This window comes from Myodes glareolus, chromosome 18, assembly GCF_982192425.1.
Source record: "Myodes glareolus chromosome 18, mMyoGla1.1, whole genome shotgun sequence".
In the NCBI taxonomy this organism is placed as follows: domain Eukaryota; kingdom Metazoa; phylum Chordata; class Mammalia; order Rodentia; family Cricetidae; genus Myodes; species Myodes glareolus.
In genome coordinates, this window is record NC_142043.1 from 72109643 (window position 1) to 72180303 (window position 70661).

Consider the following 70661-nt stretch of genomic DNA (forward strand, 5'->3'; position numbering starts at 1 on the left):
AGGAGTTCAGAATAAGAGCATAAACGTCTATCTGCTTTGTGCGGTGGTGTGAGGATCCGACGGCACCTACCCGAAGAGCCCAGCATTTTATAGGTCAACAAATCAGACTACTTTGGTTATTATGTTTTCACAGCTTCTGATACTTTTAAGTTTTCTGCTCTCTGGAGTGGGCAGAAAAGAGGAATAATGGAGAAAAAGAATTGGAAGGGGAATATGGGAAATAAAATGAACCATTGTCAGGGAATCAAAATAGAAACTCCTCTGTTTCCATGGAAAATGGTGAAAATCTGCAAAAGGAGATAGCATTGCAAAGGCACACCTTGTGCCGAGTAGATTGTGCCCAAGGACCCTTCCAGAAGAGAGAAGTTTGTGTATTTGTTAAGTAGGGGGCTAGAGGTATAATGGAGTACTTAGCATGTGGGAAGCCCTGCGTTCACCCCCAACACTGTGTCTCCCGCTAAACACATTGTCTGTGAGAAGAGTGGGGCTAATATGCTGTGGTTTGGGGGAAGGATCTAAACAGATGTCCTGAGGAGTATGTTCAAGAAATTCTGGAAATCATACCGGAGAATGAAAAGGTATCGAAGGGAAAACTGGCAGCTACAGAGTGTTCTAGAGGTGAGCATGTCAGAGTGTTTATACAAGGGTTTGTGATCCTGTGAGCATGCTTGCTCAAATGTGTCATTGTATCAGGTTCCTGCTGGGTCTGAGGAGGGTCATGAGAACTTAGTTTCACCAGGATCACACAGTAACACCCAACATAAGTACATGCCCAGACAGAAGGGCTAGCCTTCAGACCTGACCCTGAGTCAGGTCTTTCTGACAGCCTGAGCTTCTCTTGTGGGTGTTTGTAAGTTTACTAGACTAACATTTCTTTGGTTCTGTCCTTTTAAGGGGGCAGGCCTCTCAGAGGAGGGTGGCTGTCACTTACAGTGGGTAGGAATCCTTCTTACTCTCCTTTGCTTATTGTCTAGCCCAGTGGTTCTCTGTCTCTCTCCAGGTGATATTTAAAACGTTGTGGGGTTTTTGTTTGTATTTAGTGGTACGAGGGGGGTGCACTTACTTATGGGCAGAGCAGGTGTAAAAGCTATAGTTCTGCCAAATAGAGAGTCCTCTCTTATCCAGATTTTCAGAAGTCCCCTAGGACATTCATGTAGGTGAAAACTTTCATTTAATTATCTGAGCCTAGAACTTAATAGTTTTTTTTAAATGGTCTGAATATGCAGTGAACTTTCTAGGAACACAATTACAGTTCCGTGTGAATTTAGGGAAGCTTGACTTTGCTACCAAGAGTCGCTCAACATTTCCCGAAGTCACTTCATTGATGGCAACGTGCCGAAGGTATTTGAGTCACTGGCTGTGCACCTGTATCAGTGTGTGTTGGTAGAAGTTCCATCTCTGTGATTCTATGGAGAGGTTTAAGCATCTTCCTGCTTCGAATGAAACTGGGCACTCATGCACCAAAACACTGTTACTTTATTACAAATTGCTATGCTTTTGTTTCCTCCTTATAGATGGGGAAATATTTTGATCTTTTTAGTCACGTGCCCAGGGAAGTGATGTAATCCATCTATGGGAATTAGTTTGTAGTTTAATATTTGTTCCTATTTCAGGATCGAAGGTTGAGAAACTCGGGTCTCACCTTTCTGGAAGAATTAGTCACAGAGGAGTGTCCCTCCTTTTTTCTTAGTAGGACTCCCTTTCTCTTCTTTTCATCCATCATCATTATTAAGGACAACGGCAACACAGGCGCCCTGACTGTCAGACCTCTCTGTCAGGGTCTCCAGTTTACCGTTAGTCAAGGATCCCTGGTATTTGGTCGGGTCCGAATGTGGATGATAATACAGACTCCTACTCACTGGAGGCTCTCTTTCTTTACGTCCCATCCTTTCTTCATCTACCTCAGTGTCTTTCCTTGATGTCCCAGGTCTTTTGCTCCCTTGCCATTGACCGGCAAGAAGCTTACTACTAGACCACAGAGCCACCCTGGGGTCCCAGTTCCGACTCTCCTACCCCATTTTTCTCTCGCTTAGGTGGCTCCTGGTGTCCTCTCCACCTTCAGCTGCCCTTTCTGACCCTGTCTTCTCCGTTCTCTTCCAAGGTCTGTTCTCCAGGCCCTTGTTATTAGCTTCCCTCTTTTTGGCAGGATTCAGGTCGGTCGTCCTCTCTTCGTCCAAGCATCCTTTTCTCCACCTTCATCCAGGCTTCTGTCTCCGTTCCGGCTCCCCTCCCTTAGGCTCCGGTCGCCCCCCCCCCCAATCTCCTGCAATCTAGCCCGCAGATCTCTCGGCAGCGCTCAGTCCCCGCCCGCCCGTGTGCGTGAGCACCCCTTGTCCCCTCCATCCTACCTCTACTCCCTCCCGCGCCATGGGCGGTCTAGGGAGGGGCCGGGATCCGGGGCGGCTCCCGGGGCTCGGGTTGTGGGAGGCGCCCTCTCCCGGTCTCCCCCTCCCTTCCCCCCGCCCCGTCTTCCCCTGCACCCTCCTTCCTCCCTCCGCCCGAGAGCTTCCCCGGTCCCCGGCGCCGCCTCTTTCCCTCCCGGCTCCGCGCTTTCGCGGCCGCCGTCGCCCCGGGGAAGGAGAGACGGGGGTGGGGTTTGCGGGTAGTGAGAAAGAAGGGGAGAGACCCCGGCTGGCTGGAGCCCGGATTCCTAGGGAAGAAGGACAGGGGGAGGGGAAGCTGGAGGACCGGGAGGGAGAACGGGGAGCAGCGGCCGGGCCTGGGGCCTTGAGGCCCGGGGAGAGCCGGGGAGCGGGACCGGGCGCCGAGGTAAGAGCAGGGCCCCAGGAACAGGGCTTGGAGAGGGGCGCGCAGGGAGGCCGGTGGACGCAGGGCAGGGCCGGGGTTTGGGGTCGGGTGTAAGTGGCAAGCGATGGGGCAGCGGACCCCAGAGCGTGGGTAAGCTGGGCTAGCGCTAGCCACTGGGGCGGCGGAGAGGAGGTGGAGAGAGGTGGAGTCCCGGGAGGGTGGGGGGCCGAGGGAGGCCGGAGGAGGGTGGGGACAGGCGCTCTCTCCTCCTCTCCCCCTAGCCCGTGCGGCTCCGCCCCCGCCTCCTCCGCGGGGCGCCCTCCGCGTCCCGAACCGGGCGGTCGGAGGCTGTGAGGCGCGCAGAGCGAGGTCTGTCTGTCGGCTGGTCCAGGCCGCTGCCGGCGGGCTCCGCCGTGCTCTCACGGCCGCCGTTTCCTCAGATGCTGCTGCTGCTGCTGGTGCCTCTCTTCCTCCGCCCCCTGGGCGCAGGCGGGGCACAGACCCCCAACGCCACCTCGGAAGGTGCACCCTCCTCCGGCGCCCCGGACCTCTTCCACCCTCTAGTCCCTTTCCCTGCACGTCTCCTTTCCTCATCACTCCCGCGTCAGAACCCCACCCCCACTGCCTGGCAGCCACTTCACTACTCCTCACCTCTTTTCTGTCACCCCGCATCACCACCAGCACCCATTTCCTCTGCTTCACGTTGCTACACTACACCTCTTTTCTGTGACCCCAAATTATCTTCTCAGCCCCACCTCCCTTTCCGGGCCCCACATTACTACAGCGCCCCCCTTCCGTGGTCCACTTCATTGCTCAGATGGGCTTGTCTGGTCCTCTTCTCATTCAGCTCCGATATCTTTCTTTAGCCCTATTCCCCCATTGTAACCACCGAACATTATAGCCCTTACGATTTCTTCTTAGCTATTTTTCTCCATTACACTCTACCGGTGGAATCTCGCATTAGCCCTAACCCATGACTCTGGGTTTTACAGCTCGGGGTTCTTAACTGTTCCCACTCCTACCTTCTCCCCTCCCCCCCAACCCCCACTGGGTTTCTGCCCCATCCTGGGCCCTACCATTGACCACACCCTGCTCTTCCTCCTTTCACTGCGGCGCTGCCTTCCCGCTCCCACGGTTCCCCTGTGCCTCCCCACTCCCTCTCAGGTTGCCAGATCATACACCCGCCCTGGGAAGGGGGCATCAGGTATCGCGGCCTGACTCGCGACCAGGTGAAGGCCATCAACTTCCTGCCGGTGGACTATGAGATTGAATATGTGTGCCGGGGGGAGCGCGAGGTGGTGGGGCCCAAGGTGCGCAAGTGCCTGGCCAACGGCTCCTGGACGGATATGGACACACCCAGCCGCTGTGGTGAGTAGCCTGGGAAGCGCCCCCCTCCCCACTTCAGGTCGTTCCTTCCCCAAGTTGCAAACCAACCATAGTTATTTTGCAAGTCAGCAGTTTAAATACGGTGGAAACAAATTCACAAATACATTTAATGAATGAGTACTATGTAGGAGGAGGGGTGTTGCTGTGAGCAGTTAGTGGGAGGAAGCAAGCCAGCAGCCAGCACATTCACTTTATCCTCTATTAGGGTACTGATCGTTGGATGAAATAACTTTGATTTTTCATCTGAGTTCTTTGAGGATCATTAGTGAAGTTTTTTTTTAAGTTATAAAACGATTTCATTACATTTTCTGACATTTTTGTCTTCAACTTAATGACCATATAAGCCAGTTTTGTAGTATATGGACCAGCCATAGTAAGAAAAGCAACCTGATCATGCATCCAAATTTACATACATCTACACATTTCAAAGGCAGAGAACTACCCACTTTACGGTGCTGTGAGCAATTCCTATTTTGTGTGCTTATAGCTCCATCTTGGGTTCCTACAATAGAATTGCTGGTTTTTTTTTTTTTTTCTGATAGGAATGTGGATACAGGGACTAGGGAGAAAGGGAGAGGTAGGGAGGCATAGCCCTTGTACACCTGGTTTCCTGTAGAGCAGGGCACTTGTGAACCCAGACCCAAGCCTGAGTTCCCTGTACTCCCAAGGGGAAGTCCTCTACAACTTGCCTTTCTTATTTTCCTGTTTCTCTACAGTCCGAATCTGCTCCAAGTCTTATTTGACCCTGGAAAATGGGAAGGTTTTCCTGACGGGTGGGGACCTCCCAGCTCTGGATGGAGCCCGGGTGGATTTCCGATGTGACCCCGACTTCCATCTGGTGGGCAGCTCCCGGAGCATCTGTAGTCAGGGCCAGTGGAGCACCCCCAAGCCCCACTGCCAGGGTGAGGGGAACAGCTGCCTGCCTGCAGCTGATGAGATTGCTTGCACTAGAATGGGAGTGGGGTGGGAATGTATAGAGGGGAAGGAAGGATGGGTGTTAGGAAGAATTCTGGGGGGACTTTTGAAAGACAGAGGTGAAAGCCCAACTCTCCACCATGCACCTGCCTCAGACTTAATCCCACAATCCTTTGTACTCACTTTGCTGGGCTTCCCTCCACTCCGTTTTTCTTTAGTGTGTTCTTCCTGCTTTCAAGTCCTGGGCCTTTTGTTTTCTCTTTTTCTTCATGAATGTCACCCTCCCTCACCTTCTTAAAGTTTAATGACTCAGATTTTTCTCCTGGAAAACCCACCCCCTTTCTGTAGACTTAGAACACCCTATGTATCACTCTTCTAGAATTGATCCTTCATTATTCATTCTATAATGGAATTACTGTAAATATTCAGAATTAAATCGTACATTACATTTAGACAAAAATAACCGGTGAGATCTGGAATTGGAAACATATGGAAGAGGCAAAAACGGGGACAGAATGATTAAATAATAAGGACAACTCAAGGGCAGATGGGAAGACTATGGGCCTCGTTTTTACCTTTTACAACCTTGGTCATTCCTTGAGGAAATAATTGCTTTTGTGATTGCCACCTCTTTGCCCTACTCTTTGTCTATTTCTGCAAACATCTCCCTTTTCTGGGCACCCAAACTCTTGTATATTGTCTTCTCTCCTGGAATGAAAATTAAGCTTCAGGGTTCCTCAGTTTTGACTAAGCCCCTGTTTTGAGCTTTTAGGAATGTGTTTATACGCTAGGCAACTTTTGGAGAATTTTCTAAATTAAGGTATTTAAATAGCAATCATTTAAAACCAATTGTACTTGTAGTTTTTTTTTTCTTGAAGAGACTAAGATGTTTATAACATTCAAACTCTACAAAACAAGCTATACCCCGACCTTCTTTACTTGCTGGCACAAATTCTGTTGTCCTTTGAAAAATAAAGAAAACACCAAGTCCTGACCCCCAGCCCCGCCTTGCTCTTATCCCCAGGCACCCTTCCCTCAACGCAGTCTTCGCTCCGCATGAACAGGTGTGGGAGGGGGCTGGGGATCAGGCCTGGGAAGCTGGGCGCCACTGGTAACTCTTCTCTGATCCCCGTCTTTCCTGCTGCCAGTGAATCGAACGCCACACTCAGGTGAGATCAGACACCCTTCCCACGTGCACTGCCGCCCCCATCCCTTAACTTCACCCTCCACCAGCAGGATTTCCTTCCCTAGGTTGTGGGTGTCTTATTATTCATCTTCCCAAACCCATTCTAGTTTGCGGCCTCGCCTTCCTCTCCCTACCTGTTTCTTGCCGCCAAATCGTGGTTTTCCGCGGGTCGGGCTCCCTCCCATCTCCCCGCTTGGCCATGCTCTTCGGGCTTGCGCTCCTCTAGGACTCAGCTTCCAAGCGCGAAGCCCAGTAGGGGGCAGCTGTGTGCCGGTGATCCCAGGTCTCTCCATCGTGGGGTTCCTTCAGACCTCGGGGACCTATTCCTGCCACCCACTACCTAGGTTTTACCGGCGAGATTCCAGGGGCCCAGCTCACCGGTCCCACCCATGCGAGGCCTCGCATCCTCCGTAGACCCTTTCTCTCATCATCCTTCCTCAAGCCTTCCCTCAGCCACACTACCATTCCCCTAATGCTCACTTCTGGATCCCTGACCTCACTTTCTCAACCCGTATCTGTCTGCAAAACCTTTCTCATCACTCTCGGTCTTCCCACCCTTAGTCCTTCGCTCCATCTCCCCACAGCCCCCTTTAAGAACTGTCACCAGCCCCTCCTATCCAACCCACTCTCGTTTCTCATCTTTGCTCTGTGCTTAGCCTCTCACATTCCAAATCCTGTCGGTCTCCTCCCCTCCAGTCTCCTTCGGCGGAGGAGACCCCTCCCTTCCTTGCTCTCTCCCTCCTCTCCCCTCCCCTCTCCTCCCCTCCCCTCCCCTCCGGGCCTTGGTGCTGGCTCCTATCCCCGCCCCCAGCCCGTGACGTCAAGGCCCCCCCTCCTAGCTCCTCTTCTCCCTCCTCCCTTCTGTCGGTCGGTCAGTCGGCGAGGAGAGTCCGCGGTGGCGGGAGCGAGCGCCGCCTGGCCCTAGGAAGCCCACGTCTCTGCCTTCCCGGGGCTTTGGCCCCCTCCTCCCCATGAGATCTGGGATGGAGGCGCCTCCCCGACGCCCTCCCAGCAGCCTTTCCCAGAAGAAGTGTCCCCCCTGAGCTGCCCCCACCCCAAGGAGGCCGCCCCCGCCCCTCCTCGCCATGGGTCCGGGGGGCCCCTGTCTCCCGGTAGGGTGGCCGCTGCCGCTTCTTCTGGTGATGGCGGCTGGGGTGGCTTCGGTGTGGGCCTCCCACTCCCCCCATCTCCCGCGGCCTCACCCGAGGGTCCCCCCGCACCCCTCCTCAGAACGGCGTGCAGTGTACATCGGGGCGCTGTTTCCCATGAGCGGGGGCTGGCCGGGGGGCCAGGCCTGCCAACCCGCGGTGGAGATGGCGCTGGAGGACGTTAACAGCCGCAGGGACATCTTGCCGGACTACGAGCTCAAGCTTATCCACCACGACAGCAAGGTAGTCGGGGTGAGGGACAGAGTGGCTGGGGTAGTGGGAGGCCAGGGCTGTGAAGCCTCTTTGGGATTGCGAAGCAGACCCCTCTCGAGTGTGAATGGCTGGAGACGCGCAGGAAGTACAGGAGCTTAGGGGTGTCTCAGTGGCTCTCAAGGCCGACTCTCTTGCAGGCAGTAGGAGATTCGCAGAACTGGTAGGGGGTCTTAGTTACTCATCCTTTGGAGTAAACTGTCCCTGGCCAGGTTTGGGGGCTGGAAGGAACGTCAGAGCTGGGCAGCTGGCTCAGGGGTTTACATTTACCATGGTAACAAGGTAAATCTTGGCGTAGGTTGGGGCTTAAAGGAATAGGAGGAGAAGGGGGAGGATTTTGAGGGACAAGAGGGTTCCACTTTATCAAAACAAACAGCAAGGTAGGGCTGCATGACTCCTCATCTACCTTGTGGGGGATTCCTGTGAGAATGTGTGGCCTACGGCTCTGGGAAAGACTAATCATAGTCAAGAGGTGGGCTTAGGCACGGGGAGAGTGTGTTGGGGTCCATAAGGAGTCCCTACAGCAGCATTGGGGGTGCAGAGTCAGTGTTCAGGGAGATCAGAAAAGAATGGAGAAGGGAGGGGGTGGGGAGGAGGGTGGGGACAGTGAAGAACCCTGGGCCTCCTGTGGAACTTGGAGTTCTGTGTTTATTATCATGGCCTAGTGGGTTTGAAAAGAGAAATAGCCCATAGGGTTGGGAAAAGGATCGAGGGGAGAGGATCATGGTGAAGAAATTTTGGTGTTAGAGATGGGTCTATAATAAGATTTCTTTACCAGGTTTCTCCCTAAGTGGGAACTGACAGGACAGAAGGAAGGAGGTTTGGGTCCTTTCAGACTTGTGACTCCAGAGACTTGAGATCAGGGAAAACAGTTCAGGTGGGAGGTTTGGCCATTTTATTCTTGGGGTGTGTGGAACATTGGTATGTACCTAAAAATAGACATGGACCTCCAAAGGGGGCAGAAATGAGCCTGCAAGCAGAATGCTAGGGGATGGGTTGGTAGGGGCTTGGAGAGAAAGCTTATAATTCCTCGGACTGTTGCCTTCTCTGTGGGTCTCAAGTATCAACAAACAAGAATTTCCATTCGTTTAAAACACTAGTTCAAGCTCCTTAGTCAGGAACGAATCCCACGTAGTATATCTTCGTTTTCATCCACAGAAATCCTGTCTAGAAAATGCCTGCCTGCGGCTTACCCCAGGATGCCCATGGGAAGAATGGCAGGGCGCAGGGAAAAAATGACATGTGAGGGTAGGGAGGCAGGAAGAGAGAGGGTCTTGATCTCTTTAGAGAGCAAGGCAGATAATTGGCCGTGAGGGGGAACTAGAAAGAGACAGGGATGGAGCAGGCTTTGGGATGGGGCATGGCAGGAAGACAGGGGGGTCTGGGGTAGGGGGCTAGGAGGAGGCAGAAGTAAGGAGGGGGTGTGGCAGAGGACAGGTCTAGGCCCTTGGTGGTTGGTAAGAGGGGAACCCCGTGGAGGGGGACTTTGCAGTGGTGAGTGTGGTGCAGAGGGGAGTATGTAAGAACAGGAAGGGAAGAAATGAAGCAGGCAATGGCACACACATTGGGCCACACATGCCCTGCTTTATGTAACTGTAGGTTTCTGAATACCCTTATTGTTCATATTAAGTAATTTCTTCAGACAAACGGCAGAGGGACACTCATGGGGCTGGGAGAAGCTGGGGGCAGTCTCTGTTCTAATGTAAGTTGGGAAGGACCTCATAATGGTTAAAAAAAAAATTGTAAAGATGCTAAGTAGGAGACATGGAAGTGTTCCAAACCTACAGGTGAGCACTGCCCTTGACAGGGTGAGAGAGCAGAGCAGCTCGCAATTCACAGTGCAGTTTTTTTTGGGGGGGGGTACTCAGATTTGCCAGCTCCCCCTGGCTCCCTGGGCTTCATGTCTCCAACTTCCCACAGTGCCTCAAATGTCAAGCCTCAGTGGGGAGCAAGCAGACCCCAGGTGCCTTCTTTATTTCCTTTCTAACCCCTTCCGCTAAGTTCACTCTCTCCAGTCCCCTGTGACCCTGTGCTCTGACTCCCCACTGGTGGCCATTTCTTCTCCACTTCTTTTGGGGGCTCCAGCAGCTTCTGAAATGTCATACTTCAGCAGGAGGGGAACAGACAGTGGGGGACCCACGGCTGGTCCTTCCTCCCCCATATTTTCCTCCTACCTTTCTTTTGCTCTCCAGCTTTCCTGGTGTGTCTCTTTCAGGCACCTCTAATATCACAGGCTTGTGGAGAGTTCCATTCTATTTATTTTCCTCATTTTAGAGTCTTCCTCAACCCCCCCCCCTTTTCTAATTGACTTGTCAAATGTCAGGGCACAGCAGGAAAGGATGGGGTGCTGAGCAGATCCCCTACTGATCTTGTTCCTATTCTCTCAAATTGAAGGTGAAAATTTCATTAAGAAAGCTGTCTGGGGATCTGGGATGTGTGTGTTCCTGCAGACTTTCTGGGCAGATGTGCAGAGCCTGTAAACATGGGATGGAGGTGGGGGAACAGAGATGACCAAAGAGAATAGGTTTAGGGATGATTGAGGATGAACAGAAAAGGGGGAGGGTAGAATGGGCATTGGTGTGGAAGGGAGACCGTGCCATAGTGGGTAGGGCTAAGGTTCCAAATGGGAGACAAGAGAAGGAAGTTCAATGAAAGAGGGAAAACTAGAAACTTGAGAGGAAGTAGAAGGTGTTGAAAATGATGGAAGTGAGTAATTGAGAAAGGCGCTAGGTTGTCCAAGATAGTAGGCGTTGCAAGATGTGTGTGTCTGTGTAGGGGTAGGGGGACTGGGAGCCAGCTTCATTTCCTCCTCCTCCCTTCAGTGTGACCCAGGACAAGCCACCAAGTACTTGTATGAACTGCTCTACAATGACCCCATCAAGATCATCCTCATGCCAGGCTGCAGCTCTGTGTCCACACTTGTAGCCGAGGCTGCCCGGATGTGGAATCTCATTGTGGTATGCAAGGTGATGGGAGGGAGGGTCTCCTTTTGGGCTATGTTAAGTAGAGGGATTGTGGTTGTGTTTAAGACTAGAGAGAGACCCACTGCCAGGACTCGGCCAGCGGAGAATCTGAGCTGGTTCACCTTCTAGTAGCAGCTGTGGGGGATCCATGATGAGGATCGGTGTGTGTGTGTTCTTGAACATCGCTTTTCCTAGGACAAAGGTGGGGAAGTTTGGAGAGTTGGGAGGAAAATGCAAGCCAAGAAAGGGCTAAAGACACTCCTGGCAGCCCCCGTTTTCATGGACACTTCCCATCCCTCTGCCTCAGCTCTCATATGGCTCCAGCTCACCAGCCCTGTCAAACCGGCAGCGTTTTCCAACGTTCTTTCGAACACATCCATCGGCCACACTCCACAATCCCACCCGGGTGAAACTCTTTGAAAAGTGGGGCTGGAAGAAGATTGCCACCATCCAGCAGACCACAGAGGTCTTCACCTCAGTGAGTCCAGACATGGGGTGGGACGTGAGGTCCCAGGGGCATCTGCTCTGTTGTGGGAGATCTGGATGATTTCTCAAAAGTGAACACATTCCAAGTGGGCGAAGTGCTTGTTCTTTCTGTAGCCTGGGGAACACATGAGTTGGATTTTTTGGAATTCTCGCCATCATTTTGTTTTGTTCCCCAGACAGGATTCTGCTTTATGAAAGTCAGTTTAATTCCGAGTTGAGATGAGAGGGAATATGAACTAGGGAGGGAGTGGGTTCCAGTGCCTTCAAGGGTGGACGGTGTTTGGCAGCTGAGTGTGGAGCTACTGGATGGGGTGGGAAAGAAGAGGATGAAGGCACAGGTGGACAAATAAGAGACACATGACAAAGGTGTGGGTTTGGTAGTTGACACGGAGAGATGCTCATAGATAATTTGAAGAGAGACAGCGAGTTTGCAGAGGTGGAGAGGAAATGCAGGGCTCCACACTACAAGGAAGGAGCCTGATTATTCTCTTTGGGTTTTCTATGAACTCATTATGTTCAGTGACCCTTTAATCCTCCCTTCCCACTTTTTCTCAGTGACTCAGTCCATTTTTCCTGTGATCCTTTTGTCTGTCTTCCCACTTGCCTCTTGAGTTGGCATCATTCTGTCTATTTTGGACCCTGCCCTGCTTTTTTCTGTTTTCTCTAATTTCTTCTCAGTGTCATGAGTGGGGTGGAGGCAGTGTCCCTGGATACAGACCCTGAGGAAGGGCTCATCATGCATTCTTTCCTCGTGGGGCCCAGGGGCTGTTGGAATAAGGCCTTTGCTGTACGTTTATAGCCAGTTCTTACACATGAGCTCTGCTCTATCCTGTATGCTGTACCCCATCTCCCTCCTTTCTTATTCCCACCCAAGACACTGGATGATCTCGAGGAACGGGTGAAAGAGGCTGGGATTGAGATCACCTTCCGCCAGAGTTTCTTCTCAGATCCAGCTGTGCCTGTTAAAAACCTGAAGGTGGGCGAGCAGGGGTGGTGGGCTCCACCTGCCAAGGGGTCGTTGTGGGAGGTGGTCAGCTGGAAAGGAGGGTCTGGAAGAGACAGTTGTTCATTCGGTGAGGCAGCCGAGTCTCCTGGGAAGGTTTAGTTCCATCTCCAGTTGACATTTATCCACTGCCCATTGAACATTTTTTTTTTTTTTTTTTTCACTAAGCAGTTGGAGCTGGGAAATCAACGCTTCAAAAGCACTGGCTTAACCCTCGGGCGCTTTCAGCACCCCTGAGGCGCTCTGTTTCTGTTTTATAGCGTCAAGATGCTCGGATCATCGTGGGACTTTTCTATGAGACTGAAGCCCGGAAAGTTTTTTGTGAGGTGGAGATGCAATCTGGAGCCGGGAGGGGCTGGAGGGCTCTCTATGGTGGTTTTCTCGTGGGTTGATGGCAGATAACCTGAGGTGATAATGAATACCAGGCCTGTCTGTTGGCTCTGACTCCACCACTTGTCTACATTTAAGCATGCACATACATTTCCTCGTTTTTCTCTTTTGTGTTTTAATGGAGGCATCTTGTTGAGCCTTCCCTGTGATTTGAAGATTTCGACAAATATATTATTAAATTTTTAGGTTAGCATAGAAAGTAATAGGTTTCAGTGAAAATTAAAAAGCAAAGTTCTGTTTTTTGATTCTCAGGAGGCTAAACAGTATCTAGAGAGATAACACCACCTCCCTCAGAACAAACCCAAACCTCAGACGCTTGCTTCCCCACTTTGAATGCAGGTCTATAAGGAACGGCTCTTTGGGAAGAAGTATGTCTGGTTCCTCATAGGGTGGTATGCTGACAATTGGTTCAAGACCTATGACCCGTCAATCAACTGTACAGTGGATGAGATGACTGAGGCGGTGGAGGGCCACATCACCACTGAGATCGTCATGCTGAACCCTGCCAACACCCGAAGCATTTCCAACATGGTGAGGGTGGGGGCCTGGAAACTGGCACCGGGTGGAAGGGTCTGTGGGAGCATCGGAGGGGAGAGGAAGGGAGGGCAGCAGTGGAGTCCGGTGGCAGAAAGGGGCCTGTGCCCATATTGGACTTGTTTGCGTCCTGTTTCGTTAGTTCTGCCTGTGCTGTGATTTTCTTGGGCAAGAGAGGAAAATAGTGGCATGTACAGTAGGTTTCTGACAAGTGGAAGGGCTGTTACCATGGAGACAAGGAGCAGTTGGTGAGAAGCCAAGTGAGGGAGAGGCGTTAATGGTAATATAGAAGCTTGTACGTACACCAAAGGCACACCTTTTCCAGAGAGCTTCTCTTGGCACAGATGTGTTTTTATGTATTATTATTGTTTTTATTTATTATTTGTGTGTGTGACATATTAGTACCTCAGAGAGTTGCTTAATATTCACTTCCTTTTTTTTTTTTTCTTGAGAGAATCTCTCTTTGTACCTCTGGGTGTCCAGAACTTGCTCGTGATGGCCTCAGACTCACAGAGATCTCCCTGCCTCTGGCCTCCCGAGTACTTGGAGTAAAGGCATGTGCTAGCATATCTGGCTTTGATATTCACTTTTTATTTACTTATTTATTTAGGTTTTTCAAGCCAAGGTTTCTCTGTGTAGCCTTGTCTGTCCTGGAACTTTCTGTAGACTAGGCTGGCCAAGGAGATTCTCCTGCCTCTGCCTTCTGAGTGCTGGGATTAAAAGGGTGCACCACCACTGCCCACTGTTAATGTTCACTTTGATTGATGTGAAATTAGTTTTTAATATTAGTTTTATAATTTTTTAAAAGATTTTGGATGTAAATGAGACTTCAGAAACCCTTTAACCCCAGATAATTTTCTAGTGATAGTACTTGAAGCTGGAAGGTATTCTTTCTTGATTTGGGAGGACCGGGGTAGCCGTGTGTGTCGAGCCTTGAGTGGGAGTGGGTGTGGGTATGTGTGGAAGAGACCCTTTCTGTGTATAGCACCGTACCCCACAGTGCAGGGATCTTGATAGGTCAGTGGGGTAACCTGTATGTCTGCGTATTATACCTGATGTAACTCCAGCTGCAAAATATCTAGTTTCAGAGAGGTGAGTTAATGAAGCTTTTAATAATGGTTAATTTTATGAGGAAAATCAAGATATGCTCTATGTAATTTCAGGATCTTAACATCAATACTGTAAACTAGATTTGTTAATTGTATCTTTTGAGCTAGAGAATTAGAACCAGGGAGGTTTAGTGACTTGTCCTGGGATCCTGTATCTCCTAGTGCTCTCGTTGTGTTGAACTCCAACCTGCTCTGCCCCATCATTTCCCACGGAAAAACACAAAGCCTGGCCAAGGCCTTTACACCTTTATGTGCAAATACTGTGCAGATAATGGTAGTGTTTTAGCAAAGGAAAAATGAGATTTTACAATCTACTTCTGGCAGTAGATTGTGGTAAAGCGCGGGCTGCCACAGGCATTCTGCTTTAAACTGTGCTCTGAAATGTTCTAAGGGATTGCTGTGTTTAATTTATCTTCATTAAAAATTACAGCAAAGAAACACTGGTCAACCACTTCCCTGTACAGGACAAGAAAGCTGAGTCGTTTTCTGGGACCCTGCATGGTGGAGCAGGTTACCAAAGTCAGAAAGGTTTATTAGTGTCCTAAGTCCACAGCCTGCCACCCTAGGACTCTGCCTGACACTGAGGAGAGAGAAGGAACTGACGAGAGCCTAGCGTTGGTGGGGATCTTGGGTCTTGGGGTAGAATGTTGGGAACAGAGGTCCTTTCTGGTTTTCCGTTTTCAGAGAAGGTACGTTTTTTCAAAGGCACACAGAACCTTCTTGAATCCTCAGCTAAAAGCGTCACATGGAAAACCCTAGATTTTTCAATAGAGGAGAAAAGCAGCTTTTCCAAGTGACTAGGAAGATTATAGGTGAGTCAAACAGCATCGAAAGAAGTGGATCAGGGCAAGGGGTGGGCTGAGGGGTGGAGTGGGACCTTAGAGGCATAGAGAAACAGCACCGTTGTCTTCATCCCACATGGCCTCAGGTGTGTTTGGATCAGTTCCCAGATTTCCATCAGAACCACCTGGAAAACTAGGTTAGTACCTAGGTGACAGAACCTTTTCTGTAGATCTGGGATGGGACCTGGGGGTTTTGTGTCTGGAGTTTCTGATGCTGCTGATCCAGTCACCCATGAGAACTATAGGGCAGTGGTTTTCAAAAGAGGCTGCAAAATGTCTGGAGGGTGAGGACGAGGGCACCTCTAAACATTCTGTGATGCATGGTTCAGCCCCCAGCAACATGACTGCCCTGCTAAGGATGTCAATAGCATGGGGGCGGGGGTTGAGAAACCCTGGTTTTAGAGAAAGAATTTTAAGCACCATGTCTGGGAAATGTTGAATTTGAGGTTAGCCTGAGCTACAGGTGTAATGCCATATGTATCCAACCCTACACCCTCCACCAAGGAAGAAAGAAAGAGAGGGAGAGAGGGAGGGGGGAAGAGAGAACCATAATCTTTGCCGACTCAAGGGGAAGGATTGTTTTGCCATGATTTTTGGTGTTGCTCTTCTTGGCTAGCTGTGCTGTCCTGAGTGAGCTGAGAAGCAGGATAATACCATGCTGAGCGGATTAATCCCTTCCCAATATGGTGATTCTCTGATGTAATCTTTACTTTGAACTGAGGATTGGCTAGACCTGAAAGCTGAAGGACTAACTGCTCAGAAAGTGTTCGCTCTCTCTCTGTTGTCTGTGAGCACTTGTACCTGCATCGGCTTTCAGCGCAGAAGTACCTCAGGGTACCGCACAATAAGCTCAGCCATTGGTGCCAGACACCCTGGGCTGGAATCCCAGCATTGCCACTTGCTATAGTGTAACTTTAGGCAAGTTACAGGATCCTGCGCCTTTGTTTCCTTATCTCTAAAACAGATACAATAATAGAGCCCATTCATTGAAATGTTTGAGGATTAAATACATCGATCTTTGTGCCTGGAAGAAAAGTAAGGACTATACAAATGTTAGCTATCACCGTCACCCCACCACCCCTTCCCAGCATCATCACCATTTAGGTTACCATCATCATCAGTCTCTTTTTCCTCCTCCTGGATATAGAGGGATGGTGTTAAGGAAACATTAGAACAAACAGGGTAAGAGGATTTGCTGATTTGGAAATATGTAGTTTACTTTTTTGTCTTATGCACTGAAGAGTGTGGGAGTGTGAGGAAAAAGTGAGCTTAGTTTTGTATCTTGTTTTTTCTTCTTCTGTCTTTATTTTATGTTATTATTTATGTTTGTTTGAGTATGTGCATAGAGATGCCTGTGGAGGCCAGAGGTATCAGATCTCCTGGAGCTGGAGTTACACGGATCCTGAGCAATAGCATCTGGACTCATGACCGCAGATCCATTTCTCCAGCCCATCCCCCTTTCCTTTTGTTTTGAGATGAGAGTCTCACTATGTGGTAGCTCTGGTTAACTTTGAACTTAACTGTGTACACTAGAATCACCTCTAATTTGAGATCCTACTGTTTTTGTCTACTCCTAAGTTCGAGATTACAGGTGTATACCATTGTGGACTGTCTGTCTGTCTGTCTTTCTCTCTGAGGTGGGTCTTACAGTGTTGCCCAGGTTGATCTTGAACTTACAGTCTCGGACTCAGGTGTCTGTGTCCCCCCCGCCCCCACCCTGTTCCTTTAGCTTCATAAGCAGCTTGGACTACAGGTGCTGCCACTACCGTTATTTCTTTGGCTTTGAGATAAGTGGTCATGTTTAACTACAATGTGTTAGAGTAAATGAGACCTGTAATATTTAAGGTGTTGGGCCAGAATTACAGGCCTGAACATTGGGAACAAAGATGCGGGTGCAACCAGGGAAACTCACATGGAGAAGTGTAATATACTTCATACCCAGCATTTTATGTGTTCTTACTTAATCCTTACAGGAGCTCTTTAACACAGTATTATTCCCATTTTAAAGCTGAATAGCCAGTTTAGTGAGATTTAATAACTTGTTTGAGATTTCTTAGTAAGTGGTTTAATTAGAATTAGAACCCATTCATCTACTTATCCATCCAATGGACTTTCTTTTTTTGCTCAAAGATGTTACTGTTTTAGATTCACAGCAAAATTACAGGGTCCACAGTTCCTGTATTTTCCATGTATACCCTCTCCATTGTCAGATTCCACCACTGCATGAGTATATTGGTTGCATGAACGAACCACTGTCGCCCAAAGCCCATGGCTTATATTAGGGCTCTTGGTGTTTTGCATCCTATGGGTACATGTGACGTGTGTCTACCTTCACAGTGTCATATGAAGTGCACAGAGTTCTAGGGGTGTTTTTAGTGTTTACTGTGAGCTGCGCACGATGCTAGTTACTAACGCTTATGCAAAGAATGGAGATTATTCCTGTCACATGGTACTTGAACCTAGACCTTTGTGTTTCAAGGCTCAGGCTGTTTCTAAAAAACTGAACAGGAAAAAAAATGTTTTGGGGGCATGGAAACAAGGCTTAAAAAAATTCCCCCAACACAGGGTTTCTCTGCATAGCCCTGGCTCTCCTGGAACTCGCTCTGTATACCAGGCTGACCTTGAACTCAGAGATCCACTTGCCTTTACCTCCCGAGTGCTGGGATTAAAGACATGTACCACCACCACCCGTCAATATTTTTTAAAAATTGCATTTTATCCATTTATTTTGTGTATGTGTGTCACACCAAGGTGCACATATGAAGGTCAGAGAAAACCTTTGGATGTTGGTTCTCTTTTTCCACTGTGTGTGTCCCAGAACTCCAGCTAAGGCTTGGCAGCAGGTGCTTTTGTGTTGAGACATCTCATTGTCCAGGAGCAAAGATTCTTCTAATCCAAACAATTATCTGTAGTGATTCTAAGTCACACATGTGTTTTGCCAAGAAGAAATCAAACATTTTCCTATGTATTTCTGGGTGGTAAGGAAGGGAGGGTGTGATTCTTCTCTGTTACGTGGAAGGCAGTTTTGAGGAATTCAGTTCTGAGGCAGTTCAGGAATTCATTCACCCATAAGTAGAAGCCATGTATGGTTATTGTAATATATACAGCCAGGTTTCTTCATCCATGAGAGTTAGAGAATTGCCATTTTTAAAGATTTCTTGGATAAAGGTTGAGTGCCAAGAGTCATGTGAGTAGTACTGAATGCGGACCTCTGCGGTGTGAAGGGTATTTCCGATGACTGTCACCAGTCTTAAGGAGGCAGCAAACAGAAATCATACCAGGATAGCAAGAAGTTAGCACCCTAAAGAACAATTTTCCTGGTTGGCAGGCAGAGTGCGAAAGGCTGTGGCATCGCCTTTTCTGGATCTTTCAAAATTGGAGGAGCTGTTAGCTCCTGGGTCAGCTCTGCTGTGAAAGCCTGAAGGTTGGGAGAATGCCAGCGCTGCCACTCTTTGTTGCAATATCCATCTTTTCCTTGGCTCTGTCTCGGCTTCTCTCCCTTGCCATTCATTTTCCAGAGTGTTTATTCATCAGATTTCTCTGTTTGTAGTTCTGAGTTAGCATTCTCTGTTTGTAGTTCTGAGCTAGCAGCTGTACACTCTTAAGACCATTGGACCCAGCTAATCCTGCTTCAGTCTTGTCGCTTCCAACCCAAGATAGACACATGGGTATAGCTAACGATTTTATCTGTACATATGGTCGACCCGACAACACGAACACAAACCATCCGTTCAAGTCACAGTGTCTGAGCCAGAACTGAGGCCTCTCCCCCTGTGCCCACGCACATTCCAATGCTTTCCTCTTGTTCTTCCTTCATCCAGACCTCCCAGGAATTTGTGGAGAAACTAACCAAGAGGCTGAAAAGACACCCTGAGGAGACTGGAGGCTTCCAGGAGGCACCACTGGCCTATGATGCTATCTGGGCCTTGGCTTTGGCCTTGAACAAGACCTCTGGAGGAGGTGGCCGTTCGGGTGTGCGTCTGGAGGACTTTAACTACAACAACCAGACCATCACAGACCAAATCTACCGGGCCATGAACTCCTCATCCTTTGAGGGTGTTTCTGTGAGTTACAGCAGCTTTTGTTATGGAAAGGGACACCTTGGAGGGCCCCTAGATGCATGCATTCTCTTGTTTTCTTTTTCAGTTGCTTTTCTGTAAAGTCAGTCATAGACTATGGGAAGAGGGATCCCCAAACCAGAGAACCATACAAAAAATGACAATGAAAAAGATTACTGTATTCTAGTGCTTTTCAACCTGGTCCAGATGAGAAGTGTAGGGTTTTTAAAAGAGATAACAACTTGAGAATTAATTTCCTCATTCCTTTTAAAGTAAGGAAATTAGTGCCCAATAAGGTTTGGCGATTGCTCATGTCCCTCTCTCTGGGGACTGTCTCGCTCAGATCTCAAGGGTGAAGCTTCTTCTCAAAAGAAAACTGTTTCCAGAATCTAGGGTATGTGCATCTGGGGTGTGTCCTATATGCAGCAGATGCCATAAATAGCCTTCATTCAGAAGCTCAATTACATCAAAAACAGAAGGTTTCAGAGTCCCTGATGTTCTCTTTTCCTCCTGCTTTCATCCCCTCTGCCTTCCTCCACATGTTTCTCCTCAGGGCCATGTGGTCTTTGATGCCAGTGGCTCCCGGATGGCATGGACACTTATCGAGCAGCTGCAGGGTGAGCTCAGGCCTGAGAGGCTGGGGAAGGGGCAGGCAGGGGCTGGGCTGAGCGCCCACGTGGGAGGAGATGAATTGTGCATCTCAACAAGACTGCCTGGTACTTTTTGCCTGCCTTGCTCTGTGTTCATCACAGACAATAATAAAAAGAACAGTCCTGGGCAGGTTTTTTTTTTTTTTTTTTTTTTTTTTTTTTTTTGCAGTGATTCTGTGCTTTCAAAGGGTGATGCAGATTAAAAAGAGTGGTTCTTTCTTTCCAGTGGCTTCAGTTTTAGTCCCAGAAGTTGCCTGCCTCAGGCTAGATTGAGGAGTTAAGGGCTCTTAGTGTATTCTGAAAGATTAAAAAAAAGTTGAACCTAGAAAGCTGGTTCTTTTTAAAGGGAATTCTCTCAGTTCCTTGCTATGAGAGAACAATGTTCCAGCCATACATATAGCTGACCTTTTCTAGATGGCATTTCCGTATAACTTAGCACTGAGGAGTCTACAGAACTTTTGTGAGTTAATCTTCCAATTCCACCTGACTCAGCTCCTTGTGGTGTGGCCAAGAGACCCATTTCTTAGCCTCCTGTAAAAAGTTTCTTTCTCTCCGCACTTCTGCCCCCAAATCCTCTCAGTTCTCTTTGTATGTGGGGCAAGTGAGACTGGACGTCAGCCAGGGTGAAGTGGGTGTGAGGTGGTGTTTGGAAGGAAAGTTGTATTAACTGTGGCCATTCTGGAAGAAAAATCTTAGGAGTGACTGCATTTCCCTTAGTGACACTTTAAGAAACAGATGTATCTTATCCAAGGCAAGGCATTAGAACCCAAGCCAAAGGGAGAGAGGTTTCTAAAATTAAAGCCACTGGGAAAAAAGATTCTGTAATTCTGTCCATCACAAGAGGGTTGCTAGGCAGAAGTTGTTTAAAGCTTTGGAAGCCAGAATCAAAGTGAGAGACGGTGCTGGAGAGGTGTGAGGCAGTAGAATAGGTGGTAGCCGTGCAAGGAGCCTTCCTCCAAGAAGAGCCTTAAATGCCTTAAGGACTATGTTATGTATTCAGATTGCCTTGGGAAGCACCTTCTGTTGCCATGAAGTTAAGTTACCTGTCCAGGAGACCTTGGGTCCTTGGGTTGCTTAGGTCAGTGCCTAGGGTGTCTTCTCCCTGCCCTCAACAACTCCAGTCCTTTGCTCAGGTGGCAGCTACAAGAAGATTGGCTACTACGACAGCACCAAGGATGACCTTTCCTGGTCCAAAACAGATAAGTGGATTGGTAAGTTCTCCTCTGGTCCTCCTGCATGATCGTTGTCAAATGGGCAGGGGTGGGGGTGCTGTTGGGTTGGAACAGCAGAGGGTCACAACAGGGAGGGTCACAACAGGGACTGGGAGTGAGTGTGGCCTCCAAGAAGAAAGGGGAGGCCCTGGGTCACCCTGTTTTTAAGAGTGCTCTGCTGCAGTGAATGAGAGGCAGTGAGAAATGGAAGCTCTCCTCCAGCCTTGGTACGTTAGAACAGGGACTTCAGGTCCTTATCAGGAAAATAGCTGCTTAACTGTAGTAGAGGAAACAAAATTTCATTTCTTATGGGCTGTATTGTGCTTTGCTTTTTTGACTTGTTCTGTTTGTTTTCCCCTTGTGTTTTATATATTCATTTTGTGTGCATGTAGAGGCCTCTCCTACCACCGTGTGGGTCCTGGGAATTGAACCCATAAGGACCTTTATGCCTTGAGTCATCTCACCAAATTTTTGTTTCTGGTTTTAAGTTTTTATTATCATCATTATTATTTTTGTTATTGTTTTCTTTTCTTTTTTCTTTTTCTTTTCTTTTCTTTCTTTCTTTCTTTCTTTTTCTTTTTCTTTTTTTTTTTTTTTTTTGAGTCAGGGCTTCATCCTGTAGCTCAGGCTGGGCTTGAGTTCATTATGTAAGCCGAGACTCATCTTGACCTCAGGATGATCTTCCTGCCTCAGAATGTTGAGATTTCAGGTGTATGCTACCATGCCCAGTGTACCTTGTAGGTTTTTTTTCTTTTTGGGGGGGGTGGCAGGGATGGGGGTGGGGTCACACTACATAGTTTTAGGTGTCCTGGAACTCAGACTAGACTGGCCCTCCAACTCACAGAGATCCACCTACTTCTTTCTCCTGAGTGTTGGGATTAAAGATGTGTGCCACCACACCTAGCCTACCACGCACTTTCTAATCCAGGTGTGCTAAAGGACAGGAAAGACACTGGAGGTTAGCAAAAAGGAAGTTCCTACTGATGAGGAAGGATGATAAGGCCATTGAAGGCAGCTGCTACCTGCCTTGCCCAGTGAAGTGTGTGTGTATATGTGTGTGTGCGCGCACACGTGTGTGCGTGTGTGTGCGTGTGTGTGAGAGTGTGTATGTGTGTGTGTGTGGTGTGTGTGGTATGTGTGTGTGAGCGTGTGTGTGTGTGTGTGTGTGTGTATGTGTGTGTGGTGTGTGTGGTGTACATGTCCACATTCATGCTGTGTGGCCAGTATGCCCTGGTGTTCTTGTGGAGGTCAGAGGACAACTTTGTGGAGTTGGTTTTCTCCTTTCATCTTTACCTGGCTCCAGGGATTGAATTTAATGTTGCCAGGTTTAACAATTGCTTTTACCCATTGAGTCGTTTTTCTAGTCCAGCTTCATTAAGTTTAATTAATTTTTATGTTATAGGTGGTTTGTATGTTATAGGTATGTGTGCCATTTGTGCCTGAGCCAGAAATGGGCATCAGAATCCCTGGAACTGGAATCACAACCAATTGCGACCAATGACGTGGGTGCTGGGAACTGAACCTGGGTCCTCTGGAAGAGCAGAGAGTATCTTAACTACTGAGCCATCTCTTCAGCGCCCTACTTTATTTTATTACTTCTTTTGAAACAGGCTTTCACTTTGTAGATTAAACTGACCTCAAAGTTGTATCAATCCTCCTGCCTCAGAACCCAAGCATTGCTTCAACTACTGAGTGAGCTAGTATGTCTAGGCTTTGCTTCATTTTTATTATTTATTTATTTTCGTAGCTTGAATTTAGGGCAGTGTTCTGTACAGTTATAAATGCTGCCTGGCCTAAATTGGCTTTCTAATTTTTTTTAAACGAAGCAAATTGAAATTAAGTAGGTGTTTTGCTTATCTTCATCCCCCACTCTGACGAATTTGAGCTCTCTCTTAATAGTAACTGGAAACACTTTTTGGGAGTACTACCCTGCTAGGGTTGTTCTTGTGTCTTTTGCTGGGGGTTAGAAGAACACACTTGATGCTTTGAGACTCTCCTGGCTTTCTGCATCTGTAATTGTCTTTTGCACCTTCAATGGGGCAGTAGGTGACGCTGTATAGGTTTATTTCAGCTGTTCCCCTCTTTAGCTGTCTTTTCCCCGTAAGATGGAGAAGCAAAAAGAACAAACAATCAAAGATAGGTGTGGTAGCACACACCTTTAATCCCAGCACTCAAGAGGCAGAGGCAGGCAGATAGGTAATTCCAGGCCAGCCTGGTCTAGAAAGGGAGTCTTAGGAGCACAGCCAGGGTACACAGAGGAACCTTGTCTTAAAAACCAGAAACAGAGAACATGTAACCAACCAAAGAGACCCTCAGCGCAGACCCTGTCTTCTCCTTTTCTGGTTGTTTCTCAAGGTCCCCAGTGCCTCCAGCCTTCTGCCTGCTATAGCCCCTAAGTGCTGACACTGAGTGCCCCCCAGCAGCTTGCCTTTCACTCCTTTCTGCTATCCTGCCTTCACGCCACTGTCCTTCCTTCTTTGTCTTTCCCCTCCTCCTGTGTGCCATGCAGGAGGGTCTCCCCCAGCTGACCAGACCTTGGTCATCAAGACCTTCCGCTTCCTGTCTCAGAAACTGTTCATCTCCGTCTCGGTTCTCTCCAGCCTGGGCATTGTCCTTGCTGTTGTCTGTCTGTCCTTTAACATCTACAACTCCCACGTTCGGTAAGTCTCTCTTCTGACTTGATCCTTGGCCTGGCTGCCTCTCCAAGATACTGACGAGACTTCCTCATGAGAAAGAAAACTGGGACTCTCAAGGTCATGTGTCACAAAAGAGTGGCGTGATGACTCTCCAAAAATGTGAGGGGGTGCTAGGCATGACCCCCTGCCCTTGCTTCAGCTAGAAGAACAAAAACATTGGAGACCTAGAGCACTATCTTAGACTCTAACTAGAGTGTGCAGGCATGACCTTAGGCTGCAGAAGCCCTGTGCCCCCCTAGGTCAGCTTTGTGGCCCAGCAACCTATGCTGAGTATCTTTCTTTCCCAGTCTGTCTCCTTTATCCACCCTGGGGATAGGTTGTACCGTTGATGGCATTTTTGGAGAGCCAAGCCTCCCTAGAGGAGATGGGGTAATTCTGCTCTTTCTCCCACCCTCTCCGCCTCTGCCCTAGTTATATCCAGAACTCCCAGCCCAATCTGAACAATCTGACTGCCGTGGGCTGCTCACTGGCACTAGCTGCTGTCTTCCCCCTTGGGCTGGACGGTTACCACATAAAGAAAGGCCAGTTCCCGTTTGTCTGCCAGGTGAGTAGACCTTGCAGAATATGGCTTTCCTAGTCATCTCTTCCCTTTCCCTGATTAGTGTCCCCCCTCCCTGCCTTTCCTCCCAGCATCACCCTTTTAGTTTCTCTCTGGCTCCATCCCTTCTTTCTGGATGCCAGATCTTTTCCATTCTGCGGTTCCCTGGCTGGTTGCAAGGTTGCTAGGCATGCCTCACAGAGGAGAGGGGTGAAGCGCTGAAGACAAAGGAAGGGGTCTGCACACAGAACCTACGAACAATAGTGGCTTGTTTGTGGTGTGTGGGCCAAGGAACAAAACTAGGCTTTCCCATGGGAGTCTTGGTTGGAGTTTGAAAAGATGAAAGCAGAATCAAAACAGATAGAGTTGGGGCAAGGGACGTATCATTGCAGAGGGAGGAGGGTCTCTGGGGACACTTGGCTCATGGAGTTTCTGGGACTGTGGGGCAAGGCTGACTTCAGCGATGTTTGACTGGTTCTCTACTGTTATGAAGCATCCACTCTTTCCCTGGTTCCTTCCACTGTGTTTCTGTCCTGATCACACACTGTGCACACACACACATGCACTCATGTCTTCAGGAAGTATCTGTTTCTAGTGAGACCAGCATGCAGCAGGAGAGAGACAACTAGGAGGTACATCTAAAGAGGGATCTGTAGAAAGCACTGTGGATGAAGAGAAGGGAAGCAGCTAACAGTCCATGTCTGAGTGGCCCCCAGGAAGGAGGTGGTGCTTGTGCCTTGAAGGACAGTGCATGAGTTCAGAAAGAGAGTAGAGGAGGGAGACTGAGTGGTTCAGCGTAGCTGGGTGGGGCACAGGGATGGTGAGGTCCTGGCTAGTGGTTGGGCTATACTGTGTCACATTCAGAGGTGTGCAGGTGTAACTCTAGGCACTAGACCAGTCTTTAGCAAGAATACCCTGGTGCTGTAGCAGTAGAGAAGGATGGAGCCCCAGCCTTCCCTTTGCTTTTCTCCATAGTCTGTTTGCTATGTCCCGCCTGTCTTTTGTCATCCGGTCACTGTTCACACTGCTTCCTGCAGTTCCGTCCACCATGGGTCCAGTCTCACCTGTTACCAGTGTCTTTTCTCCCTTTCTAGGCCCGCCTTTGGCTCTTGGGCTTGGGCTTCAGTCTGGGCTATGGCTCTATGTTCACCAAGATCTGGTGGGTCCACACCGTCTTCACAAAGAAGGAGGAGAAGAAGGAATGGAGGAAGGTGAGTGACTTCCTAGACCCGGCCTTTGATCCCATGTATAGAGAAGACCTCTCTGACCTGTCTTCTCTGGATATCTACTCAGACCCTAGAGCCCTGGAAACTGTATGCCACTGTAGGCCTGCTGGTGGGCATGGATATCTTGACTCTTGCCATCTGGCAGATTGTGGACCCCTTGCACCGAACCATTGAGGTATCTACCACTTGAGAGGAGTTTCTGGGATCGGGAAGCTGAACAGAGCCTATCAGCGTGGCATCTTCTTGAAGTATATAGTTACTTAGTGAAGGCCACTAAGTGAAGGTGGCACATACCTTCAATCACTTCGCGCCTTCAATCTTAAAGCGCTGGAGGCAGAGGCAGGCAGAGCTTTGAATATGAGCATAGCCTGGTCTGCATAGTGAGTTCCAGGCCAGCCAGCGCTACATAGTGAGACCCTGACTTTAAAAAGAAAAGGAAGCTTCTCAGGGAGGGGAGCTTCTCAGTCTTCTTTATATCCAGTTTTTTTGTTTGTTTGTTTGTTTGTTTTTTTTCTGTCTTTCCCAGATGGAGCCTTATCAAAACCTCTTGGTTTATCTTGAGAAGTGATGTGTCATGGGAGGATGTGTAGGGTTTCCAAGCATCAGGGAAAGCGGGCAACAAGCCTTTCTAGTGTGTTCAGAGAAATGTCCCCAGGCTTGGCGTGGGATTTGGCGCAGTACTGAGTCTCATGGGAAAACAGTCAGCGCTGGGGACTCAGGAGCTGGAGAAGAATATGGTCTCTCACCACTCTCTCCTTTTCTCCATCAGACTTTTGCCAAAGAGGAGCCAAAGGAAGACATCGATGTATCCATCCTGCCCCAGCTGGAGCACTGCAGCTCCAGGAAGATGAATACTTGGCTTGGTGTGTGGGTTGTGGGTGGGAGGAGGGGAAGGGAAGCATAAGCAGGAGGAATGGGTAACAGCAGGAGACCAAGGGAGAAGGACCGTTGGAGACCATTGCCCTTATCACCCTTATCACTGCACTAGAGTAGGGGAGCTCTGGTCTTTTGCTGAGTAGTGATGTTCAGCAAAGGACCAGTGCAGGTGGGTAACCCACCCATCTGTTATAGACCAGCTCCGAGAATAGGATCAAGGCTGTGAGGTCATAGGCTTAGCCTCTCTTCAGCCTGTCTACATTCCTCTGTTCTACAAATTCACACGGTGAACTAAAACCTTTAGCCAAGATTGCACGTTCCTGCCTGATGGGCTAAGAGTTGAGACACTGTGTAGCGTCCATTAGATCATTTCTAGCTGCTCCATAGGAAGCTGAAGTGAGGTCTGGGCCATATGGGTGGGGGCCACGCTGAGAATTTGCTATGTCAGAGGGGCTGGAACGGAGAGGAAAGCTTCCTTTGCACAGAGGAGCTACACAAAGCAGAAGTAAATGAAGGACAAGGAAGAGGAGGGTTGAGTTGGGAGTGTGATGGTCCTGTTGCCCAGGACACTTTCCTGTTGTCCTAGGCATTTTCTATGGTTACAAGGGACTGCTGCTGCTGCTGGGAATCTTTCTTGCGTATGAGACCAAAAGTGTTTCCACTGAAAAGATCAATGACCACAGGGCTGTGGGCATGGCTATCTACAATGTTGCGGTAAGCTCCCTTGACACCTGGTGTTAGTCCTGGACACGAGAACTGAGATTGTTTGAGGAGAAGTCATAAAACACTGGTTAATGTCTGATTTATAAAGTCATTGTTGTGTTGCTTTCCTGAGGAGACGTGAAAAAATGTCAGTTCACTCTAGATAGGGCGCCGCAATAGACAAAGGAAACCAAGTCTAACTTGGTGTCCTGTTGTCATTTCCGTTGCTGTGATAAAATACCCTGACAAAAAGCAGGTTTGAGGAGAAAGGGCTTATCTTAGGTCAAAGTTTGGAGTTATAGTTCAACAACGAGGGATGTCAACACAGGAGCTAAGAGCAAGACATCCAGAGCCAAGAACAAATAGAAATAAATGCATGTGAGCTTACTCATGTTCAGTCCAGTACCTCCTGCCTAGGATTTGGTGCCCTCTACGGTGACTGAGTCCTTCCACATCATTTAGCAATAGAAATCAAGATAATCCCCAATATGCTCACAGACCAAGCTGACATGATCTAGACAATCCCTTGTTTATATTCACCTGACTGATTCTAGAATTTAGAATCTAGATGCTGTCAAATCGATAAAACTGACCATCACACTTGGCGAATCGGTGCATTTGTTGAGTTACTATAGGAGCATGAAGGAGTTAATGGCATTTATACCATCTGAAAAGTACACTATAGCATGGGTGATGGCTCACGGTAACTGCATACTTAGAGTTCCCTGCCCAACTTGTGGGCTGTTCCACAAGATAGCATTCTTTCACCAGGAATTAGCCACTGCTTTTATAACTTTGGGGATAGGCCTCCTTAGTCTTCTAATTGAGTTTCACAGGTCTCCCTCTCTTTGGGAAAGGGATGCTTCAATTCAGAGAATATAACTACACAGCAGGTTAGAAAGAACACTACTTTGGAGCTGGGGTGATAGGTTCTGATGCTTTCAAGACAACTTACTGTGCTGGATTTGATCCTTAGAACACACATCAGAAAAAGCTGGGTGTAATGGCATGTCCTTGTAATCTCAGTGCTGAGGAGATGCAGACACATAGGTCCTCAGTTCTCGGTGACCAGGCAGCCTCTGGCCAATGAAGGACTCTGGAAAACCAGAATGGAGGAGGAATGGCAGCTAAGGCTTTTCTGTAACCTCCTTATGTACGTGCATTCACATGCATGTTCTCTTGTACTACACACATATAATACAGACAGATAAGAAGAAAGCTGAAAAGAAGTCACACTACATTATATCATTTTTCACCTACCTAGTGAAGTAGTCTTAAGGACTGAATGCAGAGATCCTGAGGGAGCATTGATCTAGAGCTGAGAACTGGTTTAGAATTTTATTCCTGGGTTTTAGCTATTTAAAGTTGAGGATCGTCCTGAATTTGTGGAACATTCACCAGGAGTTTATCTTCACGGACTCTGTCTTTGGGGAAGGAAACCCTGCACTCCACTTGAGCCGATGATGTTGGATCTGAGTCTCCCAAATGCTGTCTTTCCAGGTCCTGTGTCTCATCACTGCTCCTGTCACCATGATTCTTTCCAGCCAGCAGGATGCAGCCTTTGCCTTTGCCTCTCTGGCCATCGTGTTCTCTTCCTACATCACTCTGGTTGTGCTCTTTGTGCCCAAGGTGAGGCCGGGCTCTCCCCCTGCCCTCCCTAGATCGAACCAGGATTTCATTTTGTTCTTACTGGGTTTCCCTTGCTCCTCACTCCCAACACCTTACCAGGTGCTCGCTCACCCAACTCCTTTGCCTGCAGATGCGTAGGTTGATCACCCGAGGGGAATGGCAGTCTGAAGCCCAGGACACCATGAAGACAGGGTCATCCACCAACAACAACGAGGAAGAGAAGTCCCGACTGTTGGAGAAAGAGAACCGTGAATTGGAAAAGATCATTGCTGAGGTATGTGGTGACAGCCCGGGGTCCGTGCCTGAGGGTGGGTTGTCTGAAGTGGAGCTTGAGATACAGGTTCAAGTGTTGGTGATTTACAGACCTCATAAAACCTGTAAGGGAGCAGGGGCGGGAGAGGGAAAGGGTTGAGACTCAGTCTCAGTGAAAATTTAGTGTTGGTCTGAGGAGGGGGAGGGGGCTCTGACTTGGGGACTCTAGATTCAGCCCTCCTGTGGTAAAAGAGCAGCCATCGGCAGTAGTTAGGGGGAGACCATTGTGAGCCATTACTAGCCCACACTCACAGGTGCTGGGTGAGGCATATGGCCACAGCATATCAGTTCTAGGCAGCTGCCCACAGTGTCCACTGTGTCCAGTTTGGTACTGGGAGTGGAGGGTGGCATTCCAGCTTGGTTGATGCAATCCTCCTTTATTCTCCTTTTGTTTTTAAATTCACTTATTTCCTTAATCTATTCTCTTGGTGCCATTACATTCTGTGGTTTTCTTTGTTCTTGATTTGCATTTTAATTTCTTCTCTCACCGTACATCCCATTTCAATGCTTCTCCTCCCTTCCCCTCCTTCCACTCCACACCCTCCTCCCACACTCCCAATTGTGCTTCTTCCTCCAGAAAGAGGAGCGTGTCTCTGAACTGCGCCATCAGCTCCAGTCTCGGCAACAGCTCCGCTCACGACGCCACCCCCCAACACCCCCAGACCCCTCTGGGGGCCTTCCTAGGGGACCCTCGGAGCCCCCTGACCGACTTAGCTGTGATGGGAGTCGAGTGCATTTGCTTTACAAGTGAGGGGGTATCAAGAAGGATAAGGCCAGTAGGGGAGGGAAGGGTGTGGGAAGAGGGTGGGGGACTGGGAGGAGGGCAAGGACTCCTATCTCCAACTGGGAGAACATGCTCCAATCCCCCTCTTATAAATATATGTCACTCTGTGCATTTGGAGTTATTTGGGTCTCCAATACTCTGGGAAACAGACTGTATTCTCTCTTATTCTTTCATACAATTTTGTATCGCTACTTCACAGTTTGGTTCGAACCCTGCTTGAAGCTATTCACTTATAACTCCAGAGAGGCAGCTCACCCTATTTTTCTCCTACGTCCTGTCTCATGTAGTCGTCACGGAAACTCCTGCAATTTCAGCAGCAGGGGTCTCCCCACGAGTGTTCTTCCCACACTAGCAGGACCCTCTCCGTTTCTCAGCATCAGAATCCCCTTCCATTGTCCTTGTCCTTCTACACATCCCCCTGTTTTCCTCTCCTTCAATGTTGCTTCTTTCAGGAGACTCATTCTTACCCAGGTCCACGTGTTCTTTGCCTCTTTGCTCTGTGTGCTCCGGGTTCCCAGCACACATAGCACACTTGGAGGATGGGGTGTTTCCTGAGTGCTTTCTCATGCTGCCATTACTTGTGCTCTCTGAATACCCTGCACCCGTAAGTGACAGTGGTTGTGGATATGTGCTGTGTTGTGCTCGGGTAAGTGTGTGTGACGTGTTGGGCACACTACGCTGCCTTCCTCATGTGTGTATGTCACCTCTTTCTGCGCTGTGGTGTGCTCAGGTAAGTGTGTGTGATGTGTTGGGCACACTACGCTGTCTTCCTTATGTGTGCATGTCACCTCTTTCTGTGCTGTGGTGTGCTCAGGTAAGTGTGTGTGACACGTTGAGCACACTAAGCTGTCTTCCTCGTGTGTGCATCTCATGTCTTTCTGTGCCGTGGTGTGCCTGGGTAAGTGTGTGTGATATGTTGAGCACACTAAGCTGTCTTCCTCATGTGAACACGTCACGTCTTTCTGCGCTGTGGTGTGCTTGGGTACGTGTATGTGATGTGTTGAACACACTACGCTGTCTTCCTCATGTATGCAAGTCATGTCTTTCTGCGCTATGGTGTGCTTGGGTACGTGTGTGTGATGTGTTGAACACACTAAGCTGTCTTCCTCGTGTGTGCATGTCATGTCTTTCTGTGCTGTGGTGTGCCTGGGTAATTGTGTGTGATGTGTTGAGCACACCACACTGTCTTCCTCATGTGCGCATGTCATGTCTTTCTGTGTTTTACCTGTGCGACCCAGTGCATTGCATATTGATCTTAACGTGTGTGTGTTTCCCTGGCTGGCTTCATGGCAGTTCTCTGTCTTACTCCACCTTCTGAGTGTTTGGATTACAGTTGCCTGCCTCACTGATGCCATGTCTTTTCCCACCAGAGTCATGTGCACCCAACATGCACATGTTAAACACATTCTCCCCAGTTCATGTGTTCTGGGCCATCCATTTCCTCTCCCTGGCATTGTGTTTCCTCTCAATGTTCCTTGGATTCTTTGCTCTCATGTGTACCACCCTCAGTCTGTACTCATAATTATCTCTCAAGACTGCATCTTAGTTTTCTTTTCCTTATTATAATTATTGTTATTTTTCAGAGCTAAGGGAAAAGAAACGGGTACAGATTGGAGGCTGTTTGCAGTGGATAGTAGGTCCACATCCTAACCAAATGAAGGTGTGGACAGATGGACTGAAGGGGCAGGAGGCAGTGTCCCTTTCACACTGTGTTGTCTCTTGGGGAAGGATCTCCCTGAATCTCAATAAACCAGTGAACAATGTGACTCAGCACCTCACCCTCCAGCCAGTGAACTGAGTGAACTCCAGGCCAGGAAGGGAGAAGCCCAAGCTCTCAGGCTTGAAGTTAATGAAAAGGCTTTGAAGTAGAGAGGCACAAAGAGATGTGTGGGTGATCCATGCAGGATTTTGCAGGGCAAAGCAGGACAAGATTAAGGCCCTGATTAGTGGGTGATGACGTTGGTGGTTAAAGTGTGGGCTCTGGAGTCAGACTGCCAGCATCAGGCCTGCACCACATGCAGAAATGTCTCCTAATCTTTATTCTCCACTGATAATAACAGTAATGATGATGCATTTCTCCATGGAGTGCATACAAGAGCTAGGCTAATTATGCATTCTGATGCCATGGTCTAGGATCCTGGAGCAAATGTGAGAATCTCCTCAGAAAGGAAGAATTATAAATAAACAATGACTGCCAGGTTCTAGATTAAGTGCCTCCAAACTTAAAAATCATTATCTAAGGAATTCTGAGTATCTTGGGAAGATTTTTTTTTTTTTTGATCAAGCTGAAAGTTTGAAAAGTCAGGAAGAAAAAAAGCCTGAATGGATATATATATATTTCTTAGTGTCCTTTTGGTCTTTTTGAAGCCTTTTCATGTGCTGGTTTGTTTTGTTTTATGATGATGGTTCTTCCTTCCTGTCTCTGCATGAAAGCTACAAGGGTTGGAGGGGCCTTGTCATTTCACTGTCCTGTTTATGGCAGGGTAAATCTTAGGTCCCCTTTGAAAACAACCCGTAGTGATTATCTACCTTGGACCGATTGGATTTAATTTGAGTTTCCTGTCTTCCTGCAGTGGAATTTTTTTTCAGAGAAAGGAGAGGCCTGTGGAGTACAGAAACCTGCAGTGTAGAAATTAATAGTTGACTTCAGAAACTATTGCCCAAGGCACCGACCAGCTCTGGGTAGACCAAAATTATCCCTCTTAGAACTGCATTGCACATCGGTGGGGTGTGAATAGTAAGTAAATCAGTGGTCGGAAGTTCCATTATAGCCAAGGGTGAGACAGACTCTGTAGCAAGAGTGCAGGATCCCAGCCAAATAGCAGAGCTGACAGAAGTGTTGCAGGGGGCCACTTGCTCATCCTGGCTGCCCAGAACCAAAATAATCACACAGAAACTGTATTAATTAAATCACTGCTTGGCCCATTAGCTCTAGCTTCTTATTGGCTAACTCTAACCTATTAACTTAACCTATCTCTACTAGTCTATGTATCGCCACGTGGTGTGGCTTAGCAGGTAAAGTATTGGCTTCTCTCTCCGGTGGGGCTATATGGCTTCTCTCTGACTCTGCCTTCTCTCTCCCAGCATTCAGCTTAGTTTCCCCCACCTAGCTCTGTTCCCCTATAGCTCTGCTATAGGCCCAAAGCAGTTCCTTTATTAACCAATGGTAATCACTGCTTACAGAGGGAAATCCCACATCACCTCCCCTTTTCTGTTTAAATAAAAAGGAAGGTTTTAACTTTAATACAGAAAAATTACATATAGAAAAACAGGTGTCAAGCAAGAATTACAGTTATAATATTTATATCTACTTTATCTTTTATTAAACTAAGGGAAACTATAACGATAAATTCTTCAACTTCATCAAAGACTCCAGAAGGATATAATATTACCTAAGTAAACAGGAAGTGCATTATAAGCAACTTCCCAAACTCTAGAATTGACAGAGACTTCTGGCTACCTGGACAGTCACCCAAAGTTCTTCTGTACTGTTGGGACATCCATTTAGCATACTTTTTCATGAAGTAGGAACCCAGAAGGATGGTCTCACCTTTAGACAAATTCAACAGTCATTTCTCTTTAGTTTCTTGCCCAAATGGCTAACCAACTTCATAAGGAGCCTCTTCGATGCCCATCTTCCTCTTAAAGTAATTGGTGCTGCCAGGAGCAGATGTGCCTTGCTGTCATGAAAAGTTCTAAGTTCTGAAACATTTTAAATGCCATATTCTGTAGTCTTTGAAAGGTTTGAAGAATGCCTATTTATCTGAAATACATCTCTGTACATCTAGAAAAACTAACTAATATGACTACAAGCTTGATGATTATTCATTAACCTATATTTCTTAATTATACATTATATTTTAAATGAACCACACAATTACAATACCTTAATCAAGAGCAGAAATATACATATAGCAAAATTGATTTTAAGTTTGTATCAATAAACCAAGACCCACACCAATGCAAATCTCTATAGCATATTCCCCTTTAAATGTAAAAGAACATTTATGAACAATATTTGGGAATATGGGTGTAGTTATTCTTCAAACTGCTTCCTGCTGTTTATTTGGTGAAGTATTTTTTTTGAGGGGTGTTCAAGATAACCTTCAAGGGGTCTTGGTCCATCAAAGCACATTAGTCTGAGAGGATTCCACAGGTTCTCATCCTTTTGAAACTTCTTTTCCAAAGCAACATATCCTTAGCCCCAAATTCTGAAGTCAAGATACCTTTATAATATATGTGCTGGTTTAGCTTAGCAGCACATACAATGAAATGTCTCTGTACTTATCTCCTTCACAGTCAAAAAAAAATTCAAAGAAAACATAATAATATACATAATCCAGATTCTCTGTATAGTCCATCTTTATGTGGCTTGTTCTTAGTCTATTACTTTTTAATATTTATTCTATTATCTCTACTCCTTTAATCTTTGACTGTCTGTACTCTGTCTTTTTAACTCTCTATACTCTTTTTCTTCTCTCTCCCAAGCCTCTGTACATTCATCCAACTCTGTGAACCATTTAGAGGTCTTTTTCATCTGAATTTGTCTTCATTGTGTATTTATAATTATTTTCTGACCTGGACTGCTTCTTAAAATGCTAAGTGCTTCTTAAAAACTTAAGTTGCAGCATTATTAGGGCATATATGGTACTTTCTGCTTGCTCCACACAGTCCAACGTGGTTGAAGTTCGTTCATCGCCTCTGCAAGCCTGCACATTGCCCCATTTCAAGTATGCAATGGGTCTATGTCTAGCCATTAAGTAAGTTTTAGAATGTTGCTTAGAAATTCCATTTAAATGTCTATCTTCCTGAAAGAACCAGAGGTCACCCTGGCAGCACAGCCCAGAAAGCCGGTATTTCAAAACAGCATGGCTTTTTTATCTGCTACTACAGAGTCAGGAAAACCTCTCTTAAAGGAGCCATGCCTCTGCTTGCTTCTAGCAAACAGAGACCACCCAAGAAAATGTCACTACCAAACCATGCTCAACTCTGTTCTTTTATGTCTAGGATTCCTTTGCAAGCCCTCTCAGGTTTTAAGTGGATTTTAGTTGGCCACATGGGCACCAATTTGCCCACATCACAGAAGTGCTTGGTGCAAAGGTCTATGGGAGCTCAGGCAGCATCTGCTCCTGTGCTCAGTGGAGCTGACTGCACATCTAGCTTTGCCTCAGTCAGGTGACTACCTGCTAAGACTCAGTGCCCTGTTACATACCCATGGTCTTGTCTCACCTCTGCCCTAGCCCCAGTCTCTAGAGATTCCTGTTGAGTATTTACTTATATGTGACTATTACTTTTGTAATTCACTTAAGATAGGGTTTCACCTCTATCACCCATGTTGAGCCCTTCTCTACGTAGTTCATGCTATCCCTGAATTGTCCTCTTGCTGAAGCTTCCTAAGTGTTGGGATTACAGGTATGTACTACCATGCCTGTCAACAGGTAGTTGTTGCTGTTTGTTTATTTATTTATTTTTTTGACACAGGGTCTTATACCATAACTCTACTCACAATATAGCCCGCACTGGCCTTAAACTCATGGTGATCTTCTTTCCTCAACCTTCCAAGTATTAGATTATAGCGTTAAGCATCATGCCTGGCAACAAGTTTTATTTTATTTTTGAGACAGGGTCTTGCTATGTAGCTCTGGCTGGGTAGTCCAGGTTGAAACTTACAGAAGTTCTCTTGCAGCTTTCTTAGGGATCACAGTCAAAGGAGTCACACACCTGGCTCCATTAAAAAGTGCTGACTGCACAAGTCAGTTACTGCTGCCATTACAGCACTAGGAACTGGGAAAGAGAAGTAAACAAGATGGCCTCCGAGAGGGAGAGGAGAGAGACAGATCCCTCACAACAGTCTATGGGACCTCCAGATGAAAAGTTTTTGCATCCCAATAAACCTCTCCACCGACACAATAATCCAAATCATACCAAATCAAGCCAAATTAGAAAAAGCCCAGGTTTAATGGATATTAGCGCTCCTGGGTGGCCTTCCAGGGATGGAGACAAAAAAAGAAGACAAAAAAGCACGTGTTCGTTTTCTGAGGGTCAGTTTAAATACCCTATGGGAGTGGTCTTGAGCCCCTCTTGGGAGGGGTCACCATTTGGTGGGCTTTCTGGGAGGTGGAATGGAGTCTGGACTGGGGCAACTCCCAGAGGGGGTCCTTGGGATGGAACTTTTCACCCAGACGGTGAGGGTGTAGGCTCATTACTTGGCCAGAAGATTGCACGTGGGGGAGAACCTTGTCGGCAATAGGAAGTGGAGCCAACATGCAGACTGCATTGACTGTAGTAGCCTGGTACCCACAACAGCTTAAACAACAACAACATCGTTGTTTCTATGGGCTAAGCATTAAATAGACTACTGTCAGGGAAATACACACTACACAGCACCCAGCGGGTGTAAAGGTCGGGAGCCAGGTTCTAAGTCCTGTATAACCCCTAGAGGTGGGTTTCGTTCTGGGCTAGCAAGCTCCGTGGCTGGGATGTGGACTTAACCGCGACACAGGGCTTTTCCTTGTGATCTGATTCTTCTGATGTAGTAAACTGGATTCCAAAGGTGCGTGTCTTTGGAGATGGGAGAGATTGGTACATACGTATTTTTCAGCAAAGCCTTGGAAGTCACACAACACTGTTTCTGCTGCATTCTACTGTGCTAGGTTTAAGGGGTAGACTGGACTGTTACTCTGGGGAAAACACATGTAGAACAGAGTAAATATATCATTACAAGTTTATCTGAAAACATAATTCACTGAGGCTTATCTGCCTTCTACAAAGACAGCGTTCACTATAGCATGCATCTTCTCTCTTGATGATTACCCCCAGGTGTGTCTGTCTCTGTATTTCTCTCTTTTGAGAAGGGTCTGCACTAAGTAGCCCTGACTAGTCTGGAACTCACAGTGTAGACCAGGCTGACCTCAGGCTCAGAACTCCACCTGCGTGTGCCTCTGGATTGCTGGGACAGCAGGTGTGTATCATTGTACCCAGCCCGATCAAACCAATCTTGTTCCTTCACCAGACCCTTCTTTGGGGAGACTTCAGGGCCATTTGCCACCCTGACCTGCCCTTTCTGCCTGTCTTGTTTGAACATGGCTCTGCTAATTGCAGCTTCCCCTCTCAATACTCCATAACCTTAGGACACCTGAGACAGGCAAATTTTGGCTTATTCATCAAGGCTTTTAGAGCAGGAAATTCTTTATTTTGTCCTTTGTGTTCCATTAACCAAAAGGCACTCATAAAAGTGGATTCCACATCAAGCTGCCTCTCAAGCATGTGATTTACAAAAAGATACATTGACAACCGTTTGTATTCTATCCACTTCTATAGCTCCCCTGGAGCAGGAAGTTTGTGCATCGTTCTTCCCCTGTGGACCACAACCCCTTTGGGGATCAAATGACCCTTTCACAGGGCTCACATATCAGCTGTTCTGCATATCAGATATTTACATCACCATTATTTATATTATTACATTATTACGTATTATTTACATTACCATTATTTATATTACATTACCATTCATAACAGCAAAATTGCAGGGTCTTTTTGAAGTAGCAATGAAATAATGTTATAGTTGGGAGGTCACCACGACATGAGGCCTGAGAACCACCGCTGTAGCCGCTAGAAACTGATGGAAGGTGTTTCCAGTACAGTGGCAGCTGCACAGGAATACAGGTGTGTGGGCCTGGCAGGCTCTGGTGCAGCAAAATGGTGTGCACCTAGAGGGAAAAGTCCTCTGTCATAGGGTCCCAGCCTGAGGTTCTTCTTTGTCTACCTGAGGTCCTGCAGGCAGGTAAGAGCTTAATAAGAGACAAATGTGAGATTATTAACATGTGCTTTGTGTGCATAATTTTGAAATTACAAGTTAGTTTACCCAAAGAAGTTTTTTTTTTAAATTATTATTTCTGAGTGAGTGGGTAGAGGGGAATTGGGTTACAGGAAGGAGATCAGGGAAAGTGTGATAAATACCGGCCTGTGAATAAAAACTTGTTATGCAGATTTAAGTAAGTGCCCTCTGCACTGATAAGAATGAGGCCTTTTCTAATGTAAATTTCCTTTAGAAAAGAAAAGTTTGTTCCCTGCTGTGTGGCATTCCTTGGGGGTTAATTTCCTGAAGCCTTTAGCTCAAAGTAATCTGATTGTTGAGGAGACTCTGTGTTAGCTGGGCAGCTCTGGTGCACACCTTTAATTCTAGCCCTGAGGCAGGCAGATCTGAGAGTCAGAGGTTAGCCCGGTCTACAGAGTGAATTCTAGGACTGCAAGGGCTACACAAAGAAACCCTGTCTAAAAACAAAAAGGAGGTGTGTGTTGTGCTGGGTGTGCTTTAACCCCACCATTCAGAAGTCTGAAGTGGGAGTTTCAGGCCAGCCTGGGCTACGTAGTAAGACCCTGTCTCAAAAATAAAAATCTAGAAGATAAAGCTGTGTATTTTGAGGGCTTACTGTAGTACAGATCTGGGGGTGCGGTTTAATTGTGTAGTGTTAGACTTGAAAGGCTGGCTTTGCTGGAGGCCCGGAAGTAAACCAGACCAGACACAATGTGCCTCGAATTTACCGTGACTCCTCTTGATTCAAGCTTTGCACATGCAAGTTCAAATTTCTTGCCGAAGTTGGATTCTGTTTCTGATGTTCTCTCAGGGCGCTTTAAGGCACTTGGGAAACTTCGTACAGGAAGGCAAGTCTGTGGATGGACACACAGATAGCTAAGACTGATTCCTCTTTAGTTTGAGGACACATTGAGCTTCTCACTTGGACTAGGAGGGCTCTATGTATATCAAGGCAGGACTTAGAGTTGGGGGTCTGGATTCTGCCCTCCTGGGTGCCAGTCCCCTGGATGAGAACTTTGAGAGATGGTAATGAACTCTTAGTTTTTGATTCTGAAAAAGCTTCGTAATTCTACAAGAATAAAATGGGTCAAGGGTTGTAAAAATACTTTCAATGGTACCTGAAACATCACAAGACATCCAAGTAGATCACGTTAACTACAACATTATCTCCTGAGCAGCCTTGTCGGTAGATCCATGCCGTTCCAGATCTGGCCAGTAGATGGCACCAAAATCCCAGCGCTCAAAGTGTCCTGCCCACCTTAAAGAGAGCCATTTCTTTTTGTGAGCTGCCTGTCTAGCACTGGTAAAGAGGAACACTAGGTCTGCAGCTCAGGTTGCTCCCCAAGGTTTTTTTTTTTTTTTTCTGGCCTCAAGGTAAGGATGGTGGAATGTTTTGTTTCGGTATAGAAACAGCAGCATGCATTTGGGAATAGTCTGACTGGAAGTCATGGCCTAAATTTTAGGCAAATGTCCTAACGCTTTTCGGTTGGGTTTCTGAACTAAGTTTCAGTCTCCCCTCAACCCTTGCTGATATTTGGGGAATAAAACAGAAGGAGGTGTAAAAAATTACCAAGAACCTCAAAAAGGAGATGCAGCAAAGCTACAGAGGGAAACAGGACTGGAAGTGAGAGACAGTGAGACCGGGCAAGAGATGGCACAGCAGCTGAGAGCTGAGAGCGTTTGCATTCTTCCAGAGGACCAGAGTGCAAACTGCAGAGCTCATGCTGGACAATTTAACTACCTGTAACTCCGGCTCCAGGGCATCTTACACCCTCTTCCTGCTTCTTCAGACATAGACACATATACTCACACAAAGACATAAAAGTAAAATTTCAAAAAGATAGCGACATTCTGGCAAGGGAAGGGAATTAAAAGCAAAATCAGTGAAACGGGGTCCATGAGGATGGAGGTGAACTAAAGTACAGGTAGATTCCGTCTGATTCATGTGGTAATCTACATGTGGTATAGCTATACTCCGCTGCTGAATTTGCCATCTTTCTGTCCTGTGTTGTCTCGTCTGTTCCAGTGGCAGGGTAGGTCTGAAGAGGGGAGGATGGCAACATAAACCCTTTGATGAGGTCATGAAGAATCTCCCTTCAGCACACTGTGAGAGTGTGTGTCAGCTGGGATCTACTTCCTTCCCCAGCAGCCTCCTGAATGCCCTCTTGACATCCTTGTTCCTCAAGGTGTATATGAGAGGGTTAAGAGAAGGAGTGCCCACTGCATAGAAGAGACCAAAGAACTTGCCCCTCTCTCGGGCATAGGGATTTTTGGGTTGCAGATAGACAGCAATGACTGAGCTGTAGAAGAGGGTGACCACAATGAGGTGGGAGGAGCAGGTCCCAAAAGCTTTCCTGCGCCCTTTTGCAGAGTTTATCCTCAGCACTGCCCTGGCGATGGCACCATAAGAGACAAGGATGAGGCTCAGGGGCACAACCAAGATGAAGACACTGGCAACAGCCATCTGGATCTCATTATAGGTGGTATCTCCACAGGACAGTCGAATCAAAGCAGGAACTTCACACACAAAGTCATCAACCTGATGGTGGGGACAGAAGGGCAGGCGAAGAGTGGATGGTGTCTGAACCACTGACTCCACCAGGCCAATGATCCAGGCCACAGCTGCCAGCTGCCAGCACAGGCGGGGGTGGATGATGGTGGCATAGTGCAGGGGCTGGCAGACAGCCACATAGCGGTCAAAGGCCATCACCGTCAGGAGGATGCACTCAGTGGTTCCCAGGGATAGGAAGATGAAGAGCTGAACAAAACAGCCCAGGAAGCTGATGGTCTTTGTGGGGCCCCAGAGGTTGACCAGCATCTGGGGCACACAGGTTGTGGTGAAGCAGAGGTCCAAGAAGGAGAGGTTAGAGAGGAAGAAGTACATTGGAGAGTGGAGTCTGGGATCCAGTGTGGACAGCAGGAGGATGAGTGTGTTTCCTAGGAGTGTGAGGAGGTAGGAACACAAGACCACCACAAAGAGAATCTTTTCCAGGCGTGGGTGTTCAGAGAATCCCAGGAGAATGAAACCCACTGGGGAGGTGTGGTTAACCATGGCCTTTTGTGTCTAGTTGGAGGGATGAAGCAGTCAGATCAGTGTGACATAAGGGGCTTGATAAAGACACCCTGTGTCTTATCAGAACACACAAGGTAGACTGATGTTTCTCAGGCTCCCTTCTGCAGGTCCGTCACTTGGCCTATTCCTCTGTTCCTCCCAGGCAGGTAGTGTCTGGTAGCTGAGAGGAAACCAGGATTGTGATTGAGAACAGGTGAATCCTCACTGACTTTCTGATTGAGGGAAAAGGAAGCTGATTTCAAATAGCAGCTATCCATCCTTTGCCGCCTTTGTATACCCCTTAGTCACAGGACTCACATTCATCCATCAACTAGCATTCTTACCACTTTCTGTTTCTCATTTGGTTATTCTCTTTGCAGTTCCTTTACTCTCTTTCAGTTTCTTCCATTTGCCATTGATCTGACAATTCTGCGTCTTCCTGACTTTCTTTCTCTTTCTCTGTTGGTTTTTCTGTGTATCCCTGGCTGTGCTGGAACTGGCTTTGTGGATCAGACTGGCCTGAAATTTAGAAATCTGCCTCCTGAGTGCTGGGGTTAAAGCATGTATCACTTCTCAGATATCGTCCTGACATTTATTGGTCTCTGCATTTTTTTTCTTAAGCTTTAAGGTGTCCACATTGTGCTTTAAGCCAAGACAGGGTTTGGTTTTTTGATGGGAGCCAGTGAAGGTCTGGTAATCATTTCCTCTTTTTTCTATTAGCATTTTACACCTGTGGAGTGTTTCCCTGCACCAGTTGTGGTACACAGCTGTCTGAACATCAGATTTCCATAGTATTTATTCTTTGTAGTGATCTTACCAGTTTTATCCATGATTGAATTTTCAGGGTAAACAACATGTTTCAGGTCACTTATTCAACAGATATTAGGACCAAGATTCCAGAGAACATTTACCAAAACTGATGTTCAGAGAAATGTAGAAAGAGGATTCTTGCTGGGAAACTGTGGCTGACCGTGGTCTGCTCCTGCTCTGATCTTGAAGGAATGAAACCACTTGACCTTCTGATTCAATAGGGGTGATAAAAAGTCACCCTGTTTAGGTCAAGCATGGTGGTACATGACTTTCATGCTAGTACCCAGGAGGCAGAGGAAAGAGAATGGTGAGTTTGAGGCCAGGTTGGGTTACAGAGTGACACCTTGCTTCAGAAGCAGAAACGGGGGCTGAAGAGTTGGCTCAACAATTAAAAGTGCTTGGTAAACTTCCTAAGGACCAGAGTTCTGTTCCCAACACCCATGTCAGGCATTTTACAAGGTCCTATAGACACAGTTCTGGCCTCTGCAAACACTGACACACTAAATGAAATCTTTTTTTTTTTTTTTTTTTTAGGAACCTCCTCAATTAACAATGCAAAGGCAAACAAACAAAATCCCTGCGTTCGCTTGCCTTCCAGCCTGAGGCTTGGTTGTTGAGCACACATCTGATATTTCACAGAGGAGAAACATTTTACTTACCTTCAACCGAGAATATCCTCTTTGGCTAGCAATTGCCTATCACCAAACTCAACAAGCGCCTAGTCATCGGGAAGAAATTGAATATAAGGAGATTACTCAGCTCTGAATGGGTGGCTAGATCTCTAGTATTAGTAAGAATTGCTTATATTTGCTGGTAGGCAGTTTTCTGAGTACATAAATACGCAGTGAGTTAGAGCTAGCTCATAGTGTCTCTTGATAATTCTCAGGTTTTGTGAGTTAGCTATTAAGCCTTTGTTAGCTAGAATCTTCCTTGTCAGGAACATTCACATTTTGTAAATGGAGCAAATACTTCAGACTAAGGCTCTGCATTTCCCTAGTCAAGCTTGGTACTAAACATGTGTTCACACACGTAAGACTATTCCTCAAAACTCCACATAACTGCACCTTCTTAACACGAGACGCTGAAGCAAAGAAGGTTTAGATCAATAAGATAAGGGAATATATTTGTAAGTAATCAGAGTTGTGTCAGCAACCACAACCCACTGTCTATTCTATCGCACAAATCAGGCCAAGAGAAGGCAGAGACATCCCCACCATCAAGGTTTTTCCAAATGACCTTCTCTCTCAGTACATGGAGAAGTTAACATGGTTTTAGGGGTCCTGGTGGTGGAACACCTGACACGGTATTTGGTGGAGAAAAGGATCTCAGAACTCTTATCCTATGGAAAAAACAGCTTATTAATTCAGCCGAGACCCAAGGGTTCACAGTCCGCAGACAATTAATTAGCTAGTAATTATGATAAAGAGATAGGGGACTCTGGAGGAAACATGACAGCCAACAGTCCCCACTGCAGTAGGTCAATAGTTCACCCACTGCCGCTCTCTCAGTAGGATATTATTTGAAATAACCAGGGCCATATCTATTCCCTTCCACCTGCATCTGCTGTTTTTGCGTATGTTGTTCTATTACCAGTAAGGACTCAGGAGTAAGATATTGGGGTGAAAACCTAATAGATCAAAGAAGTGGAGAAGGAGTGAGCAGCTGACCTTCCCTTTCTTAATGGAGACCCAGTAAGCACCACTCTATCCACATGTCCCAGATTAAGGAAATAGGAAATCTCCACATCCCTCCCTACTCCTTCTGTGTTTTCTCTGTCTCTATATCTGACTTCTCTATGACTAAGTGTGGTCAGCTAGTTGATGGCTCCACCCTCTAATTCAAAGTTAACTTTATTAACACAGTTTCGGGCTGCCACAGTGAGATCAAGTATCCTGAAGCAATCATCCAGACATTCCTCTTAATTCTTTCATTTACCCATATAAAACTATACTTTTTCTTTTTTTTTCTCCCAAGACAAGATTTTTCTGTGTAACAGTAGGACTGTTCTGGAACTAGCTCTTGTAGACCAGGCTGGCCCCAAACTCACAGAGATCCACCTGCATCTGCCTCTCAAGTGCTGGGATTAAAGGGTGTGCCACCATCGCCCAGCTAGAACTGTACTTTTAACATTTCTCAAATTCTTCCCTTTCTGCTCAATTCTTCTGAAACATTCCACACTGTAATAATACAGGATGATGAAATCCTAGGTTTGTAGAAGACTTAGAATATTTGTCTACCCTTCATCTAATGTAAACCAAACATCATAATGATAATAAATGTTCCGTTATAGTTCAAATGAAGGTGGATGCATCAAGGCCATGGTTATACCTGGATCTTAGTCTTGAACTATGACTATGTAATTCAAATGTGTATATTTAGTAGTTGTCAGGATCCCCCAGTGGTTCTTTAGTGTGTTGAGTGACAGTTGTAGCAGTGGTGAAAAGCCTGAACCTACATCCTCTCTAAGAGACAGAAGAAGAGTACTGTTATCTAAATGATTACCACAGTGCAAAAACACTGAGCAGGATGCAAAAGATGGTTGACCCCATTACTTCAGTCATGTAATTAACTACTCCATTCATCTCCAAACCCAGCTGTATCTTAGAGATGATGTAATTCCACCAAGGAAACCAAGGGATAGCTCCAACGGTAGTGGCGATTCCTGGTTTTCATGCCTGATCCCAGATCTTCATTACTTTCTTTCTGCACCACAGTCTTGTACTGACTAGGCTCCTTTCAAATGCTATCATGAAGAAGGACCAGACTCAGGTTAGATTTACAGGTATGGATGTATGATGTGGGATTTCCCTCTGTATGCTGTGAATACCATTGGCTAATAAAGAATATGTCTTAGGTCTGGCAGGGCAGAATAGAGGTAGGTGGGGAAAACTAAACTAAATGCTGGGAGAAAGAAGGTGGAGTCATGGAGAAGCCATGTAGGCCCCACCAGAGGTAGACACCGGACGGAACCATGCCAGTAAGCCACGTTCACATGGCAATACACAGATTAATAGAAATGGGTTAAATTAAGATGGAAGAGCTAGCCAATAAGAAGCTAGAGCTAATAGGCCAAGCATTGATTTAATTAATACAGTTTCTGTGTGGTTATTTTGGGGCTGAGCAGCCAGGAACAAACAAGTGGCCTCCTATTACAGATGTAAGTTCACACTACAGTTTTGCTTCAGGATTGCGTCAGAACTCTTTCATAACTGTGTCCCAATGTGACTTGGACAGTGTCTTTTCCTTCTTGCAAACCAGCCTGAGATAGAGCATGTACACACATTCTCTCTCTCTCTCTCTCTCTCTCTCTCTCTCTCTCTCTCTCTCTCTCTATATATATATATATATATATATATATATGTACTTTAACTTAGCCTTCTTCCCTCTGTCCGTCCTTCTGTCTGTCCCTCTTTTTCCATCCCATCCTCTTTCCCTTCTTGGTTTAAGGGTCTTCCTCAGTATCCAGGGATGACCTGGAACTTTCAAGTCTTTCTGATGCTGATATCAAAGGTGTGCACAGCACGCTTTTCTGTAGTGTAATTACTTCCACTGTGGTGAATTTTTAACTATCAATATAGTGGGGCTATAGTGGAGCACATCTTTAATCCTAGTACTCAGGAGACAGAGGCAGCTGGATCTCTGTGAGTTCAAGGTCAGGCTGATCTGCATAGTAAGTTCCAGGATAGGCAAGGCTACTGTAGTGAGCCCCTGTTTCAAAAACAAAACAAAACAACCAAATACAGCTAACCAACCAAATGAATAAACAAACTTTTTGATATGATATGTCAAAACCACATAGACCTGGAAAGAAATGCACAGTTACACACTGGTGTCAGTGCATGATATAATATTTTATCATCTAGAAGACTTGGGTATAAAGAGCCACGGAGCATAAATAAAGCAACTGAGAAATCATGAGTTTAAATATTTATTATCTTTGTTTTAATAGAATTTATTTCAATTTGAGTTTGTATAAATTAATTTCTTAATGCTGTTTGGACAGATTTATTATAATAATTCTATTCTTTTAAATAATTAAAATAAGAATTTTTACTTATATGTATTTTGTGCAAGAGGGATGCCTACAGAGACGAGGAGAGGATTCCTGACCTCTTGGGGCTGGAGTTACAGGTGATTGTGAACTGCACAAAAAAGTGTGTGTTGGAAACAGAACTTGAGTCTTCTGGAAGAGCATTTTCAATTACTGAGCTGTTTCCCCAGCCTCATGCCATTTCCTTCCTCCTCTAGGACAGAGGAGTGATGTGGTAGTCTCTGGTAAAACAGCATGAAGGTTAAGCACAAATTAGGACTGAGAAGAAAGTTGTAACAATGTGAAGGTGACAAGATTTATATAAGGAAGAGAATATTAGTTGTAGGCACATGATAACAATGACCGTCTGTAAAAGGAAAAATTGGGTAAACTTGTAAACCTGATTATGATAATTTTCTCATGAATAATTTAAATATATTTTTCATAATGTGGAAAAGGCAACATTTGCTAATCTAAATATTATCTAAAATAGTTAAGAAAATTCTAGAAATACGTTCAAAAATATTGATGATTCACATGAAATATTTAAAAATATGGGGAGTTGGAGAGATGGCTCAGCAGTTAGGAATGCTTATTGTTCTTACAGAGCACCTGGATCAGATCCTAGCATACACACCACAGCTCACAATTGCCTATAATTCCAGTTTGAGAGCATACAGTGTTTCTTCCGGCCTCGGAGGACTTCTGCACACACATGGTTTGCATATATACATTTTCTAGAAATTCCCTATGCATATGCAGACACACATACATGCACACACACATATGAACACACCTATATTACATGAACCTATTGCATGAAACCAATAACAAGTTTTCTAACTTTTCAGAAACACATTTTCAATTATCCATTAATCAAAAACAGTTTAAAAGCCACACAAATATTAGCTCCTATAATGTTCAAAGACATTTCAGTCTGTCCATTGATTCAATATGGTATAAAATACATGTAGCAAAACTCATTGTTTAAATTTGATCTTAAATACACATTACCTAAAATATACATTATTGCTAAAAAATGAAACATTTTACTTCCATTTTTAAGAGTTAAATTAGAAATAACACTTCAAGACTTATTTTGTTTTGTTTTTTTGAGACAGGGTTTCTCTGTGGAACAGTCCTAGCTGTCCTGGAAACCTCAAGATTTATTTTAATAAGACTTGTTGATAAGCAGCCTATTTATAGCTTTCAAAAACATTTCCTTCATGATGTGAAATTTCTGAGAATCTTATACAAAGTATTTTCTATCAGGATCTTCATCACTTGCTTTTAGAATTTGCCACATGGAGTATTTTTACAGGACTTTGAAAGTATTAGCTATTACTGACAGTTATCTAATCTTTAATCATGATTGAGTTTGACAACTGTTTTCTAGAATTCCAGAAAATTTAACCATCAACTTAATTGAAATTGTATTGGTTAAGCAGGATCAGCCAGGAGAAAAGTGTACAGGAGGCATTTATAATAGTTCAGAGAGTGGGGAATAAAACCCATAAAGATCTAGGGTGCCTCATATTTTTGGAATTCTTAGAGATCTGATAGTCTGGACCCTGACATGACATCCCTTCAGAGTAAGGACAAATTCTTGTGTTCACATTTAACACCACTGGTAGTAATCCACTGATGCTTTGATCACAGGGGAAGCAGATTTCAGCGATGGATTTCCTTGCTAGAACCACTTACAGGTGCCGGACTGGACCACAGAGCAGGAAAGGGCTGCTGTACCAGTGCATTGCTGCTTTGCACACCTGACCCACCAGGCTCTGGAGTACTGAAGTATCAATGGTGGGGAGGAATCCTTGGCCTCGAGAGTTCTTGGTCAAAGTTACCTTACAGTTGCAAGAAAAGTACACATTAGGAAATGTTTCAGGCCTGCTAGTCACTGAAACCTGTTAGAGACAAGGCTCTCAACTGTGGGATATATAATGTCGCAAGGCTAGAAATGCTTACCATGAGTGACTTTCTGTTTAACTGAAAGCTGTAGTCAGAGACTGCGCATGCTTACTACAGTGAAGCAGCTGTACATCTTGTTGTAACAGAAGCAGAACTGGAGTTGAAGCAATACCCAAGTACCCATCGCATCTCTCCTGTTGTACACATCACTCATTCATACTCCAATTACCAATTTCTCCATAGTTTTGTTCAACAAGTCTTAATATGTCTACCACATGGGTCTAGCAATCCTCCCGCCATATCTCTCTGTTAGGTATTTTTTGAGTCCCCATTTTTCCCCAAAAGCCTCCAGAATGCCCTCTTTACCTCCTTGTTCCTCAGGGTATAAATGAGAGGGTTGAGCGTAGGCGTTCCCACGGCATAGAAGAGGCCAAAGAACTTGCCCCTCTCTTGGGCATAGGGATTTTTGGGCTGCAGATAGACAGCAATGACTGAGCTGTAGAAAAGGGTGACCACAATGAGGTGGGAGGAACAGGTTCCCAGAGCCTTTTTCCATGCTTCAGCAGAGTTTATCCTCAGCACTGCCCTGGCAATGGCGCTATAAGAGACAAGGATGAGGCTCAGAGGTACAACCACAAGGATGACACTGGACACAGCTAACTGAATCTCATTAAAAGTAGTGTCCCCACAGGAGAGTCGAATTAGAGATGGGACTTCACATAAAAAGTCATCTATCTGTCTATGGGGACAGAAGGGCAGATGGAGGGTGGGGGGTGTCTGGACTATGGATTGAAGCAGCCCCATTATCCAGGCCACAGCTGCCAGCTGCCAGCACAGGCGGGGGTGGATGATGGTGGCATAGTGCAGGGGCTGGCAGACAGCCACATAGCGGTCAAAGGCCATCACCGTCAGGAGGATGCACTCAGTGGTTCCCAGGGAGAGGAAGATGAAGAGCTGGACAGAGCATCCCAGGAAGCTGATGGTCTTTGTGGGACCCCAGAGGTTGACCAGCATCTGGGGCACACAGGTTGTGGTGAAGCAGAGGTCCAAGAAGGAGAGGTTAGAGAGGAAGAAGTACATTGGAGAGTGAAGCCTGGGATCCAGTGTGGACAGCAGGAGGATGAGTGTGTTTCCTAGGAGTGTGAGGAGGTAGGAACACAAGACCACCACAAAGAGAATCTTTTCGAGGCGTGGGTGTTCAGAGAATCCCAGGAGAATGAAACCCACTGGGGAGGTGTGGTTGACCATGGCCTGTTTCTGCTATGAATCCGACTGGAGTTGCTCTTCTGTCATCATGGTTCAATGTGTCATGAAGTTCTGCTATTTGGATATTTCTGCCTTTGTTTTCTTGGGCACATGTCCCAGCAGCTCCTTGCTCTCTCCTCCTGCTTCTGGTCTTCTCCTACTGCTCTGGTCAAATGTCTAGGGATCCCAAGGAAACCAGGAACAGATGGGTCCTTGTACTGGAGCCTCTGATTGTTTGGTTATGGGCAAATAGACTGATTAAAAACATAAATTCACTAATTAGCTTTCATTGTCACTACAAACACTTCCTAAGCACATGTGATGATCTGAACATTGGACTGTTGAAGTTGTTTCTTCTGTATGGTATGAATGACAATGAATTGTGTGGCTGACTGTTGATCTGATGATAAGTATTAGCAAGGATTTATCTTACTTTCTGATCACACTTGTGTTCTATTTAGTTCATGTTTGTAGGCGATTATACCAGAGATTAATATATATATTTTCCCCATGCACATAAAATTAAATTTAAATAAGAGCAATCTTTATGGCTTATAAATCTGGAACAAATATTTTACCATTAAGTGAAAACCCATTGCCTCAACTTATCAATATATGTATGTGGAAAAATTTAAGAAAAAAGTGTTAGATCTATAATGACTATCATATGATACTATATGATGTAATTCATTATAAACATAAAATCATGGGGCTGGAGAGATGACTAAATGGTTAAGAGTATAAACTAATCTCACAGAAAATTTGAGTTGAATTTCCAGCACCCATGTTGGTCTACTCACAACTTCCCAAATTTCCTGTTTCAGGGGATCTGACTCCTCTGGGTTCCTCAGTCACCTATACACATGTGTGCATACTCATACACAGACACACATAATTAAAAACAATAAAAATAATATTTTAAAAAATTGAAAAAAAGAGAAGATATAATCCTGGCATTGGTCTGTCTTAGGTAGGAGGGCCTGTGAGTTTGAGACAGCCTGGGCTACAAACCGAAGCCCTGCCTCACAAAATAAAACAAAAAATGACCAAAAACCACACGCAGTCTACTAATGAAAATCTAAAGTAGGTTCATTTAATTCTTTTCGTTTCATATAAGTCATAATTTAGTATCTTAAATACAATTTACTCCTTCTTACTTCCAATGCTCCTTCCTTTCCCCCTGGTCTCCCTCTCTGACTCTTCCTCTCTCTCTCCCTCCTACTTTCTTCCCTTTAATTTTGAAAGGCAGGGTATGACTACATTGCAGAGACTGATGTAAAACTGACTATGTAGTCCTGGATGAACTTGAACTTGAGATCTTTCTGTCTCAGCACCATAATGTTGAAATATGGGACATCCAAAGCTGAGTTTGGTTTTGCATAATTCTTGGTTAATAGCATTCAGATACGTTCTCAAATATTTTATTTTGAAGTAAGTTTACATATTAATAAAACTTACCAGAGTGGTTTTAAAGACTCCTCTAAAACTTTTTAAAAGATTCACTATTTGAATTTTTTTTTTGTTGCTCACACTGTATTCCCAGAGCACCATTTTTATTCTGAGTATTGAGAGCATGTTGCTGACATCAAGCTCCTTTCCTCCTTTATATTTTGTTATGCATTGGCTACAACAATGTGGTCTCTGAAATAAACTGTACAGGAAGTGAATTCAAAGAACTTATTGTTTAAAGATATTTTATTTTATGTATATGGGTGCTCTACCTGCATGTATGATTTTATGCTAGAAGAGATCACCAGAAACCCATTATAGATAGTTGTGAGTCACCATGTGGTTGCTGGGAACTGAACTCAGGATCTCTGGAAGAGTAGCCAGTGCTCTTAACTACTGAGCCACCTCTCCAGCCTTGAGTTCAAAGAATTTATCATTGATATAGTACTATTACTTCACATACAATCCAGTGTTCCAAAGTTTCCCATTGTTCCAAAACCTTCAGAGGTGTCTTTGTTAGGGTTTTCATTGCTATGATAAAACACCATGACCAAAGGGTTGGGAGGACAGGAAAGGCTTATTTCAGCTTACAGGTCGCAGGCTATACTTCATCACTTGGAGAAATCAGGGCAGGAACTGAAGAAGAGACCATGGAGGAGTGCTGCTTACAGCAAGGCTTGCTTTTTGTGGCCTGTTATTCCTGTTTTCTTGCCATCCAGATCCACCTCCCCACAGTAGAGGATAAAGTTACTGAGTCAGGGAGAAGCAAAGCTATAGAGAGCAGTATTACATCCTGCAGGAGGTGAGGCTACTGTTTGGAAAGAGAGGAGACCTGGGCACTGAAGTCCCCCTTAGAGGTGGCAGGCAGTGACAGCCACTGTGACAGCTGAGAGGCAATAGGTGTGACCTGTGGAGAAGATGGTTGGCTGTGTCTCCTCACAGGTCCCTTCTTGTTAGTTTAGAAGTTCTGTGCCATCTGGGTGTGTTCTTGAATGCCTTTAATCTCAGAACTCCAGAGGCAGAGGCAGGCTTATCTCTACATCAAAGGCCAGCCTGGCCTTTGTACTGAGTTCCAGGACAGCAAGGTCTGTAGAGGGAGACCCTGTTGTAACATGAGGGCCGGCTTGTTGGGGTATCTGTTCCCGCCCAGTACCCCACAGCTGGCAAGTCCCAGAGAAAATCACACAGAGATCTCTATAAGTTATAAAGCTGATTGGACCATTGGGTTAGGCTACTGATTAGCTCTTATAACATTATCCTTATCTATGTTAGCCATGTGGCTCAGTACCTTTTTTAGCGGGGCAGCTTACATCTTTCCTCTCCGATGGTCTGGGCAGAACTGGAGAGGGAGCTTCCTGCTCCCTAGACTATTTCCGTTCTCTTTGCTCCAACTCTACCTCCTGTCTGGTTTTCCCACCTATACTTCCTGCCTGGCCAATCAGCATTTTATTAAAATACATGATTGACAGAATACAGATAATTCTCCCACACCACCCTGTCTCAGAGGGGGAAAGAAAAATCTGTGCTGTCTTTCCTTTTCCAGCTTAACTGAATCTCCTTCTGCTTCCTCCTCTTCCGCCCACATTTTCTCTCTGAGGGAAGAGCCTCCAACCAAATTATCAGTGCTTAATTGTTAATAATCATTGCAAAAGGCTGTTTAAGTTTGAAAAGCCCTTAGCATGCCTCTCCTGCTCACACTCACTTCCTGCCCCTTAAGAGGCTGTCACTCTTATTCGATTATTTATTGTTAGCTCTCCTTTGTTGTTTTATAGCACTGCATTCTTGTGTTACTAAAAAGCAATTCAACTAAAAAGCAATTCAAGGACATCTTCCTCAGCTGTGAATTCTTCAATACCTGATGTGGGAGGTCCTTTTGTCTGTGTTTTGCTTTTATTGGTTAATGCATAAAAAACCTCCTTTGGACCTATAGCAGGACAGAACTTGGCTAGGTGGGAAAAAATAAACTTAATGCTGGGAGGAAGAAGACAGAGTCAGGGAGGCATCATGGAGCTGCTGTAGGAGATAGATGTGCTGAACCTTTGTTGGCAGGCCACAACCTTGTGGTGATACACAGATTAATAGAAATGGGTTAAATTAAGATGTAAGAATTAGCCAATAAGAAGTTAGAGCTAATGGGCCAAGCAGTGATTTAATTAATACAACTTCTGTGTGATTATTTCTGGGCTAAGCTGCCGGGGACCAACGGACAGCCCCTTCTTCTGACAAATACCCTTCCTGCATCCCTGGTTGTCTTTCTCTCCCGGTCACTTTGTGTTTGTTATTTTCAAGCTCTTCATTGTCCACCATCCTTTGTCTTCCTGGTTGTTTCTGTTGTTGTGTTTCAAAACATTCCCACTCATACATGATCTTCTAACTCTGAGATATCACCAAAACAAAACCCCTTAAATACTACCTGAAAGTCTTCCAGTTTCATCCATTTTCATGAATGTCTTTTTGTTCTTTACTGATCACTAGAGACCTATCCATGCACTACAAGGTGCAGGGAATGGGTTGCCATATCTGCTCTTGATGATGTCCCCATCATGACTCTGTTACCATGTGCTGAGTGCTTTCTGCAAATCTGGTCCCATGCTACATTTCTAGAATAATCATGGGCAGTATTCTCCCTTTACAGAGAAACAATACAAGAACATTGAAATGACTTGTCCAACACTATACAGACAATAAGGCCAGGCCTGGACTCTGGACCCTGTTTGATTTTCTATTAGGTACTCTAGTATTCTGCATCAATTGTGTAATCAGGTACAATGGCTGCATTTTACCTTTATTTTTAGATGAAAAATAATAAATAGTTTATTGAAGACAGTACTCTTGAATACATAGGAGAGTTTGTTGGACTATGGGAGAAGAAAAATCCCAGGACTTACCATGGTCAGGTCAGAATTCTCTCACCCCTTGACACCTAAGGCTTCTTCATAATGAAGACTTTCTGGTCTGAATGGAGTCTCCACTTGATTTTCACAGCATGAAAACTGAGAGCAAATTGATGGTTTGTGCTCCTTTGAAAGGACTAGCGTTAGTTTCAACAATGGCGTGGCTGGGGATGCCATGCTGTACTTCGCAAAGTACTTTGCATCCATGGCATTACCTGGATACAACTATTGTGTTTGCCTTTGGTTTCTGGTGAAGAGATGGACACACAGATAGACCAAGTAATTTAGTTAGGAAAACATAATCTGATTTTTGACTTGAACTAAGGAGACGGCTTCCAGGATCTGTCACTCACCACATCTCACCACCATTCAGCCAAAGTCAGGAAGTCGCCTTCCCTTTCCCTAGCACTGGAGGTAGAAGGAGAGATCCCTGAACTCCCATCCCATTGGGACCCATGCTCATTAGTTCTGCCAGGACTCTGGGGCCTCTGCCCACTGATGATTAATTAGCGACTGTTGACAATGATCCTTATGAGTGAAGTGGGTGGAGGTCAATATTTCATTAGAATACTCCATGTTGAAATGGTCACCCTCTGCTGCTTTGTATCAGTAGGGGGCATAATGGCATGATTTTATCTATGTTGTCCTCTTGGGTGACTCATTTATTTCTCCTAAATGTTGCTTCAGCCCTCTCAATACTCAAGTATTCTATTTTACTTTTTATCTCTTTGTTAAAATTCAAGTACAGTTTACATAAATAAAGTACTTAGGTTAAAAAATATTATCATGTATTCATTAATACATTGAGTTACATTATAGTGTGTTCACACATGTGTGAAGACCCAAAAATGAGAGCCTATTTCTACCTTGTCGGAAGCTCAGAGAGTTTGATGTTGCTCAAAATTGTTAATAATCAGGCGTATACATTTTGACCTAGGGTGTGGTTACTTGGTTCTTTTGACATTAAAATGAGCCATACAACTGGTGGTAGAGGCGCATGGTAAGATTTGCTGAAGAAGGTGGTGGCAGGAGGATCACGAGTTTGAGGCCAGCCTGGGCTACACGTTTTTCCCGGGTGGTGGTAGAACATGCCTTGAATCCCAGCACTCAGGAGGCAGAGGCAGAAGGATCTATGTTAGTTCGAGGCCAGTCTGGTCTACAAGAGCTAGTTCCAGGACAGGCTCCAAAGATACATATAAACCCAGAGCTGAAATGCCAAAAAAAAAAAAAAGGAGAGAATGAGAAAGAGAGAGAGAGAGAGAGAGAGAGAGAGAGAGAGAGAGAGAGAGGACCTATATAAATGGATTGACTCCACCCTGACCAATGGTCAAGATATTCAAACATACTTTTGCTACTTCTTTTGAAATAAGAGATTTGCCTTGGGGGTGGCTGCCTTCAGGATACTTGGTCTAGGGTGGGTTCACTGCATAGACAACAGAGTGCTAATGGCTTGATGTCTCAAAGTACTGAAGCACATAACTGTTCTAGTTGTCCTTTGTAGCTTGTTAAAGCAGTCTTTTCTACTCTTCCCCATGTTGTGTTGAGGTATAGAAGTGTATGGAAAATTAAGGCAGGTGAATTTCAGTATTCATTGGACTCCCTCCTGGTGCTATTCTCTGTTTTCTGTTTATTATTTTCACTCATGTCTTTATTCTCTTTACTATTTTTCTAAGCCCCAACCTTACCCTGGTAAGTAGTATTTTTGTCGAAGCTGTTTTCCAACACATATGTATGCAATGTATTTTGATTATATTCCCCCTCCATTACCTTCTCTTGTTCCACTCCTTCCATTGTTCTCTTCTTTCCCCCATCCTTTTTCATGTCCTTGTTTGGTTTGTAACACAGTGAGTTACATTAAGTTTGCTTACAGCAATGTGTGTGACAAGTTATTAAATGGGCGTGAGCTCCTTCTCAGGGGCTACACAATTGAAGACAATGTCTCTTTTCTCCTTCTCAGTCTCATTATATATGAAAGAACCGTAACAGCAGACAGTTTATTATTTATGTACTTCAAAAAGGATGGCACTGAGTCTGAAGGAGTATATGATGGCAATAGTGTAGAGGTAGCCTCTGTATTGTCAGGAGTTGTGGGGTGGAGACCAGAGATGCAGTTCCATGCTGCTTCCTGCAGCAGCCTGTGGAGATCTCTTCACAGACTTCTATGTAAGTGAAGATGGGATGAGTTTGCTGAAGGTAAGAAATTCAGTGTGAGCCAATGTGAAGCAGAGCTGGATTTTTTGAGGAAGAAACTCTCTACACAATCAAGCATTGGAGACAGGGTACTCAGTGCAGGGCAGAGTACACAGAAAGTATGTATGTGGGCGTCTCAAGAGAGTTCCTCTTTAGTTTCTCAGTAGTTGCTATTATTTTGGCAGCCCTCAAATATCTCATAAGGTTTCGAGGAATATGTCCCCTCTCCTTTTGGTTTTCACTGTCTGGTGGACAAGCTTCCTGCAGCTCAGGGCTCAAAAGGAATCCACAAATGTACTATGATTCTGTTTTTATCTGAGGGAGAAAGGGGTAAGACACTCATACTCTCTTGATGGTCTCCTTCAGACCTTTACTACCTTATTCTTTTACATTCTCTTCTCTATTCTTATCTCTATCCAGAAATGTCCCTTCTATCTCTCTTGATATTTTCCTTCTTACTTTCTCAATGTTTTCCTTCTTATTCTCTCATTCTTGATATTTTCTTTCTTATTCTCCCGATTTTTCCCTTACAGCTCATATACCCTAGCAAAATCTTTCAAGCATTATAAAAATTACAATGTGGTTACATTCTGTTTATCAAGTAAATGATTACAAGGAATACAATTTAAAAACATGTTTTCCATATACTTTAACATGATTAAACATTTTATGTATTACAGGGGAAAAACGAACTTTCCCAATATCCCACATACATTCATATACAAGCAGCTCATTATACATTGACAGAGTGTAAGCAAGCAAGGTGTTCTTCACAGCCAGTTCTTTTACTGTCAGACTCCAATTTGTGATTACAATTAAAGAACAAACCACTTTATTAATCATCTTGAAAGGTAATCTTACAAAGAACCTCAATCTAAACTTTTATATACAAAATAGAATCAGTCAGATCTACTTTAAACCTTTAAAGTGCATACATGAGGAAAAATGCCTAAAAGAAATCCCACACTAGTTCAAATTGAGTATAATAGAAGGTTATTTAATTAGGGATAGACTCACAATTACAATCTTCTGATGGAACGGGGAACAGCAACCTAATCCTGCAGCAGGAATAGAGGCCTGAAGCATGCTTTCAATAGGCATATATAGTACAAGAAGCCATCCCCACGTGGGCAGGTAACTAAAGGCTACTGTACTGGTGTCAGGAATTCCTACAGCACATATGCACTCATCAATGGCTTTTTATATCAGGAGATTGAGGGCAGAAATGGGTATAAGGAATTAATCATCACCTTTGGTATCAACCAATCCTAGCAAGAAAGGCACATCAGCTAATGGTAATTGGGCTGCTTTGCTCTTGTTCTCTGACCTTACAGAATTCCCCACTCAACTATGTGCCTTTCTAAAACTTTAGAATATCTTCTTGGGTTTTTCACTTCAAAGTTATTTAACAAACACATCTTAGTCTAAGGTTTGGTTATTTTAAAACCTTTGTTTCAGCTATGATGCACTCTGAAATCTGTAAACACATCTCTCAACATTAAGATGAAAAGAATTTAAGCTATCTGGACTGCTGGTACTCAGTTGTTTTTCTTAATCATTAACCTAAGCCACAGTCTCTGGGGCTCCTCAATAGAAACTCATGTGTTCTAGCTGTGTGACACTTCCTTGTTCTATATTTTATCCTCCAAACTCTATTTAAACTAACATCATTATTATCAGTCAGACAGTATAACTTAGGAAGAAATCATTTTCATAATAATCCACAGGTTAAAATGCCTAGAAAAACAGAATGTATTTATGAGATAAACACACTTTATTGCAGGACTGGGGACCCTCCTCCACACCCATTCACACCATGCCAGATACCAGAGAATGATGGCAGCGGCAAACATGTACAGGCACAACAGAAGCTAAGGACATTCTGGAGTCTGTGGTTTCATGGCCTTGCCTATCTGAAGTTCTCCATTCAGGAATTTGCCTCCTGGTGGGCTGACATCTTGAACTTCAATTACCACTTGCTGTTTCTCTAACTTGGCCTTTGGCATTTATTCAATGAGATTATAGGCTAGTTCCTGACGAGTCTTGGTTAGGAACACAATCTGATAAGACAAAAGCATAAGTGAAAAGGGTTGTATAGGGTCCTGAGATCTGTCTTTTATGATGAATGGAGGTTCTTGTGAGAGTCCTAGAAAATTGCAGATTTATAGCTGGGAGAGGAATGTGGTTCCTGTAAGTAGTGGGTGCTTTAGCCATGATTCATTGCTGTTTTAACATGTGTATTTGAAACTTATCTCTATGTAGACAGTGTTCATAACACATGTTAACTGTCCTCCAATTCTGGATTCTCAGCTGGCAAAGGCTTAAAGCTGATTCTGGGTAGGGGTTTTTTTTTTTTTCCATTTCCCTCCATTTTCTCAGTCTGTCTATTCTGTTCTAGTCTTAGTGGCTTTTGGTGTTGCTAGAACCACAGCCTGACAATACTCAGTAAAAGGGGTAAGGGATTAATGCTGGCTCATAGATTGAGGGGATGGCATCCCTTCTGATGGGCAAATATGGCAGCAGGGTATGAGCAACAGAGCAACACTGGATTCACAGACGGGAAGCAGAGTGGACGAACTGGGGCCGTGGCTCTATAAGCTCAATGCCTGCCTCAGTGACCCGCTTCTTCCACATAGGCATCAGTTCCTAAAGGTTCTATCACATCCCAAAAGATTTCATTACCTCTGGACCTAATGTCCAGATGCATGGGCCAAATGAATGTGGACATTTCACTTGTGAACCACAACCTCTGTCAGGGGAGGAACAGTTCCTGGTTGCAGGTAGCTCTCATATCATGTTGCTGTATCCTAATATTATGGGGCAGTAAGCCTCATGCTCTTCCAGAAACGGGAGTCACAAGGAAATGTCTCATGACTCTAAGACACAAAGATAGATGTTAGATAGATTGATAAATAGATAGATAGATAGATAGATAGATAGATAGATGGATAAATGGATAGATAGGTGGTAGAAAGATCCATGATAGATAGATGAATAGGCAGAGATGTAAGAGGTCACTAGATTATCAATTCTCTCCCATTGTAGGATGATCAAAGGGCATCTTTTTATATTTCAGATTTGTTATAACCTAAGGGTTTGCTTGCATGGCACATGCTGATATATAGATAGAACAGCTAGGGAGAGACGATAAATCAAGAAACACCCAAGTTAGAGTTTACAGATTTGTGGAAATGAAATAAAAATACAATGGAAAAGAGAGGAAATATCAAGAGTTGATAATGTTTGAGCTTATGATCTGTAAAGGAAATGCATGTATCTTCTCTCTTCCTCCCTCCCTCTCCACAGTCACACCGTTCCACTACAGTGGCTCAGGTGTGTCGCTTTGGAAGTTGATCACTTAATTTTTTCCAAAAGTGTATTTTCATTGAAATAGAATTATATTGATTTCCCTTCCCTTTTCTACCTCTAGCCCCTACCAGATTCTCTCTTCAATTCCTCACAAGTCTTTTCTTTCTCAAGTTGACAGCTTCTATTCATTTTGTTATTATTGTTACATAATATGTATGCACAAATATATAAATACAACCTACATATGTTGAAGAAACTTTTTAATTCAGAAAGCATTTTTCCCTCAGCTCTCCCCAGAGTCCCCATCCTTCCCCAGCAGCCTCCAGAATGCTCTCTTGACCTCCTTGTTCCTCAGGGTATATACAATAGGGTTGAGCGTAGGAGTGCCCACTGCATAGAAGAGACCAAAGAACTTGCCCCTCTCTTGGGCATAGGGATTTTTGGGCTGCAGATAGACAGCAATGACTGAGCTGTAGAAGAGGGTGACCACAATGAGGTGGGAGGAACAGGTCCCAAAAGCTTTCCTGTGCCCTTTTACAGAGTTAGTCCTGAGCACTGCCCTAGCAATGGCACCATAAGAGACAAGGATGAGGCTCAGAGGTACAAGCAGGAAGATGACACCTGCAACTGCTAACTGAATCTCATTAAAAGTAGTGTCCCCACAGGAGAGTCGAATTAGAGATGGGACTTCACATAAAAAGTCATCTATCTGTCTATGGGCACAGAAGGGCAGTTTGAGGGTGGGGGGAATCTGAACTATAGATTGGGCTAAACCTATAGCCCAGGCCACAGCTGCCAGTTGCCAGCACAGGCGGGGGTGGATGATGGTGACATAGTGCAGGGGCTGGCAGACAGCCACATAGCGGTCAAAGGCCATCACCGTCAGTAGGATGCACTCGGTTGTCCCCAGAACCATGAAGATGAAGAGCTGGACAGAGCATCCCAGGAAGCTGATGGTCTTTGTGGGGCCCCAGAGGTTGACCAGCATCTGAGGCACACAGGTTGTGGTGAAGCAGAGGTCCAAGAAGGAGAGGTTAGAGAGGAAGAAGTACATTGGAGAGTGGAGCCTGGGATCCAGTGTGGACAGCAGGAGGATGAGTGTGTTTCCTAGGAGCGTGAGGAGGTAGGAACACAAGACCACCACAAAGAGAATCTTTTCGAGGCGTGGGTGTTCAGAGAAACCCAGGAGAATGAATCCCATTGTGGATGTATGGTTGGCCATGTCTAGTTGGAAGAATGAAGCTGTCAGATCAGTGTGATATAAGAGGCCTGATTAAAACTCACTTTAGGAGTTTCTCAGCACATATCAGGCAGATATTTTTCTTCTTCCTCTGGTCTCCCAAGCTTCCTCTCCAGGTTCATCACCAAGTAGGTCCTTGTTTTTGCCTGTTTCTCCTGGTCAAACATTGTCTAGTGGCTATGAGGAAACCGAGAATGTGGTGGAGGCCAGGTAGGTCCTTACACTGGTCCTTTGACTTCCTGGTTAGGGGTGGAGAATGTCAGTATGAGACTGGTTAAACAAATCATTCACTCACTGGTAGAAATGTGTTGGGTGCCCTGTATTCTCAAAGCTTTTCTGTTTTTTCTCTATGTTGTCTCATGTCCAGCATCTCTTGGAGGAACTTGTTAAAGACTGTGTTTTTGGGCTATGGATGTACGTACCTCTGAGACCGAAAATCACCAAGCATGGACTGTGGTTTATATATGTAGTTTACAAATAAATAAGTAAATAAATAAAATAAATTCAAACTAATTATTTTTAATGAATTTTCAGGTTGTATCTCTGTAAGTTTCACAGTATCATCATATCTGTGTTGACCCAATGAACACTCATGGGTATAACTAGAAATATATTTCATTTACTTTATGCATCTTCTTATGTAAGATAGCTTATCAGAGACAGAATGAGTCTTTTTGTTTGTTTGTTTGTTTGAAATAGGGTTTGAAGTATAGGCTGGCAATCTTCCAGGCAATCTTCCTGTATCACCTTCTGGAATTCTGTGACTATAAGTCTGAGCCACCAAATCTGGCTCAGAATGTGTTATGTATATGAGACATTTTCTTTCATTTTAGGAGACTCCATTCATACACAGCAGATAATTTCATTTGTCTTGACTTCTTTACGATCTATTATTAAATAGTTGCTCTGGCTAGGAAGTAACTTTGGTCCACTCACTCAGTCCTCATGGTAAGTTAGCAGGAAGGAGGCAAGAGTGGCTTGTTAAACATTGCTGCGGCTCACAATTGCATTATCAAAAGACTTAGATGTAAATACCAACTCTGCAGGCGAATGAAAGTGTCAAATTTATAAAGGGAAGGCAAATTTGGGGAAAATTTCACCTGCACAGACTCCATCAGTGAATGGACTGGAAATATTGGGGCATAGCTGGCCAGATCATTACAGATGAGGGAGGTTGCAGCTCTTCTGGAAGCTGAACTGAGGACACAGGATTCTCTGCCCTGGCAGATGACAGGAAAGCAATGGGTGGGTGGGGTCCAGGCAGAAGTATTCTAAAATGGAAGACTCACGGGCTCTCACTCACTGCACCGACATTCTTTCCATAACCTGATTTCCTTTCTTTCCCTTTTGTTTTTGCTTCTGCAGAATATTTCTCATTATTATTATTTTATATTCAAACCAAAGTATAAAAAAAACAAATTTCTACAGTATAAATAGTAAGGAATTCAACCTCTAATGTATCCAGCAATCAGGTTAAGGTTTTAAAAAGACATTCCAGGTATCTCTGAGCATTTCCCTGGCTTCCCATTTTCCATCCTCAATGATGGAGCTACCATTCTCGACTTTACATAAACTTTTTCCTGTCTTTTCATGTCTTTTGTTGCTTTAAAAAATACATTGTACAGTGACAGGAGAAACAGTTCAGCTGTTAAAGGCACTTGCTCTTTTCCAGAGGACCCTATTTCAGTTCCCAGCACTCACATGGTGTCTTACAACCATTCCTAACTCCTGAAGATCTGATGCCTTCATCTGATCTTTGCAGGTACCAAGCCATATATTGAACATACACACAAGCATGCAAAATACTCATATACATGATATAAAATAAATAAATCTTATTAAGATATGTTGTATTCATTTGTGTGGGTGTAGGTGTGACAGCATATGTGTGTGGAGGTGAGAAGACAGCTGTGGGAATTGTTTTCCTTCTATCATGAGGATACATGGGATCGAATCCAGGTCATCAGGCTCAGTGGAAGCTGGTCGCCTGAAGGGGTAGTCATCTCCCCCTTTTGCTATTAGTACTTTACAGCTGTGGAGTGTATCACTCGTGCCAAGTATGGTAAACAGCTTCCTGAACATCTGGTGTCCATAGTAGCTCTGCAAAAATCTTATCAATTTTACCATGAATTTTAACAGTGAACTATCTCAGGCAAGTAAGGTTTCTCAGGTCAGTCACTCAAAAAAAAAAAATGTTGCGACCCAGAGAATTCCTGGGGGAGAACAGGAGAACAGCTAGTGCAGAGCTATGCAGACTGTGGCATTTTCCTATCCACAGTATGAGGGAGTGAGGCCACCAGAACAGTGTCGTTTTATGTGGCTGATAAAACTCACCCTGTTTTGCAGTATCTAATGCCTGCCATCTTGGCAAATCAAGAGGCAGCAGTGCATGGATTTTCTTTGGGACCAGCTTGGGGTACACTTGCCTTAAAAGGTAAAATCAACCCCCAAAGTAATAGTTAAATGCAATCAGATAAAAGCCCCTCACTGCTTTTAACTTCCTATCTGGGGCTCTATAGTTGGGGACACGTGGAAACTAGCATTTCATGAGAGAATGGCAAGTATTCTACTTACCCTCATCTGGTTGCCTGCAATTGCCCATGATGAAATTCTTAATTGGTGCCTAGTCTCTGCAGGCGCATCAAGAAGGAAACTTGAAATAAGGAAGAATGATGGTCTCTGAAGGGGCAACTAGATCTCTGGTTGTAATAAGAATTGCTAAGCTTTATAGCCAGGCTCTCTTTTGAGCACACATTCATGTGATTTGTTAGAACAAGCTTATCTGATTATTAAATCTTCAGATTTTATGAGATAGGTTTTGAATAATAATTACCTAAAAATCTTCCATGGCAGGAGTGTTTGTACTGTGTAAACAGAGCAAACACTGTAAATGAGGGCTCTGAATTCCTTCATCCAGGCTGCTAATCATTTATCCACACACCTCTGATTGCCTCTTATAACTCTATGTATTAGTGTCTTCTTTTTTACATGAAGAAGCCAACAAGGAAAGTTTAAACCACTAGGCTAGTATGTGATCAACACCAGAGCTCATGTGTAAACACAAATGAACTGACCTTTTACCAACCATAGTCTGTTGCCTTTTCTATGGGGTAGATGAGGCCAAATAGGGTAGAGGCATCTCTTAACTAGTAAGGTTTTAGCAAACAGTCTGTAGAGAAGTTAGCATCTCTTTTAGTGGTCCTGGTGGTGGAAAGCCTGAAGAAGAGAGAGGGATCCCAGAACTCCTATCCTATGGAGAGAAACATCTCATTAATTCAGTGGAGACCCAGGGGTTCCACGGCCCACAGACAATTAGCTAGTAATTATGGTGGAGGGGGCAGGGGACTCTCTGGAGAAAGTGTGCCAGAAATAGCCATTTCTAGAATAGGTGACAAGGTCACCCATTCCTTCTTTGCTTGTAGAAATGACAAGGATCACATCTGCTCCCCTCCAATCTAAGCATTCTGATTTACCCACTCAAGTCCACATTGCATGTGTTTGTGTATACGTGTGTGGTGTGTGTGTGTGTGTGTGTGTGTGTGTGTGTGTGTGTACACTTTTGTATGAGTAGACAATTAAAGGCATCTATTGACCCCTCATTTGACATAGGTAGGTATCTGCCAGTCATCAGAGTTAGGATATGTGGTCCACATCCTCGTGGATGGCTCTGATCCATGGTCATAGCACCCTGAATGTGTAATTTCAATGTTCATATTTTCTTAGATTCTACATTCTCTCCTCCACTGAGGCAGGGAATCCAGAACAACGTTATAACTCAAAGGATATTGCAATGAAAAGATTGAACAGATGCTATCTGTAAAAGATGGAGGCTTGGTTGTCCCTGTCAGCACCCATATAATTATCCATTCTAATGAACACAAAAATTGGATAAGTCTTGGAGATAATTGGGATCACACAAATGGAACCAGGAAATAGCTCTAACGCTGGCTATCATGTCTCATTATTATGGATGCACTGGGATCACCCTCCTTAGGCAAGGGGCAGAGCCAGCTCTCCTAGGCCCACACAATTGGGACCAGCTCTCCCATGCCTGTGGTGAGAAGTGGGGCCATCTACCTCTCGGATGGGGGGTGGGGCAGGCTCTTCAGTTGCAGTGTCCATCAAGGGACAGGGCCAGATACCCCAGGTTTCCTGGATTTCTCAGATAATTTATTCATTTTCTCTTTAAGGACTTCTATCATATTCATGAAGGCTGTTTTAAAGTCTTTATCTTGTGCTACAGCTATATTAGAATATTCAGGGCCTGCTGTGGTGGGCATAAAGGAAGACTGTGGAACCTTGGGTGTGGCAACAACACAAGCAGTTAGGACTGCCCAGGACAGTCCTGGATGAACCACTGGAGAACCACCACAAGCATTATTCAGCAGTGCTGGGCATAGGTGATGAATGACGCTGTGGCGGGGTAGCTTGGGTCTAGTGGACATACCCTGCCCTAGCTGTTTGTTGATTGTGTTTCTGTGCTGGCTTCTCAGCATCTGGGTTTGGGATGACTAAAGATCTAAGTGCTGATTTCTGAGTTTGTCTTTGTTGGGTGAGCATTTTGTTCCTTGGATTTTGTTTCTTTTTTGATTTTCAGGGATGGCTGTGTGTTGCCTGTTTTCCTAGCTTGTTAAGCTGGTATATTCCCAGGCAAGGCTTGCTGGTGTTAGAAGCTGGGTCATTGGGATGAGTTGGGGGAAGGAAGGTTGGAAGATAAGGTCTTTATGATCCCTTGGGGACAGGGGTCAGAGAGGAAAGGGACACCATAGCAGGTTTCCATCTACAGAATGAGGGTGAGACGGGGTGGGGTGGGTACTGGATCAGTAGAAGACGTGTGGATCTGCCTTCAGCCTGCTCCTTGTTCTGGGAGAGGCAGTCCTTGGGTTAGATCTAATACTAGCAGTTTAACAGCACATCTGAAAACTCTAGAACAAAAATGAAATAATCACAACTAACAGTAGACAGAAAGAATAATCAAACTGAGGATTGAAATCAATAGAACAGACAGAAACAAAAGAGTAATACAAAGAATTAATGAAACAAAGAGTTGGTTTTTAGAGAAAAATCAAAAGATAGACAAACCCTTATCCAAACTAGCTGAAAGGCAGAGAGAGAATAACCAAATTAACAAAACCAGAAACAAAAAGGGGACATAACAACAGATGCCTAGGAAATCCAGAGAATTATAAGGACATATTTAAAAACCTATAAGCTGTCAAATTGGAAAATCTTAAAGAAATGGATAATTTTCTTGATAGGTACCACTTACCAAAGTTAAATCAAGATCAGATAAATAATTTAAATAGACCTAAAGCCCTTAGTGAAATAGAAACAGTCATTAAAAGTCTCCCAACCAAAACAAACAAACAAACAAACAACAAAACAAAACAACAACAACAAAGATGGTTTTAGGGCAGTTTCAAAGAAGAGTTAATGCCAATATCCCTCAAATAATTGCACAAATTATAAACAGAAGAAACATTGGCCAATCCATTTTATGAGTCCACAGTTACTCTGATACCCAAACCACATAAAGACTCAACAAAGAAAGAGAATTACAGACTAATTTCTCATATGAACATAGATGCAAAAATACTTAAAAAATCATTCACCGTGATCAAGTAGGCTTCATCCAGAGATTCAGGGATTATTCAATATTTGAAAATGAGTAAATGTGATTCACCATATAAACAAAATAAAAGAAAAAGTCCATATAATTATCCATTAAATGCAGAAAAGACCTCTAACAAAATCCAACACCCCTTCATTATAAAAGTTCTGGAGAGCTTAGGTACACAGAAACATACCTAAACACAATAAGGACAGTTTATAACAATTATATGCCCAACATCAAATTAAATGGAGAGAAAGTCATAGCAGTTCTACAACAATCAGGAACAAGACAAGGTTCTCCACTCTCTCCATATCTACTCAATATAGTACTTGAAGTTTTAGCTAGAACAATAAGACAACTGTAGGAGATCAAGGGGTACAAATTGTAAAAGAAGTCAAAGTATTGATATTTGCAGATGATATGATAGTGTACACAAATGACTCTAAAAATTCCATCAGTGAACTTCTACAGTTGATAAATATTTTAAGAGAAGTGGGTAGATACAAGGCTAACTAAAAATAAAAATCAATAACTCTCCTATGTACTATCGACAGACTGAGAGAGACATAAGAAAGAAAGAAATAAGAAATAATAAAACAACTCTTTTCACAGTAGTTTCAAATAATATAAAATATCTTAGGGTTACTCTAACCAAGCAAGTGAATAACTTATTTGATAAAAACTTCAAGTTTATAAGGAAGAAATTGAAGAAGCATTCAAGAAGATGAAAAGATCTCCCATGCTCATGGATTGGTAGGATCAACATAGTAAAAATGGACATCCTACCAAAAGGAATCTACAGATCCAATGCAATCTCTATAGAAATTTCAACACACTTCTTTTTTTAGTTTTTTTTTTAATTTTTGAGACAGAGTTTCTCTGTGTAATAGCTCTAGTTGTCTTGGAACTCACTCTGTAGACCAGGCTGGCCTGGAATTCACAGTGATCTGCCTGCCTCTGCCTTCTGAGTGCTGAGATTAAAGGCAAGTACTACCATGCCTGGCTTTCAACACAATTCTTTATGGACTTTGAAAAGACAATTCTCAACTTCATATGGAAAACCAAAAACCTAGGATATCTAAAATAATCCTGAACAATAAAAGAACTTCTAGAGGTTCCATCATCCCTAATTTTAAGTTGTACTACAGATCTATAGTAATAAAAATCATCTCATAGTATTGGCTAAAAGCAGATATGTTGATCAATGGAATCTAACTTAAATCCCAGACATAAATCCACCCACCTACAGATACCTAATTTTTGATAAAGAAGATAGAACTACACACTTGGAAAAAAATAGAGCATCTTCAATAATCGGTGCTGGTCAAACTGGATGTTGACTTGTAGAAGAATGCAAATAGCTTCATTCTTAACACATGCAAGACTCAAGCCCAATTGGATCATAGACCTCAACATAAAGCCAGATACTGTGAACTTGACAGACGGGAAAGTGTAAAATAGCATTGAATACATTAGCACAGGAGACAACTTCCTGAACAGAACACCAATTGTGCAGGCACAATGATCAACAATTAATAAATGGAACCTGAAACTGAAAAGCTTCTGTAAGGCAAAGGACACTGTCAATAGGACAAAGTGGTGGCCTACAGAACAGGAAAAGGCCGGTTGGTGGTGGTGCACACCTATAATCCCAGCACTCGGGAGGCAGAGGCAGGCGGATCTCTGTGAGTTCGAGGCCAGCCTGGGCTACAAGAGCTAGTTCCAGGACAGGTTCCAAAGCTATAGAGAAACCCCTCAGGGTCACCCAGGAGCACAGGTGTCTAATTTAACCTCAATATCTTTTATTCTGGTCTGATTTGGCTTGATTGAGATTATTTTGCATTGGCAGAGAGCTCGCATTAGTAATATTCCTAACAATTAGTATCCAAATTATATAAAGAACTCAAGAAACTTGATATTAAATAATCAAATGATCCAATTAAAAATGAAGAACAGATCTAAACAAAGAATTCCCAATAGAGGAAACTTAAATGACTGGGAAGCTCTTGAAGAAATGTTCAACATTCTTAGCCTTTATGGAAATGCAAATCAAAACTACTTTGAGATTCCATCTTACACTTGATGGCTAAGACCAATAACACAAGTGACAGTTCATGCTGATGAGGATATGGAGTAAGGGGAGCGCTCCTCCATTGCTGGTGGGAGAGTAAACTTGCACAGCCACTATGGAAATCAATATGGTTCTCAGTAAGTTGGGAATCAATCTACATCAAGACCAAGCTTGTAGTCAGATAAGGCTTCCAGTGGAGACTTGGGTTATATTCAATTGAGTTGTTGGCCAAGAGGGTCCCATGGAAATTCCTAAATAACCTAGGCTGTTGCCATGACAAAAGTTGTTCTTCACAAACTGACTACAGGGCCCTATTGCTGAGAACAACATTCACAAGACTCACTGCGGAAGCCGGGAGGTGGTGGTGCATGCCTGTAATCTCAGCACTCAGGAGGCAGAAGTAGGTGGATGAAATAGATACATACTTATCACCATGCAAGACTCTTGTGAGTTCGAAGCCAGCCTGGTCTACAGGATGAGTTCCAGGATAGCCAGAGATACACAGAGAAACTCTGTCTCAAAAAACAAAAGCAAAAACCAAAAAAAAAAAAAAAAGAAAGAAAGGAAGGAAGGAAGGAAGGAAGGAAGGAAAAAGGAAAATAACATGGAGAAATTGAACTGGTGCCTATATGACACTTTTACCCCTATGTTCTAGTCTCTGCGGTGAGGGACTGTATTCTTCAAGCTACTGAAAGAAAAAAATGGACACCAGCAACAAAACCTTTTACCTATATCTGTCCTGCCTACATTAAATGCTAGGGCAATGATGGCAAAGAGCTTGTGGGAGAAGCCAGCCAATATATGTTTTGATGGAAGCCCCGCTCCATGAGAAGGAACCTCCACTTCCTACCTCTTGGGCCACCAAAAACTAGAGACTAGATAGCCCAGAGACCTAGGGAAAAAACAAATACTACTGATCTAAAAAAATCAATAAAATGATTCCTAACCATATTGTGCTATACTCATAAATTGGTGCCTTATCTAGTCATCATCAGAGAGCCTTCCTCCAGCAAGGATAGGAGCAGATGCAGAGACCCACAGTCAGGCATTATGAGGAGACAGAGGCTAAATTGGAGTTCTCCATCAAATCTCTCCCCTCAAAGCTCGGAGAATCCCGTGCAAAAGGAGGTAGAAAGAGTGTAGGAGTCAGAGGAGATGGAGGACTTCAGAACAAGACCTTCTCAACCAACTAATCAGAGACCGAAGTAGTAAACAAAGGGTCCATAAGGGCTTCTGGCAGGGTGCAGGCCACGTCTACATACTGACTCTCAGTTAGGTATCTTGGCATGACCTGGGACCTTGCCAGAACACACAGTACCAACTTGACTAGCAATTAAAAACTGAGTGAAAAGGAAATAAACATAAGTGAATAAATATTAACCATATTTTGAATATAAAATAAAGATGCCTCCTCTATCTCTGTCTCTCTGTCTGTCCATCTGTCTGTGTATCATTAGCTCTGTTCCCCTCTCTTTTCTCCTCAGAGAAATGAGAATAAACCCTAGATAGGGCACCAAAGGTAGGACAAACAAATTATTCTGTCCAAGTCCAGTTTGGTCGCCTAAGGAGTTTATTGTGGTTTATTACAGAACATGGGAGATGTATTACAGCTGTAGCTTTGCCACTGAAAGCCTCACTTAAGCATGAATAAGGATTCATGTAAGTTGTCTCATTGGGGTCTGGTGTATAACTTGCTTGTAGCTGGATTTCTAGAGCGGTTTCTCTCTTCCAATTGTTTACTGGTTATGTCATCTCAAGGAGGAATCACTGGAGTTCTGTAAGTTTCATGGCCTTCCTGGGTTTTGTAAAATTTTTTTCCTTCTAAATTTCTTGAGCTTCCTCCTTGATCAGTCCAGGTAAGAACGCTTCAGTTTGGAAGAAACATCTAGCACTCTTCCTCTTCCTCTTTGGCTTCTCTACTTCTCACGAGTTTCCTCCCACTATAACCTGTTACTCGCGAGGCTCACTATTATGACTTGGATAGGTATGAAAGAGTAAGTGGACTTGGGAATTCATTTTTTTTTCACAAAGGTTCAAATTCGTTTTAATTTGGAAAGCATGCTATTTCTCCCTCAGCTCTCCCCAGAGTCCCCATCCTTCCCCAGCAGCCTCCAGAATGCTCTCTTGACCTCCTTGTTTCTCAGGGTGTAAACAATAGGGTTGAGTGTAGGCGTTCCCACGGCATAGAAGAGGCCAAAGAACTTGCCCCTCTCTTGGGCATAGGGATTTTTGGGTTGCAGATAGACAGCAATGACTGAGCTGTAGAAGAGGGTGACCACAATGAGGTGGGAGGAACAGGTCCCAAAAGCTTTCCTGCGTCCTTTAGCAGAGTTTATCCTCAGCACTGCCCTGGTGATAGCACCATAAGAGACAAGGATGAGACTCAGAGGCACAACCACAATAAAGATACTAGCAACAGCCATCTGGATCTCATTATAGGTAGTATTCCCACAAGAGAGTCGAATTAAGGATGGGACTTCACATAAAAAATTATCTATCTGCCTATGGGAACAGAAGGGCAGTTTGAGGGTGGGAGGTGTCTGAACTATGGATTGGATCAAACCTACAGCCCAGGCCACAGCTGCCAACTGCTGACACAGGCGGGGGTGGATGATGGTGGCATAGTGCAGGGGCTGGCAGACAGCCACATAGCGGTCAAAGGCCATCACCGTCAGGAGGATGCACTCAGTTGTTCCCAAGAACATGAAGATGAAGAGCTGAACAAAACAGCCCAGGAAGCTGATAGTCTTTGTGGGGCCCCAGAGGTTGACCAGCATCTGGGGCACACAGGTTGTGGTGAAGCAGATGTCTAAGAAGGAGAGGTTAGAGAGGAAGAAGTACATTGGAGAGTGGAGTCTGGGATCCAGTGTGGACAGCAGGAGGATGAGTGTGTTTCCTAGGAGCGTGAGGAGGTAGGAACACAAGACCACCACAAAGAGAATCTTTTCGAGGCGTGGGTGTTCAGAGAAACCCAGGAGGATGAAGCCCACTGGGGAGCTGTGGTTGACCATGGCCTTTTGTGTCTAGTTGGAGGGATGAAGCTGTCGGACAGTGTATTTCACTGTTTTATAGTATCTCACTTTGTGTACTTGTCGGTACACTTGAGGTGGATGCTTCTCTTCTTCCTCTACTCTTCACGTTCTCTTTCCTGGCTCACCATCAAGTCCTTTCCTCTTCCCTCTTCTTCCTGGTCAAATGTTTTCTAGTGCCTACAAGGAAATCAGAAATGTTCTGGTAAATGGATGGATTCTCACACTGGCACCTCTGACTTCTCAGCTGATGACAAAGAAAGCTGATGAAAAACATGAATTAATTAATCACTGAGTTTTCATTGTTTGAATAAACATTGAGAACAATATATGATC

The 70661-nt window shown here is 44.8% G+C and overlaps 5 protein-coding genes across 5 annotated transcripts; 1 reads left to right on the plus strand and 4 right to left on the minus strand.

The window, feature by feature from the left end:
• Positions 1-2635: 2635 nt before the first annotated feature.
• Positions 2636-31428, plus strand: Gabbr1 (gamma-aminobutyric acid type B receptor subunit 1). The gene is made up of 23 exons (XM_087898682.1): positions 2636-2769; positions 3030-3270; positions 3913-4116; positions 4851-5036; positions 6198-6218; positions 7466-7626; positions 10476-10610; positions 10924-11094; positions 11977-12078; positions 12366-12431; positions 12835-13026; positions 18802-19044; positions 19592-19655; positions 20822-20899; positions 23409-23559; positions 24007-24139; positions 25228-25344; positions 25427-25534; positions 26129-26222; positions 26822-26949; positions 28438-28566; positions 28697-28840; positions 29456-31428. The coding sequence occupies exons 2-23, from the start codon at positions 3189-3191 to the stop codon at positions 29627-29629; spliced, it is 2883 nt and encodes a 960-aa protein (XP_087754808.1). The 5' UTR covers positions 2636-2769; positions 3030-3188; the 3' UTR covers positions 29630-31428.
• Positions 31429-39597: 8169 nt separating this feature from the next.
• Positions 39598-40530, minus strand: LOC125408325 (olfactory receptor 2H2). The gene has a single exon (XM_048446536.3). The coding sequence runs from the start codon at positions 40528-40530 to the stop codon at positions 39598-39600; it is 933 nt and encodes a 310-aa protein (XP_048302493.3).
• A 7063-nt stretch (positions 40531-47593) lies between these two features.
• LOC125408320 (olfactory receptor 2H1) lies at positions 47594-48538 on the minus strand. The gene has a single exon (XM_048446522.3). The coding sequence runs from the start codon at positions 48530-48532 to the stop codon at positions 47594-47596; it is 939 nt and encodes a 312-aa protein (XP_048302479.2). The 5' UTR covers positions 48533-48538.
• Positions 48539-58654: 10116 nt separating this feature from the next.
• Positions 58655-59593, minus strand: LOC125408313 (olfactory receptor 2H2-like). Its single transcript, XM_087897853.1, has one exon. It carries the CDS (start codon positions 59591-59593, stop codon positions 58655-58657), a length of 939 nt encoding a protein of 312 aa, XP_087753979.1.
• A 9775-nt stretch (positions 59594-69368) lies between these two features.
• LOC148119289 (olfactory receptor 2H2-like) lies at positions 69369-70307 on the minus strand. The gene has a single exon (XM_087897854.1). The coding sequence runs from the start codon at positions 70305-70307 to the stop codon at positions 69369-69371; it is 939 nt and encodes a 312-aa protein (XP_087753980.1).
• Between the last annotated feature and the right edge of the window lie 354 nt (positions 70308-70661).

Bases quoted from the DNA above. Each gene is read 5' to 3' on its own strand.
- Gabbr1 (XM_087898682.1), top strand. From the start codon at position 3,189: ATGCTGCTGCTGCTGCTGGTGCCTCTCTTCCTCCGCCCCCTGGGCGCA. The intron at 25,535-26,128 runs GTATCTACCACT...TTTCTCCATCAG, and splicing joins CCTTGCACCGAACCATTGAG to ACTTTTGCCAAAGAGGAGCC. The intron at 28,567-28,696 runs GTGAGGCCGGGC...CTTTGCCTGCAG, and splicing joins TTGTGCTCTTTGTGCCCAAG to ATGCGTAGGTTGATCACCCG.
- LOC125408325 (XM_048446536.3), bottom strand. From the start codon at position 40,530: ATGGTTAACCACACCTCCCCAGTGGGTTTCATTCTCCTGGGATTCTCT.
- LOC125408320 (XM_048446522.3), bottom strand. From the start codon at position 48,532: ATGGTCAACCACACCTCCCCAGTGGGTTTCATTCTCCTGGGATTCTCT.
- LOC125408313 (XM_087897853.1), bottom strand. From the start codon at position 59,593: ATGGCCAACCATACATCCACAATGGGATTCATTCTCCTGGGTTTCTCT.
- LOC148119289 (XM_087897854.1), bottom strand. From the start codon at position 70,307: ATGGTCAACCACAGCTCCCCAGTGGGCTTCATCCTCCTGGGTTTCTCT.